Source organism: Thalassophryne amazonica, chromosome 8 (assembly GCF_902500255.1).
Source record: "Thalassophryne amazonica chromosome 8, fThaAma1.1, whole genome shotgun sequence".
Lineage (NCBI taxonomy): Eukaryota > Metazoa > Chordata > Actinopteri > Batrachoidiformes > Batrachoididae > Thalassophryne > Thalassophryne amazonica.
This window is the reverse complement of record NC_047110.1, coordinates 97444479-97516567: the sequence shown is the minus strand read 5'-3', so window position 1 is coordinate 97516567 and position 72089 is coordinate 97444479. Positions and strand designations below refer to the sequence as shown.

Below are 72089 nucleotides of genomic sequence, written 5' to 3'. Positions count from 1 at the left end.
CCAGGGTGTAGAGGGGGTCTGGTTTGGGAACCACAGAATCTCGTCTCTGCTGTTTGCGGACGATGTGGTTCTCTTGGCTTCGTCAAATCAGGACCTTCAGCATGCACTGAGGCGGTTTGCAGCCGAGTGTGAAGCGTCCGGGATGAAGATCAGCACCTCCAAATTCGAGGCCATGGTTCTCGAACGGAAAAAGGTGCTTTGCCCTCTTCAGGTCGGTGGAGTGTCCTTGCCTCAAGTGGAGGAGTTTAAGTATCTCGGGGTCTTGTTCACGAGTGAGGGACGGATGGAGCGTGAGATCGATAGACGGATCGGTGCAGCATCTGCAGTGATGCGGTCGCTGTATTGGACTGTCGTGGTGAAGAGAGAGCTGAGTAGGGTGGCAAAGCTCTCGACTTACCGATCGATCTACGTTCCGATCCTCACCTATGGTCATGAGATTTGGCTCATGACTGAAAGCACGAGATCGCGAGTACAAGTGGCCGAGATGAGTTTCCTCCGCAGGACGGCTGGGCGCTCCCTTAGAGATAGGGTGAGGAGCTCGGTCACTCGGGAGGAGCTTGAAGTCGAGCCGTTGCTCCTCCACATTGAAAGGAGTCAGCTGAGGTGGCTTGTGCATCTTTTCCGGATGCCCCCTGGACGCCCATTGGGAGGACGCCCCGGGGAAGACCCAGGACACGCTGGAGGGACTACATCTCTCGGCTGGCTTGGGAACGCCTTGGGGTTCCCCCGGAGGAGCTGGGGGTGTGTGGATCGGAGGTCTGGGCGGCTTTGCCTGAGCTGCTGCACCCGCGACCCGACTCCGGATAAAGCGGAAGAAAATGGATGGATGGATGGATTCATGGTAGGAGGGCTGGTACTTGTTGGCTTATGTGCTGCCCTGACCTACCAGAAGATTGGCAAAACGGCTGCCGCCAAAACCACGACCCCTCACTTGTCCGTCATGAATTAATGAATGGGGCAAGGTGATGCATTCTCAGACTGCGTTAACCCTTGAACTCAGACGCAAATTGGACAACATCTCGGAGCAAATGCGTGCTTTGCAGGAGAAGATTTCAGAGGCCGGGGAATTTTTCATAATTGGGTTTTGGTTTGTTCATGTGAAGCTAGAAAAGTGTTTTCACTGCTCACGACAGTCTTATCAGCCTGTCAAGGATAAAATGCCCATTGTTTATCCTCCAGAAGAATCTCTATGGCCTTGGGAAGATTGGCTGCCTCCTTATCTTTCTTACTCCAGTACACAAGGACAGACAGACTCACACATGGACAAGACTGAAGCATGCTCCACTTTTCCCTTTTACCTCACCTCCAGTCCCCCATCATACACCCAATCCTGGCCACCACTCACGCCACCCCTTTCCCCTCTCGGGGCTACGCGGTTTTAGCTGCGGCAGGTCCTCGTTCCCCCCAAGCTGGCAGCGGCGTGACTCCAGTTACAGTGGCTACCACACACTCACATCACCTCAATTTGAATAACAGACTGTTTCAAGTTTAGTGCACATAAACAATGTCAAATGTATATGTGTTGTCTTAATTCTGATGTGTGCCATTATTACGGTAAACAAGTAATAATTGTGGATAAATTGCTGTTTGTCTGTGGAAATGTGAGTGTGGACGTAATCTCATTGTTGTTGCACTTGTAATGACAATGACAATAAATCTCATCCATCCATCCATCCAAATCTCATCCATGTCTCTCTGTATGTTGGGAGGGTAACATGGGGAGGCGGTCAAGCCTGGAGACCCTTACTGGGTGTATGTCCAGACCCGGGCTTGAATGCCTGATCTGTTGTTCCAAAGACAGCAATTCTACCACCCTAGTGGCAGAATTGCTGAGCTTTAGCCCTGTCGTTCTGTGGTGGTTGAGAATGACAGGGCTGAAGTCTTGTGCAAGTTCAAATTTCAGACAGACAAGCAGCTGCTAACCAATCAACAATCCCAGCTGACTGCAACATTAGAAAGAAGGAGCACAAGAAAATCTGCCTGAAGGAACAACTGGAGCATATGTGCAAGGTAAAGTCCAAAGTGGTCCCAGTGGTAATAAGGGAATTAAGAGCTGTAACCCTTAAAATGGAAAAGTGGCTCCAGCAGATTCCAGGCACAATATCAGAGGTCTCAGTACAGAAGAGTGCAGTCCTAGAAACAGCTAAGATACTGCGCAGAATGCTCAAACTGTCCAGGCCTCTGGTAGATGACCAGAGCTTGAGGAAATTTAAAAAAAAAAATATATATAATGTCTTTGGTATAACCTTTTCAGGTCAAATGCCATCAGTCAAGTAGCAAGTAAAATTCAAATCTAAAGATGGTGGTGTCATCCTTAAAGTCAAATCAAGCCTGGGAGCATGCGCTGGTGCCGCACTTTGCTGCATCAATGACACCATGAGACAGCCTTGTTTCCTGGATGACAACCATCCAGGCAGACAACTGGCTCAGTCCCACATCTAAGAAAGATCCCCAAAAAAGTCCCACAGTTCTGTGCATGCATAAACTATAACATTATGAACAAAATTTATACCTGAAACAGCTTCTTTCTTTTTAAAAATACTTCTGTGACATATCTCAGGGCCCTTTTACACATAGTACGAATAAGTACAAATCAGGGCATATCACGGTGGAACAGCTCATATCAGCGAACCACAGAAACATTAAGCTGATGGGCAGGCGTGAACAAAACTGTTGCATTGGAAACGCAGTGGGAGCAGCAAGAGTATGTGTAACCACATCGCGCAGCTGCTGTGAAAAAAAATACATCCCACCCACGGGATTTGAACCTACAATGTACAAAAGCTCTGGTTGCCAGCCAGAAACTTTACCACTGTGCTACCATCGCTATCCTATAAAAGGTGTGGAAAAATGCCTGAAATCAACAAGGACATGAACGTGTTTTTTTTAAAAAGAGAAAAAACTGCCGTGATAACTGACCAAACGGCGTTTGTTACGGCGTACTTCTGCTTATACATGACTGAAAGTGGCGTATTTGTCGCACTGTTGGCTTGACATATAGTCCTTTGGTGCACCACTCACAGGACATATGTGTCCTGTCAGACAGACGTTACATTCAGATTGCCTGTCCACATGAACTCACGGTCTGTTTTCAGCTGGGACAGTTGTCAGTGTGCGCGCTCTCCAGCCTGTCGCTGTGGGGGGAGCATGCGAAACACACACACATTTTGTGGGAGGAGGTGACACTCTGGCACGCCACATGTGTACTTGGCAACTCCACAGTCGTGGGGGCACAGACAAATTTCACCACCAGCTCGAAAGTGATCGTCTGCCGACTGTTTTCATGCTAATAGCGCGAATGGCCACACATTTTCTAAGTGCCAAGCAAGCGGTGTTAGATGTTCGTGTGTGTCACCTGGAATTTAGCCGACACCTGCCGTAAGAGGGGTCAAATGGGCTCTCACAAAGCACACTCTGTCTTTCAGCCACTGGTGTGCGCAAATAGTTGTAGCAACAGGTGTACGAGGCGTCGGAGGCAGCTCCGATTGTACACGTATTGCATATGATTCCTGTTTCATGCGCAATTCAACCACATTCATACTATGTGTGAAGGGGCCTCAAGGAGGTCACAGAAGTATTCTGAAATCAAATTTGTTTTGAGCCTCTCCCTTCAGAAAGTGGTCGGGGCAATCAGTAGCACCTTTCCATTTAAAGTAACAGGTAAAGAAACAATTCATTTCTAAGAGGTCTGAATTCAATTCAGTTTCAATTTATTAATTTATATAGCACCAAATCACAACAAAGCTACCTCAGTGTGCTTCACACAAGCAAGGTCAAACCTTACCAACCCCTAGAACAAGCACACAGGCGACAGTGGTAAATGGAAAACTCCCTCAGATGAGATTGAGGAAGAAACCTCAAGCAGACCAGACTCAAACGGGTGACCCACTGCTTAAGCCATTCTAACAGTTAGATTTTTACAAAGCTTTCAAAGGTGAAGAAAAGGAAAACAGGAAAACATCAGCTAAACTATGAAATTTTAAGTTCATAAGCCAAAGTGTTTGAGTAAGTACAGTAAAGTTTATTGTATAGCACCTTTCAAGATAAAAACACAGTGCTGTATAGAAATTTAAGAACAAGAAATAAAAGAAGAAATAAAAAATACAGAACTAAAACAGCAATAACATAAAACTCGTTAAAAGCAAGTCTGATACAAATAGGTCTTGAGCATCTCCTTAAAAGTTCCAACAGAGTCCACAGAACGTAGGTGTAGTGGCAGTGCATTCACAGTTGGGTGGCACAACCTCAAATGCACAGTCTCCTTTGGTCTTCAGCCTTGATCTTGGTACAACCAACAGGTCTGGTCTGAGGACCTCAGAGACCTGCTTGTCACTACGGGTGCAAGAGTTCACTGATGTAAAGTGGCATTTGACCGTGCAGAGCTCTAAAAGTCATCACCGATATTTTAAATTGCAGTCTGAACCGAATTGGGAGCCCATGCAAAGAGGACAGAATGGGTGTACATGAGACCACTTAGATGACCTTGTAAGGAGCCTTGCAGCTGCATTCTTGACCATTTGTAGGCAATTAGTAGGTTTTGACCATTTTAATAGTGACATACAGAGAGACAGTCAGACAGAGTCTCACTGCACAGCATTCCACCCAGTTAGCCCAGTGATTACGCAAATCCAAGGTGAGGCACAGCTGGCTGCTGGTGCGCCGCACGTCTCTTCTCAGTATTGAATGGCAAATGTGGAAAATTCAGTGATTTTTGAATAAAAAATAATCTAAAACTGTTTGACGTTAAAAGGAAAATAACTTTCTTGTACAAACCACTGGATAAATATAACCATTTAATTTATTTTTTTCATTTTGCATTTTTTTCGTTTCCATGATGACAGGTGAGGCAAGGGGTGCCATATACATGGATAAAAGCAGGGGGCTTAAGATGGATCCCTGTGGAACCCCAAACTTCAATGTCACCAAGGTTAGAGGTAGTGTTGTTGTAGAGGACACAATGAAAGCGACTGGTTAGGTAAGATGTCACTCATGCAAGGACATTCCTAGTAATCCAAAATAATTGTCCAGCCTATCAAGTAGAATACGATCATCCACCGTATTAAACGCAGCACTGAGATCTACGGCACCCAAAAACCGTAGAGGTGTCTGAATCCATTGCAAGCTCCATTGAAGATCACTGACCAATTAGTGAGAGCTGACTCCATGCTTTCTAAAACAGACTGCAGTGGCTCAAAGAGATTATTCTCAGTAAGATAGTCCACGAGCTATGAAGTCACTTTTTCCAGAATTTTTAGAACAAAATGATAGATTTGATATCGGCCTATAATTTTTCAACAGACTAGGGTCAAAATTAGATTTCTTAAGTAATGGTTTAATCACTGCAGATTTGAAACTTTTAGGAAGAGATCCCAATGTTAATGACAGATTAATAATAACACAGTAGTTCCCAAGAGGAGGCCACAGGTCACAGACAACATACCTTCTGATAATATTTTAGGGTAAGTTAGATTTGTTAGTATACAAATCATGAATGTTTATGAGTTCAATGGTATGAATATTTCATGAGGTGAAAACTGGAACATACCATTCAACTTGAGTTTGCCTCATTGAATTGTTTGTTCCAGCTTTCATGGAATTAAATATTTGTTCCATTGAAAGAATGTAAAACCATTCATTATTTGTTTTATATAATGGCTAAAATAGATCCTTGTCATTTGATATTTTATTAATTTATAAACAACATAAAAGGGACTTACATTTTGGTGTTCCACTGCTGCTGAAGTCCAAATTGTGATGTGTAGTCCAGTGATGCTGTGCACTGACTTTGGAGTTCCATAAAAAAAGAAAAACAAACAAACAAAAAAACAACAAAAAACAAGATTTTATGTAGTTCCTCAGTCCAGCCAAAAATCATGTCAGCTTTTCATTTGAACAGCTCTTCATGCATCCAGACAGCTTACAGCTGAGTGGAGTGTGTGTGTGTGTGTGTGTATGTGTGTGTTACAAGAATTAGCAGCGTCAGTTAGCTCGTTGTCCCCCGCACGCGTGCACGCACACACACGCAACAGGGTAGGCGCTTGTGCACGCGCGTACTACCAAAAAAAGACTATGAAAAAAAAATCACTGTCAGAAATTAGTCCAGCTTTTCATTTTTTTCTTCCTGCTAACAGACTCCAGACAGCACAGAAGATTTGTTTTGTGTGGTGTGTGTGGTGTTACAAGAATTATCAGGCATCAGTTAGCTCAATCAAATCATGTATAGGCAGAGTCGTTGTCCCCCGTCTGCGTGCACACACACACACAACTGGGTTGGCGCTTGTGCGCATGTGCATTACCAAAAAAAGACTGTACATCCTCAAAAAAAAAATCACATGAGAAACAAGTCCAACTAGTCCAACAGCCTCCAGACAGTGCTGTGGATTTGTTTTGTGTGTGCTTGCGTGTGCACTAAGTGTGTGCATGCAAGAGGAGGTGCACGCGTGCGTGCATGTGCGTGTGCACTTGTGTAGACTGCAATGGTACCAAATGTATGGAACTAAATTTACACTCTAAATGGAACCAAACTGCACTCTAAATGCAATGCAACACAAATGGGATGAATTAATCCATGTCATGTGACATACAAAGCACCAATCAAATGACAAGGATCCACTCAGCCGTAATATAATTGTCAATGTCACACGTTTCAGGAGTGCTGTCCAAAAACATTACAAGGCAACACATATTCCCTAATAAATCACTTTAATTAAGTGCCACATCACTCAGCTAACACTTTTAATGGCCTCAAACATGGGGTGTAGGGTTGCCTGGATGCCTACTGTCACCACACAGAAACAAGACCTGTAACTTAAGTTATCACACTGAAGAAGTAGTAGAAGAAGAAGAAGAAGAAGAAGAAGAAGATTGTCAAGTAGGACAGTCTTCCTACCTTAATCAAGAGAGGAAAAAAAAAAAGCCTTTTCTGTCCTTTATTAGATTATCCACTTTATTCTTGGAGCCATGTCTGTTCAAAACAATATCAGATGTATTGCACATCAGATTTACTGTGTGCCTGTATTGTGTATTGATTTCTTCAGGCAGTAAAAACCAACCATTTTGCATGTTGCTTTGATGGTGACTGAGAGGCCTGTTACAGGACTGAACTGAATCTCTGAGCTGATTTTGAACAGCTGCAGCAGTAAAATCAAGGGTTAAGAAGACTTTTGGTTGAACAACAGCGACACCTTCTGGACACCAGGTTGTTTCACTCCAAATCAATCTGCTGCATAATTAGAAATTTCTCAGAAAAGTCCACCCCCCCATCTGAAACGAAACTGGACCAAAACAAAGCATTAAACAAGCAAACAGACATGTATATCCCACAGTCATCCATAGGATAAAAACAATAATATGTGATGCCTCACATTAGAATGATAAAGATGTGCATGATTATTATTTGTTGCAAATAACAATAATGTTACAAAAACTTTTTAATATTTTGCATGTGCATTATTTAGCCTACTGCTGGGATAGGCTCCAGTCCCCCCCCCCCCCCCCCCCCCCCCCCCAAGACCCTTAAATAGAGTATAGACAATGGATGGATCATTTAGCCTACAGTATAAAAACCCAGTAGATTAACATTAACCAAATTTGGGAGCACTGGTGCTGGGTGTTGCCGCATCACCATGGAAACGCATTGGGTCCTGGATGATAACAACCCAGGCACACAACCAGAGCATTCCCATTTGTCTCCCATAGCCAGTTAAAATGTAAGCATCCCCTTGACCATTCCCATTTTCTGGGGTTCACCACACTGAGGCACCTGTAGATGCACCCCACCTGACCGGGATGCTGTTTCTCGCATCGCTCCAAAGTACATGTAATACACCTCATCTAAGTCTCTCTAAGTAACCGCTTATTTGACACGAAGTCATTCTCTCAGTATGGGATAATCCTCTAAAAAAGCACCAGGTACTATGCCGAATGGAAAAGCAAAAAAAAAAACAAAAAAAACGAGTAGAGCTGAGCCGAGTAGTGCTGAATAGTTCTACATTTCTGTAATGGAAAAGGGCCTTAAAGAGATCTTGTACCACTGCCATCAAGTTGTTACCTTAGATCACTGGTTAGCATACAGGTCTCACAAGCATACATTTAGTCAGGAAGCATGAGGACCCGAAAGACTTGGATCATCCTGCTGGTCCCGGCACAGATACCAGCAACAGCAAACACCTCTGTCCAGGGACCTCATAACACTGAGCTCCCAGGTGTCCAAGGACCCCAATACATGGACGTTAGTGACTCTACAAGTTTGACATTTGCACGACGGAGTCATTTCAAAGTCAAATGAGGTTAACAATAATTGGGTTTCAGCACATCTTTAATAATGGAAGCCATGCTCATTTCTTGCTCTACCATGCTCTACCTCATTTCTTATGTTTTGTACTGTTACAAGTATTATTATTGCTTATCTTGCACACGCTGTTTGATGAACATTTTCCTCTACTTGCACCCACCCTGTGTGTTTTCTTAAGAGCTGACATAACGTGAATTTCTCCTCTGTGTGAAACATTGTATATGAACCAATTATTTGTTCATTCAGTGTATCTCATTCATTCTTTTGAAGACTGGGGCAATGACTGCTGTTTTCCAGGCTTTGGGCACTTCCACTGTCTGAAATCAGTGCTCAAACATTTGTTTTAAGTTGTTAAAACTCGCTCACTTTATTTTGCTTTTTGTTTGTGTACATGACTCAGCTTTTAGGTAAGTGTGTGCGCGTGTGCAGGCCTGAACAACACAAGGAGAGAGAGAGAGAGAGAGAGAGAGAGCTAGTACCACTGGGTTCGTTTCCGTGACTGAATATAAGGACCTCTTCACACATAGTACGAATAAGATGGAATCAGGGTGAATCAGCCCAAATAAGCAAACCACGAAAACGCTGAGCCGACATCGGGAGGGACACGTGGTTGGGCAGGCGTGAATGATCCCGCTGTGTTCCTGCTGCAACGGTTTTGTGCACAATCGTGTCCCAAATGTGATCACCATTTCTGGAAGGGCCTCCAGTGTCGCCTGTCTCAACTGTCTATCAACTTTGCAAATTATTTTATGTTAGGCCAGGTAGGATTAGAATGAAGTTCTAGGTTAAGGTATCAAGTCAAGTCAAGTCAAGTCTGGGAGCAGGCACTGGTTTGGGTCCTGGATAGCAACCACCCAGGCAGATAACAGGTCCATCCCTATCTCTCTTAAGCGACCATCTACTATCTTTCGCAGTCAGGTAAAGCGTGGACATCCTCTTGGCCTTCTGCATCCACTCTAAGGTTATGGTGTACTTTTTTTTTAAATACTTAAAACATTTATAAACCTTACTTCTGCTTCCAGACTACGACTGTGTGCACATGTGGGAGTCTTGCACTGTAGCAGAATTCCAATATAGTCCAGTTTCTATTTGGGAATAGTTCACATTGCCATAATGCGTGGAACAGTACTACTATGTTCACTTTTTATCAGCTAATGAATGGTAGAATTATTTGTAACAAAAAAATACAAACAACAAAACCCCCAGTCTCAACAATATGCTTTATTTTGAATAAGCGTGGCAGACAGCAGCATTCAGACTGCACATTAGTTCTGCAGACTGATGTACTTGATTTTGTTTTACTGTGTGTGTATGTTCTAAAAATGCTTATTCTCCTGGTTTCATAAGCACCATTGAAACTGAGCATCATTTGAGTTGTCTGACTATTTTTGGTCAGTAAGCATTTAAAACTGGACAGCTGATTCAGGTAGACGATTCATTTTAACAAGTCCATAAAAAAAGTTTGTACAGTCTGCGGTCTACAATGTGACCTGGACCGTGATAGTGTGATAGTTTAACACACAGAATACACGCTATTCTTAACACATGTGCACATACATGTCCATTTGTTTAAAAACTGACTGCACTGGTAAATGGTCATGGCTTTGTGTGTTAAAAACATGTACTGACACTAATGGCATCTCTATCATTCAAAATCAATACACCAAGAACTTGTCATATTATACAAAGGTTTAGTTCACCCAATGTCTGACTTTAAACATGAGTCACCGCCACGTGCTTATTTAAAGTTCTGGTAATTATTTTAAGTATTCCAATGTTTTAATTTAACCATTATTATTAGTAGTAAAAGCCCGCCACAGTTGGATTGGATTTTAAAGTTCCACTTTCCAAGCACTTTGAAGTTCATAATGCATCTGTTGAAATATGCAGGTAGAGATTTTGAGCTGCATCTCTGTAATCAGTTACTGTAAATTAGTACAGCAATTTTTTTTGATGGGCTTATGCAATGGGTGGGACTGGAAGCTCAATGGCATCGTAATTACATTACTCTGCTTCACAGAGTCCAGGTTGATTTGCGAGTGTTTATTTATTTTAGACATAGTTCAGGTGGAACTTGCCAGTAAAGGTTTAATTATTTTAAAACATGGTGTAAACCAATACTGGAGAAAAAAAATTAAATAAAAGGTGGTGCTTAATGTTTATATGAGTTTGATAGCTCAACATGGAATGAACTAGGTAATTGTGTATTTGTTATAATTGTGTTATTTGTGTGTGTTTGTGGGTTGGGGACGTAATGTTTTCAGTGCTGTTTTTTTTTTAATGTTAGCAGGATTTATGCAAAAAACCCTAAACCAATTTTCCTGAAACTTGGTGGAAGGTTGGGATGGAGTCAACGGGGAAACCATTAAAATTTGGAGCCAATCCAGTTAAAGGGGAGGATTCATGGATTGTTTTTCCTCTTTCTTTAACATTGCAAGATAAACTTTAATGGTGGTTTGTACCGGAGCCTGGTTGATATGGATTTTTTGGGGGGCCAATACAATACCAATATTGGGGAGTAAACAAAAAAAATTACAGTACCAATATATCTGCTGATAAATACATAAAAAATGGCAATGATTCCTAACATTTTGTGAGCAAATCCTTATGACAAAAAATGTAATTGAGGCTTAATGTTTTACAGTTTAAACATGAAATTTATTATAAATAACTATAAATGTAACCAAAAACCAACCAAGGTAGGTCACACTGCCTTCAGTGGGATTTGTAGTCACTGTGTTGCATCATTCAGCATTTGTATTAAACAGCCATCTCATCTACTTTGGCCTTGCCTAGCTGGCAGTATCATGACCACTTGTCTCTTCTTGCTCTAAAACACTGACTGATTGAAAATGAATGGCAGCTGGTTGCTATGCTGTCATGACCCTGTTTCCAACAGCCAAATTGTTTTTCTCTATTGTTCATTTGATAAAATAATGGTTTTCTTATTTGCAAAAATTGGTGAAAGGTTCATATCAGCTGACCAATATATCGGTAGGGTTTCTACTGTGTCATAAACTTGATTTTTTTTATTTTATTTTATTTATTTATTTTTTAGCATTTTGTTGAGTTCACTCCATCACAAATAAATATCATCTTAAAATGATCACAGAATAAATATGTGGGGAGAAACAGTCCAAGTTTCTAGCCCAGTTTGGTATCTTATACCCAATATGAGCAAGGAAGCCAGTCAGGATATCTTGCAATGTTAAAAGTGGGGTGGCGGTAGGGGGGGATTCCAATATTTTTGCTGTCCCTCAGATTTCTCTTTATGGGACCTGTGGTTGAAATATCTTTGTAAGTCTTGCGCTCTCAAGCACTTCTAGTTAGAGATAAGATTTTGTTCAGCATCTGTGGACTGGAACTAACTTACTGCTTACGGATGCAATAAAACTACTGATGGTTTTAGAGTATCCCAGAATCCTTTGCGCGCTGGGGAGGGATGCTTGATAATGGCTCAGCTTAATGCTAACTTTAACATTGAAAACGCCGTAGACATGCTAACGCGTCAGCATCGGTCCCGTTTTCAAGTTACAAAATACATCTATCAACTGTTTCAGAAGACTATAACAGGTGGGATAACATAAAAAAGTAAATATTACTCACAGACATATGCTCTTTAGGGTTTTATTGGGGAAAAATTAAGATAAAGTGAAATAAAACATAGAACCAATGAAGCAGCAGATCGACGATTGAAGCACTGCTTCATTGGTTCAAGGTTCAAAGCAAAGCCATGTTGCAGAAACGGTTGATTATACAGACCCGCTGCAGGGTCTGTAATCAGTGTAGAGAAATGATCATTTTCCTGACAAACACCCCCAAAAACAACGGCCACTCTGAAGGACCGATAAGGGAATCGTTAAGCAAAAAGGTTATCGATGTCAATGGATCAAATAATTTCTTGAGGATACCCGAAAAGAACCGGTGGTTCCCAATACACAACCCTAACAGCAACACGATTTTTTTTTATTTTTATGAAATTCATATTAAAGACTCATGATTATCTTAGTTAAACACCTAAATACATATTTTGGTTGAACTCACCTCCATAATAACGCAATGCTGCAAACGAGTTGCTGCAAACGCTTGTTTACACTGACAACGAAATCTCGGCCTCCCCAGCAAGAACGTGATTACGTGCGAGATTTGACACCATAAAGGCGTCAATAGACTTGTGTTCTATTTATTCTTAAAATATTCCAGATTTTTAATTCAGGAAACTTTATTAGTGTGCTCTGAGCCTCAGTGTCAAAAACTGTTATTTTGTGTGACATAAATTAGAATGTTTGGGAGGGAGAGAACGATGAAAAAGGGATTGCGTTTTCATTTTACAGAAACATGATGAACAGCTTTGGTGTTCACTCTACCTTCAGTCACCAGCTTGATGATCCACACTTTCTATTTCTTTTTGAACAGACCAGATGAAGACACAAAGATGCTTTATTTTTTGGTTGTTTTCTTTGGTCTCCCAGAGTTCTTCCGGAGTGAGGCGAGGCTGCATCGTGGGGCTTTGTAAAGAGGAGGTAGCAGCTGTTTTTTTTTGGTCACAGGGTCAGATCTGATCCGGTTTCAGGTGTGGTGGAGGACAGACAGTAGAACAGGACTAGGCTGATGATTGATGAGGTGATGGTTTGGGTCATGGCTGAAGCTGAGGTCATGCTGATCTGAGAGCAGATAAAATAGTTTTAAGGCTTTTTTTTAACCCAGAGAGATTGATGCAAAAGTTGAGGCATTGTTCATAATGTCTGAAAACCTACTTTATCCCAGGTTCTTGAGATGTTTTTCATATCTCACTGCATTGTTAGAACTCGTCCCTGTCAGGAAAACACATCATCAGACAGTGTCAGACAGTGCAACGTCTGTAAGCAGTTCTGGTTACACTGTTACATCCATATACGTATGTTGAGACATTGACAAAGTTCTTGTTGCTTGTAGATGTCAATCACAGCATAGCATAGTAAGCGGAGCTCAAGGTCCAGATACTGACTGCTAAGCTGAGTGGGCAAACCAAATTTTTGCTTGTTGGGATGGAGACAGTTTTGTGGGTGGGTGATAATGTGATGTAGACAGTATTATGTAAATGAGAATTTTACTAATGGGCATAAGTGCAAAATGAAATAAAGTTAAATTAGCGATGTACATTAAATTGCTGGACACAGGTGCAAGACACCTATCCAGATCTAATATACACGGGAGACAGCTCAGTACTCTAATAGCACTACATTTTATTCATTTATACATACAGTATATGCATTTAGGGGAGGTGATGGTCTAGTGGTTAAAGCATTGGGCTTGAGACCAGAAAATCCTCGGTTCAAATCCCAGCCTGACTGGAAAACTACTAAGGGCCCTTGGGCAAGGTCCTTAATCCCCTAGTTGTTCCCGGTGTGTAGTGGGCGCCTTGCATGGCAGCAGGCTGACATCGGGGTGAATGTGAGGCATTTATGTGTAAAGCGCTTTATAAATGCAGTCCATTTACCATTTATCTAATTATATCCATTTATATTGTCCAATTATAATTATATAGTTATTATATTTACTTTATTTATCCAATGTTCGTCTATCTCTTTTTTCTCTGTGCTGTTACTACATCCTCTGTTCCATGGATGCACTGCTGTCGCTGTTAATGAGAATGTCCTCAAATCTAGACGTGACAACTAAGTCCCTTCGGCTGCTCCCTTGTTTTTTTGCACTCGGGGTCGCCACAACAGATCTGAGGTGGATCTGCATGTTGGTTTTTGGCACAAGTTTCATGCTGGATGCCCTTCCTGGCGCAGCTTCACATTATGTGGAGAATGAGCAGGGGTGGGGTTTGAACTGGGTTTGAACTCTGTACTGAAACCAAGCGCACCAAATACCAAGCATTATGGGTAACTTGGCCACCATCACTGCGCCCCAAATCTAGGCGTGACCTTTTAAAAATAATTTATTGCTGTGGCACCTTCTGTTGTTTTTCTGATAATGGGAGCTCAGGAGTGCATACATTTGCAGTACGTGCCTTGTGCATTGATATGCACAAACCGACACATTGCACTGGACAGCCTGCTATTCCACATTGCTGTTCCAACACAGAGGCTGCACAGAATTTAAAAAATATTTATATATTTCACTGTAAATGTCAGGTATATTTAATGTCATTTCATACTTGTTTCTTTAACAACAAATGTCTCCATGTAGACCCAAAACAAACACACAAATCAGTCTGTCTGTGTGCAAAGGACGCACACCGCTTGAACACGTTTGTGCACTGGCTACTACCACAAACAAACACATAAAACAGAGATGAGTGAGGAAAGCCAACACCTTGACAATTTAGCCAGCGTATGTTGACGTATGAAAAATTTGGCGAATAGGCTGGCATAGTTTTGTATAAGTTGAGAGCACAATGAAGCACACTGGTATACGTCAGAGTACGGCAAGATTGTCGAAAAAGTTTATACATGTACAATATTTCCAACGCATGCTAGCGTATGGTATAGATGTAGTTGACGTGTTCGGGAGGACCACAGAACTTACTGAATGTGTCAGCTGCCGTATAATGGAGTATTGGCAGCTTTTTTGATATGTCGGCATACGTCGGCTAAATCGTCAAGGTGCGACAGGCCCATAAGTCATATCTGAAGGAGTTACAAGGTTTAGTGGCTGTGATTGGAGAGACTGTGCATAGAACGACTTTTGCTTGTTGTTTTATCCACAACAGCTTTCTGTTAAAGGCACAGAGGAACCTAATTTTACAAAGAAGACATGCGAAGTCTTGAAATGTGAAATTATCTCAACCATGAAGCTATGATTGGTGAAGTAAAATATAAAAAGTTGTTCTCTAAAGTTTGACATTTTTAACAAGTTCATCACTGGAGACTTGGTGAATTCCCTCTTTTTTTTCCCTCCATGCACAGTCACTCAGTTTTTAAGACGAGGCATTTCTTGGAATAATTACGTTTCATAATTAATTTGAACTGTGACAGATTTCTAAAACGTCACCTCAAGGTATGACCGCATTTACAGTACCTAAGTAATCCTTGTAGTCCTTGAAGTATTTGTGCCTGAGGTCACGCCCATCTGAAAATAAAATGAAGAAACATGAAAATGAAATGTAACCTGATCTTCTCATTTTGCACGTTGCACTTGAAGGCAGTAGTACTGTTTTCAGCCAGACACCGTATGCACATCTTGCAGTCTGCCGATTTGCCAGATCACCCTAGTTTGTATATATTTAGACAGCTTTAATAGCATGAACTTGGCACCTCACACCATGTAATCTGCAAAAAGGCACTACATCAGAATCAGGACAGCTGCAGTCTGTGTGTATCACTCGTTCTTTTACTTTGGACAGCTGCCCCCCTCAGATCGCTTTAAACTGGAGATTAGCAGTAATAAGAAAACTAAGAGAGGAGGTGAGTGAAGCTATAGGTCTCAGTGTGGATTCAAAGCCAGAATATGTCATCAGTCTCTGTGACTTGAAGCCCTCAAGGCTTACCAGAATTGACACGCTGCTTGATACATTGTCCGCGGTTTGGGATCCCAGCGGCTGGGTTTCCTGCGTTTATGATGTGGCATTCGTAGCCTGTCGGACAGTGTAGAGGCTCATCTCCATCCTCCGTTGTACTGCAAGCCTCAGCTAGAGGGTGGTGTACATATTGGATGAGTTTAAGCAAGTATATACACACACACACACACACACACACACACACACACACATATATATATATATATATATATATATATACATACATACATACATACATATATATATATATATATATATATATATATATATATATATATATATATATATATATATATATATAGCACATATCAAGCCCATATCTAGCCCTAAACTTCACTAAAAGACCCAGAATTTAGGTAAAGTTGAGGCCGCAGCCTGCTCCAATAAATGAATTAAAAGAGTAAAAAGTGTAAAACAAAACTGTACCAGTATGCTAGCCATATGAAAGGGAAAATAAGTGTGTCTTAAGTCTGGACTTGAAAATCTCCACAGAATCTGACTGTTTTATTGACGCAGGGAGATGATTCCACAGAACAGGGGCACAATAAGAGAAAGCTCTGTGACCCACAGACTTCTTATTCACCTTAGGGACACAAAGTAGTCCTGCACCCTGAGAATGTAAAGCCCGGGCCGGTACGTAAGGTTTAATTAGGTCAGCTAAAAGCCGCCCAGACCTCCCGATCCACACACACCTCCTCCAGCTCCTCCGGGGGAACCCCAAGGCATTCCCAAGCCAGCCGAGAGATGTAGTCCTTCCAGCGTGTCCTGGGTCTTCCCCGGGGCCTCCTCCCAATGGGAAGTGCCCGGAACACCTCTCCAGCGAGGCGTCCAGGGGGCATCCGGAAAAGATTCCCGAGCCACCTCAACTGACTCCTTTCAACGTGGAGGAGCAGCGGCTCGACTCCGAGCTCCTCCCGAGTGACCGAGCTCCTCACCCTATCTCTAAGGGAGCGCCCAGCCACCCTGCGGAGGAAACTCATCTCGGCCGCTTGTACTCGCGATCTCGTTCTTTTGGTCATGAGCCAAATCTCATGACCATAGGTGAGGATCGGAACGTAGATCGATCGGTAAATCGAGAGCTTTGCCCCCCTACTCAGCTCTCTCTTCACCACGACGGTCCGATACAGCGACCGCATCACTGCAGCTGCTGCACAGATCCGTCTATCGATCTCACGCTCCATCCGTCCCTCACTCGTGAACTAGACCCCGAGATACTTAAACTCCTCCACTTGAGGCAATATAGTATAATAATAATAGTAATAGTATATAATAATAATAATTATATACTATTATTATATACTATATATAAAATATATATAATATATATAATATAATATATAATATATATTATTATTATATTATTATATTATTATTATATAATATTATATATATATAATATATTCAATATGTATATATATATATATATATATATATATATATATATATATATATATATATAATTATATATATATAATATATATAATATATATATAATATATAATTATATACAAATATAATTATATATATATATATATATATATATATATATATATATATATATATATATATATATATATACAGTGAGGAAAATAAGTATTTGAACACCCTGCGGTTTTGGAAGTTCTCCCACTTAGAAATCATGGAGGGGTCTGAAATTTTCATCTTAGGTGCATGTCCACTGTGAGAGACATAATCTAAAAAAAAAAAAAATCCGGAAATCACAATGTATGATTTTTTAATAATTTATTTGTATGTTACTGCTGCAAATAAGTATTTGAACACCTACCAACCAGCAAGAATTCTGTCTCACACAGACCTGTTAATTTTTCTTTAAGAAGCCCTCTTATTCTGCACTCTTTACCTGTATTAATTGCACCTGTTTGAACTTGTTACCTGTATAAAAGACACCTGTTCACACAATCAATCAATCACACTCCAGCCTGTCCACCATAGCCAAGACCAAAGAGCTGTCTAAGGACACCAGGGACAAAACTGTAGACCTGCACAAGGCTGGGATGGACTACAGGACAACAGGCAAGCAGCTTGGTAGAAGATAACAACTGTTATGATTATTTATTAGAAAGTGGAAGAAACACAAGGTGACTGTCAGTCTCCCTCAGTCTGGGATTCCATCCAAGATCTCACGTGGAGTAAGGATGATTCTGAGAAAGCTCAGAACTACACAGGAGAACCTGGTCAATGACCTGAAGAGAGCTGAGACCACAGTCACAAAGATTACATTAGTAACACATGATGCTGTCATGGTTTAAATCCTGCAGGGCAGCAAGGTCCCCCTGCTCAAGCCAGCACATGTCCAGGCCCGTTTGAAGTTCACCAGTGACCATCTGGATGATCCAGAGGAGGCATGGGAGAAGGTCATGTGGTCAGATGAAACCAGAATAGAGCTTTTTGGAATCAACTCCACTTACCATGTTTAGAGGATGAGAACAACCCCAAGAAAACCATCCCAACCGTGAAGCATGGGGGCGGAAACATCATACTCTGGGGGTGCTCTTCTGCAAAGGGGACAGGACGACTGCACTGTATTGAAGGGAGGATGGATGGGGTCATGGATTGCGAGATTTTGGCAAGCAACCTCCTTCCCTCAGTAAGAGCATTGAAGATGGGTCATGGCTGGGTCTTCCAGCATGACAATGACCCCAAACACACAGCCAGGGCAACTAAGGAGGGGCTCCGTAAGAAGCATTTCAAGGTCCTGGAGTGACCTGGCCAGTCTCCAGACCTGAACTCAATAGGAAATCTTTGGAGGGAGCTGAAACTCCAAACCTGAAAGATCTAGAGAAGATCTGTATGGAGGAGTGGACCAAAATCCCTGCTGCAGTGTGTGCAAACCTGGTGAAAAACTACAGGAAACATTTGACCTCTGTAATTGCAAACAAAGGCTACTGTACCAAATATTAACATTGATTTTTTGCTCTGTATGCACCACTCTGCATTTAATCATTAGTGATTGATCTCTGCTCTCTTCCACAGCATGTCTTTTTCCTGATTCTCTCCCCTCAGCCCCAACCAGTCCCAGCAGAAGACTGCCCCTCCCTGAGCCTGGTTCTGCTGGAGGTTTCTTCCTGTTAAAAGGGAGTTTTTCCTTCCCACTGTCGCCTAGTGCTTGCTCACAGGGGGTCGTTTTGACCATTGGGGTTTTTCCGTAATTATTGTATGGCTTTGCCTTACAATATAAAGCGCCTTGGGGTGACTGTTTGTTGTGATTTGGCGCTATATAAATAAAATTGATTGATTGATTGATTGATTTTTACAGGTGTTCAAATACTTATTTGCAGCAGTAACATACAAATAAATTATTAAAAAAGCATACATTGTGATTTCCGGATTTTTGTTTTTAGATTATGTCTCTCACAGTGGACATGCACCTAAGATGAAAATTTTAGACCCCTCCATGATTTCTAAGTGTGAGAACTTGCAAAATTGCAGGGTGTTCAAATACTTATTTTCCTCACTGTATATATTTGTTGATGTGTTTTGTAAAATGTTTTATGTTAATGTGATTCAGGGCACAGTTCAGCAAATCAGCTAACAGGTAATGAATGAAGCTATTTTTTTATTAGCTTTTCAGTTAATTTTTACAACCATTCGAAGACCAATTAGCTTCCACTAAATTTACTTCTCGTAACTTTAATCAATCAATCAATAATCAAAAACATTTGTAATCCTTAAAATCATACGTGGTTGTTCCTGTTCAAACTTACACACTAATAAAATAAGCAAAATCGATGTATCATGTGATGGCAACAAACATCACCTCGTGGACATGAGGAATAGGTAGTCAAGCCAGAATAAAAACATTAACTAGATGATTAAAATTACGCTTTCATTTGTTCATTATTTATGTACATCTTGATCATCATCTCATATTGGTGTGCACATTTTTTTTTCATGTCTGTTTTTTTTCTTTCAAAGTTTTAGAATTTAAATTTAAAATTAATTACACACCATAAAATGGCGGTCTAAATGGTTTCGTGGCTTATCTGCCTGGCAGTAAACTTTTCCACTTTAAGGTCAGGTGTGCTCACCACTGATGTGACTCATTGAGTGTTTTTGTGTTTAACACTTCATGACCTTTATTCTCACCTGCTTGGATTTGTACAAGCTGTTTTTTCTCTGACCTGGGGCCTGTACTACGAAGCGGGGTTACTGGCTTATCAGGGTAACTTCGGGAGTAAGTTGATGACGTGTGGAGTAACTTCCCGGTTAACCCGTACTACGAACGGTGGATAGGTTTTGATCGAGGTATGCTGCCATGGCAATTTACGCTACGTGCCAAACCTGCTCCGAGCAGGTTATGTTCTAGGTTAGCTTGAGGTTTTCGCTTAACCACTCCCTTTATAAATACCGCCCAGCCACCTTCAATCACTCCGAAGACAATGCCGGCCTACCTGGATGATCTGTTTGATATTGGGGCTCTCTTCGCAGGGCGAGGGCTTTTAAAGACAGCCAGAATCCGCTGACATACCGCAACGATATTCTCCATGAAAGATATAGATTCTCAGCCGAGGGAATTCATTATCTTTGTCAGCTGATCGGGCCAGACGTCTGTAACATCACCCATCGTAGCAATGCCCTGACGATCGAGCAGATAATGTGCCTTGCGCTTAGATATTTTTCCAGTGGACAATTTCTGTATTCCATCGGTGATGCTGAACATCATACTGTATGTCGTATGATTCGCAAAGTAGTACTTGCTCTATCTAAACTGTTGGATGCATTTGTCGTTTTCCCTGGCCATTTATCCGCAGTGCAAATCAAAGAAGGGTTTTATGCAATCGCGGGTAATTACTAATATCAAAATAGGTCTAATGCATGTCCATTAATTAGGCGAAGTGGGGCTTATCAATAACAATTTGTCCTAGGTTTCCTAAGAGTAATAGGAGCCATTGATTGCACGCAAATCCCAATCAGTGCACCCCTCGGAGAGCACGAGGGCGATTATGTCTATCGCAAATCTTTTCACAGTATCAATGTGCAGGTATAGCCGTTCTTTTCGGCCTATTTCATATACCCATTATCGTGTAGTCCACTCTAAGCTCACCTTCTTTTCACTTATTTCAGCCACATAAGGGTTGCTTTGGTTTGGGTGATTTTTCTAAATATTCTAATATACAATTACTATAATTTGTCAGGGACTGGGCCCGGTCAGGGCGCTAAGCCCTTGATTTTCCTCTTTTCATGGTTTCCTGTTTGCTGCAGCTTTGATTTATTACTATTTATTTTCATCATGATTTATTGTCATGTTTTTCTTGTCACTTTGTTCTTGTTACTATTCACTAGTCATATTATTTTCATCATATGGTTATTCTCAGTTCTGTTTTTGTTACTTTCATCATGTGTTTATTCTCCATTCTAATTTTGCTTTGTCACTTTCCTTGTTACATTTATATTCTGATCATGTCTCAATTCCTTTCTATTAATCTGTGTTTTCATAGTTGATCATTTAGTTATCATTTGCTCATTTATGCTGTTCTCATTTCTGTTTGCACTTTGTCTGGTTTTGTTTCTTTTCTATTTAGAGTTTATGTCTGCCTGTTCCAGTATTAGATCTGTCATGGTGTTTAATTTCTTATTATTCTCGTTTATCTCCGGTCTGCTTTTCTGTCCTGATTAAGTCTCTCGCCAGTTCATGTTTAGTCTAGTCTCTTGTTCATGTCTGATTCCTGTTAACGGAAATATGATTCAGTTGTAGCTCAGTTTTGTTTTTTGCCTCTTGTTCCCACTTCACATCCTGCACCTGCTTTCATGTCCTTGTCTCACGCCCAGTTATTTATGTTCACTTCACATCCTGCACCTGTCATGTTTTTCTCACTTTAACTCTGTCTGCTTTGTCTTCTTTCACTCACGCTCTGTGCACCTGTTCACATATCTTTGTCTTTTCTTCACTCCACCTTGTGTTGTCCTCCCTCACTGTCTTGCACTATGAAGTATCTTTGTTCACTAGCCACGCCCCCGTGCACCTAGTTAACTCCTGTCTTATTTAATCTCCACCCAGCCACCACACCCTTGCTCGTTTGTTGTCTTTGTACGCTCACCAGCGCTTTGTCTAGTCCTGTTTTTGCCGTGTATCCAGATCCTGCTTTGTATTTTTGACTTTGCCTTTTGCCTCGCCCATGATGTCTGTGTCTGCTCGTGCCTTTGAACCCTGCTTGCCCATGACTGCATTTTTGTCTGACCCTGTTTGTGCTTCGGCCTCGCTGACTGATCACCTGTGTACCGAACCAGAGCCTGAATTAAAGACCATGAGTACTTCTACATCCGGTAGTCCAAGAGTTTGCATTTTGGGTACAAACATTTCGGGAGCCTGGCACCCGCCGGGCGTGACATAATTACATATTTCACATTCTTTTTCTCCCCACATGGGGCTATCCTGTTGGATAACCTTCATGCCAAAGTGATATATATGTAACTATGTTAACAGAATGACCATTAATGGCTTTAAATCCTTAGATAGGTAGCCTATTTAGGAAACATTAAATTAACCTAACATCTATTAGTAGGCCTATGCCCACTTCTGAATCGTGTTGCATCTGGGCGTAATTAATGAAAGAAGGTCATTATTTTACACATATCAGACATTCCACAGGTTAATCATCTGTAACAGATTTGGAGAACAATTGAATTGTACTTACGCATTTACCCGATCAGCAATACGTTGCCAACAAGCCTGTCTTGCTTTATTGGCAGACGATGTGTTTGATTTCCCCCTTAACGTTAATTTAAATTCCTCATAGCTCCACATAATAATCGTGCATTCTTCTTCGGTAAAGTAAGGTGACCGCGCCATCATTGAAAAATGGTGACATGTGCTGCAACCCGCCCCTTTTATGTGAACGCGCACAAACTCCAATTAGGTTAATACAGGTTCAACAAATCAACATCTTAATCAGTGTCGTAGTACCGATTAACACAAACTTGAGAACACCAGGTTTTGTCAACCCTGGTTTAAGAAGTTAACCCTCGGTTACATCTGAGTAAGTTAACCCCGCTTCGTAGTACAGGCCCCAGATGATTGGTGTACTAGCTGTACTTACCCTGCAAAACTTCCTCAGGGCCGTCCAAAAGCCAGCCATTTCCCCCCAACCATCGAGGTTTGGGTTGGACCAGCCAGTCCAGCACTGGTCAGTACACACACACACACACACACACACACACACACACACACACACACACACACACACACACACACACACACACACACACACACACACACACACACACACACACACACACACACACACACACAATGAATGGTTTGCAAATTGTTTTCAAATCTGTGGCAAGTTATATAATACAAGCAAGTTGTGCATATTTTTTATGGTAACATGAAAAAACTTTTTGTGAACTTAGCTTTCGCCGTACAGATCATCAATGTTTTTGAGCAAATGTTGAAACAAATTAATCAGTCAGTCAATCAAACAACTTTATTCATTCCACAAGGGGCAATTGAAATTGAGCAGCCCATAAAAAACAAACAAACAAACAAACAAACAAACAAACAAACAAACAAACAAACAAACAAACAAACAAACAAACAAACAAACAAACAAAAAACCACAATAAATTAACAACATAAGAACATAAAAACTAATAAAAACAGACTTAAGGATTTAAAATGGGTAGCCAGAATAAATAAACAAATAAAAACACGGTAGACCTACAAAGCATTTAAAAGTCTAATCACCGAAAGGACAAATGACTTTAAAAAACGGTTGGTTCTACAGAGCAGGCCATCATCCTGAAGGAAGCAGAGAAAACCCCCCTAAAAGAACATGACCTGACAAGGACAAGATACTTTTAGCCTTCTGGAGGATCTGTTGATTAAACAGATTTTAACAGTGTTGTTCAGGCTGTTTCTGTCTTTCACTGAGAGACTGTGAAACCAGTAGATAAATGAAAAACATGAAAAACTCTCAAGAAAAGACTGATAAAAATGATAAAGGATGACAGTCTTGACAGAAAAAGAATTCAGTTTACGGATAATATAAATTCTCTGCTGTCCTCTGCTGTGTTTACATCAAACTTCAGTCTGTCATCAAAAATACTGCCCAAATACTTATATAATGTGACTAGTTCCACTTTTTCATTGTGTATGATACACTCCTTGGCCACATCCCTGTTACGTCTGAAGTCAGTGATCATTTCTTTAATTTTGGACACATTTAAATCCAAAAATAATGTTTCACTGAAGAGCTCTGTGCATTACAGTCTGGTGAGTTTCAGTCAGGGTTTAGAATTCATCATAGTATAATAACAGCATTAGTGAAGGTTACAAATGATCTTCTTATGGCCTCAGACAGTGGACTCATCTCTGTACTTGTTCTGTTAGACCTCAGTGCTGCTTTTGATACTGTTGACCATAAAATTTTATTACAGAGATTAGAGCATGCCATAGGTATTAAAGGCACTGCGCTGCAGTGGTTTGAATCATATTTGTCTAATAGATTACAATTTGTTCATGTAAATGGGGAATCTTCTTCACAGACTAAGGTTAATTATGGAGTTCCACAAGGTTCTGTGCTAGGACCAATTTTATTCACTTTATACATGCTTCCCTTAGGCAGTATTATTAGACAGCATTGCTTAAATTTTCACTGTTACGCAGATGATACCCAGCTTTATCTGTCCATGAAGCCAGAGGACACACACCAATTAGCTAAACTGCAGGATTGTCTTACAGACATAAAGACATGGATGACCTCTAATTTCCTGCTTTTAAACTCAGATAAAACTGAAGTTATTGTACTTGGCCCCACAAATCTTAGAAACATGGTGTCTAACCAGATCCCTACTCTGGATGGCATTACCCTGACCTCTAGTAATACTGTGAGAAATCTTGGAGTCATTTTTGATCAGGTTATGTCATTCAATGCGCATATTAAACAAATATGTAGGACTGCTTTTTTGCATTTACACAATATCTCTAAAATTAGAAAGGTCTTGTCTCAGAGTGATGCTGAAAAACTAATTCATGCATTTATTTCCTCTAGGCTGGACTACTGTAATTCATTATTATCAGGTTGTCCTAAAAGTTCCCTGAAAAGCCTTCAGTTAATTCAAAATGCTGCAGTTAGAGTACTGACAGGGACTAGAAGGAGAGAGCATATTTCACCCATATTGGCTTCTCTTCATTGGCTTCCTGTTAATTCTAGAATAGAATTTAAAATTCTTCTTCTTACTTATAAGGTTTTGAATAATCAGGTCCCATCTTATCTTAGGGACCTCATAGTACCATATCACCCCAATAGAGCGCTTCGCTCTCAGACTGCAGGCTTACTTGTAGTTCCTAGGGTTTGTAAGAGTAGAATGGGAGGCAGAGCCTTCAGCTTTCAGGCTCCTCTCCTCTGGAACCAGCTCCCAATTCGGATCAGGGAGACAGACACCCTCTCTACTTTTAAGATTAGGCTTAAAACTTTCCTTTTTGCTAAAGCTTATAGTTAGGGCTGGATCAGGTGACCCTGAACCAACCCTTAGTTATGCTGCTATAGACTTAGACTGCTGGGGGGTTCCTATGATGCACTGAGTGTTTCTTTCTCTTTTTGCTCTGTATGCACCACTCTGCATTTAATCATTAATGATTGATCTCTGCTCCCCTCCACAGCATGTCTTTTTCCTGATTCTCTCCCTCAGCCCCAACCAGTCCCAGCAGAAGACTGCCCCTCCCTGAGCCTGGTTCTGCTAGAGGTTTCTTCCTGTTAAAAGGGAGTTTTTCCTTCCCACTGTCGCCAAGTGCTTGCTCACAGGGGGTCGTTTTGACCGGTGGGGTTTTTCCGTAATTATTGTATGGCTTTGCCTTGCAATATAAACCGCCTTGGGGCAACTGTGTGTTGTGATTTGGCGCTATATAAATAAAATTGATTTGATTTGATTTGATTACTGTCCTCTTGTTTTTAGTTTTTGTACCATTAATAGAAGGGTTGCTGAGTTTGTAACCGTGCTGCTCGGTGCTGACCTGGTGGTGGTTGAACAGACTCCAGACAAGCGTATATGCATCCATTGTAGCAGCATCGTTTATGGCGCTCACACTCCGAGTCTGAACGGCAACCCGGCACCTCGCAGGCTCGCTCTGGCAGCATCTGCGGCGGTGGCGGACATCGGTCGTTCTTTTGGTGCTGCGTGGACTGAGATTGGTTGGGGTACTCATAGTCCTGAGAATAAGAAAGAGAAATACTATTCAAGGTGTGAATGACAATGTGGTTTGTCTGCGTTTGTAAACATGCAAAATGCATGCATACCCCTTTTACCACACAGGAACTGGTAATTATTCAGGAAAAATATGTGGCGAGCATGTGCGTGCATTGTAATTAACAGTGTACTACAATGTCATATCTAATAACCTGCAGTGCACAAAATGTTTTTATATGCAAATGTTTATCTGAGGGTGTGTCTGCATCCATTCATGCATGGCTCAATATGAAAGGAGAAAGTGGATTTGCGCACGTGCATACAGTTTCATAAGATGTTGAAATTTAAATCTTTTAAAAATAGGACCATGCAAATGCACAGTCTGGTGAAAAGAATGCATATGTACATTTCTGCCTTTGTGCATGCACAAAGTTGTTGTTGTGACTCTTTTAAATTTTACATATGTGACCCCTGGAAATTTACACATCCATGTGACCTTATTGAAATTGAAACTTACTGCAATTTTCAAATCCCACCTCTTACTTATTTTCCCCACTGTAGCTGTCTCTAATTGATACACTGTCAATTTTGCAAGTTTTCCCACCTACAATGACTGGAGGGGTCTGTGATTTTTATCATAGGTACACTTCAACTGTGAGAGACAAAAAAAAAAAAAAAAAAAAAAAAAAAAAAATCACATTGTATGATTTTTAAATTATTCATTTGCATTTTATTGTATGAAATAAGTATTTGATCACCTACCAACCAGAAAGAATTCTGGCTCTCACAGTCCCGTTAACCCCCTGTCACACATAGCAAGAATGTGCAGGAACCAGCCCGACACGGCAAATACTGCCATAAGCCAACACAGTCAAGAGGAAAAGAAGCGTGGTCAGCCGTGTCAGAACACATCCAGAGTACCTCGTCCACATCTGCCTGATGGCATCCAAAGCACATGTAGACAACAGGTAGATGACACAGACTGCTGTCGGACGGCCATAAACGGTGCTGCAGACTGCCTGATGTCCAAATGTCTGGATGGCAAACACGGGACTGGAGTGGGAGTGAGTGCTGTGCACTTCATGCGCACGTGTGTGTGTGTGTGTGTGTGTGCATGGCAAACAATAAACTTTATTGGTTCTGTGAGAATATTTGCACAAAAACAAAAAAGTCTATCAGTTTGAACATTAAATATCTTGTGTTTGTGTTTGTAGGTTGAAGAGGATTTACAAATCATTGTATTCTGTTTTTATTTACATTTTACACAATGTCCCAACTTCATTGGAATTGGGGTTGTGTGTGTGTGTGTATATATATATATACACACACACACACACACACACACACACACACACACACACACACACACACACACACACACACACACACACACACACACACACACACACACACACACACACACACACACACACATATGCATATCACATCATTAATACAGACATACCTCAGGGATGTGTTCTGGCTCCTACACTGTTCAGTGTTTGTTTGCACAGTTTTCATTTTTTAGTTTTTGGATGGGGTGTGGTTACCACTCATCCATGAGCTGGACCCTTGTAGTGGTTGTTTACATTTTTTATCTCCTGGGTTTGCCCTGGCAGTCCAGTGTTTGTTGTTACAAAGCTATCAACAGTGGGAAATTCCCTTTGCCAAAGTTTGCAGAAATGACTTATGGAAAATAGGCAGGCTCAAAATGTCTGTATAAGAGGGCATTCACACCACGGACCTGGACTCAGATTTGAGTACACTTGACACCAAAGTCCTGTGAAGGAACACTGTACCACACTTGAGTGTGGCTCAACGAACCACATCTGGATTCACTTGAAAAGGTGGTCTTGAGTATGGTTTGGGTGCACTGAGTACAGTTTGCGCATGGTGTGAAAACAAACTGTACCAAAACAAGGAATGGGCCACTATTTCAGGTGTGAGATATTTACTATGCAACAGTCCCCACCCACAGACTCCTCATGCACTTGATGACTGGACAGTGGGAGAGACCGAAAACTCATGCACTGCGCAGGAATGCACTCTGTGTGTCTGTCAGCATGCAACAACATTCCGACCTTAAACAAACCCACACACAGGCGTCACTCTACCTTCCCTGGATGCACATTTTCTGCACTACACACCCATAAATCTTTCGGCAATCTGCAAAGAGTGACAAGGCAGGATTGGGAATCTGGTAAGAACACTTCAAAGACCTGTTTATAACACAAACACAATCACTGAGGAGGAGGAAGTGCTCAGCCATCTACCAAGACAAGACATCGTTGAAGAACTCAGCAGATCCCCGACTCTCAAAGAAACTTTCCTCACCCTTAAAGGCATGAAAAATAACAAAGCACCTGGAGAAGACAACATTACCATTGAGGTCTTTAAAGACAGAGGTCTGTTTCTCAAACAACTGCACCAACTCATCATCAAAATCTGCACTCGACGAAAAGCCTTCAGACCCTAGAGTTAGAAAGGAGACAAGTCTGATTCAAAACCATTGTGAAATCTCCTTGCTGTCTGCCACAGAAAACGTTCTCACACAGACTGCCAATAATCTTCTGAGACTGCAGAGTGGCTTCTGACCATCAAGACTGACAACAGACGTGATCGTCACTCTCTAGGAATTGCAAGAAAAGTGTTGAGAGCAAGACGAACCCTCGACCTCACCATCATTGACTTGACAAAGGCATTCAACACATCCTTTATGGAAGAAGGTCTTTAGAAAATCCTTGAAACCTTCAGTGATGCTTACACCAAACTTGACCTGAAACCAATAACAAGCTGATACTCGGTGTTGCCCGGCGACAGCCCTGAAACCTGAAAGATCTGGAGAAGATCTGTATGGAGGAGTGGACCAAAATCCCTGCTGCAGTGTGCAAATTTGGTCAAGAACTACAGGAAAAATCTGACCTCCATAATTGCAAACAAAGGTTTCTGTACCAAATATTAAGTTCTGTTTTTCTATTGTATCAAATACTTACTTCATGCAATAAAATGCAAATTAATCATTTAAAAATCATACAATGTAATATTCTGGATTTTCCTTTTTTTTAGATTCTGTCTCTCACAGTTGAAGTGTACCTACGATAAAAATTACAGACCTCTCCATTCTTTGTAGGTGAGAAAATTTGCAAAATTGACAGTATATCAAATACTTATTTTCCCAACTGTAGCTGATGTTAGGCTTGAAAATTGGGAGTGATGTATGGTGCATCCACTGAAGTTCCAAATGTGGCACTAGCTGCTGCTACCACCTTTCTACAGTCACTCAGGCCAAGTACGAATAGTTTTTTTTTAACATTGTGAACAATATGGCATGCTTTCACCACTAGAGGGCAGTGACACCCTTACCGAAGCCATCTTGAGCTGGTCTGAAGGTGATTCAGTGTGGGAAAACGTGCCCGTGGTGAGAGTAAAGAAAACCGCAGCAGAAAGTAGGCCAGATGCCTCTGAGCCAAGTAACACTTCACACATGGGGCTTTGGGATCACGAACACGAGTGCAGGCCCACATGCACATAGAAACACACCCGTGCACACACTGTTCCAGGATTGCTGAGCAGATCAGCTCCTGGAGAGGTTTATATAGTTGGGATCTGTTTCACAGAAAATCCTGAGTGTAGTTTGAAGTTTCAACAAGCTGTAGCTCCTTTTAAATACCAACAGGCTGTGGTCTGGAAATACAGCACTCTCTTAATTTAAAATAAATTATTTTATGGAGGGATATGTTGCATTTTTTAGACAACTGGCATCAGTAATCATATTTTATTTTTGGACAAGCATGTGTGAATGAGGTTATGTAAATGCAAATTATTCACACCTAATCGAAGCGCAGCTGGTCTTGAAGAAAGAACACAGATTCATGCCTCTTTTTGTTTTTAAATAACAAACCATACAGTGATCAAGTTTCCACTTGTGCTGGAGCAAGAACAATGTTGGTATGTCTTAATTCAGTTTCAGTTAGACTTATTTTATTTATATAGTGCCAAATCACAACAACGCTGTCTCAAGGTGCTTCACACGGGTAATGTCCCGGTGAGCAAGGACACAGGCAACAGTGATAATGAGGAAGAAACCTCAAGCAGACCAGCCCTACGGGGGTGACCCACTGCTAAGACCATTCTAACAGTTACACTTTTTTTTTTTTACTAATTTTGCAAGAATTTCTTTACAAACAGAAGAAACAACAACAACAACAGAAGAGCAACAGAAGAGTTGTTGTCCATTCGGCTGCTCCCATTTTTGTTTGGGGTCACTGCAGCAGATACAGCCAGATCCACACTGGTATTTGGCAAAAGTTCACTGTTAGATAAATTATACTGTAAAGAACATGTTTATCTTTTATTATCATCTCATTTCAAATTGTTTTTTTGTATCTTAAAATCTGCAAACTGTTTCTTTTAGATATTCACAGCTGCAGCCTGTTTATAGTTTTTCGCAAGCTTCAGCAAAACCGCTCACTCTGTACAAGATCGTAATGATTCAGTTGTTTGCATACGTATCTGCACATGACTAATGGCACATGAATGATTCAGTTGATTACAAACATATCTGCACATGACTAATAAGTACATGTTGTGACCATGGACTCAACTCACTCCTCTTATCCTTGTTTTCCTTATACAATAAAAGGGCCCCGCCAGGAGGTCACAGTCAGAGAAACTGCACAAAGCTGCCAGCCTCTGCTGTTTCTCTCCTTTGCAAAGCTCACTAAAGACACCCTAACTAAAGAGACCCTAACCCTCTAACCCTAACCCTAACCCTCTAACCCTAACCCTAACCCTTACTCAACAACATTAGTGATGTGGCTTCTCAAAATTTGATTATGGTCTTTTATGCCAAAAGGGTTACAGGACTTTCTATACTTTAATGACACAGCATTCTACAATCTGGTGAGGTCATCAAACAATTTAAGGAGACAGATTGCCTTAAAATATTTGAAGATTTGTTGACTTAAATAACTGAAGCATGAGTACGTTATGGTCTGAGAACAGCTGAGGACCCGAGAGTAGAGAAACACATTGATGGTAAAAGTTCAGTGTATTTATTTTCAACAGATAAAACTACGGAACACAGCACTATGAGGAGTAGCAGCCCATACACTAATTGTCTCCAGGTGAAAACACTCACATGGGTTAACAGTTAACTGTTCTATCATGGAAGAAGTCAGTACATGTCAGAGCAGTATCTGTGAAAGAATGGTCACAGGGGTAAACCAGGAGTACAGGGAGAGGGTCAGTACACAGAGCACAGTCATACCAAACAGGAAGTCTGATAAGCATCATGTCAGCAGCTTCTACAAGGAGGCAGCGTGGGTCGGGCCTTTTATTGTGGCCAGCCTGAGGCACACCTGTGCAATAATCATGCTGTCTAATCAGGATGTTGATATGCCACACCTGTGAGGTGGGATGGATTATCTCAGCAAAGGAGAAGTGCTCACTAACACAGATTTAGACAGATTTGTGAACAATATTTGACAGAAGTAGGTCTTTTGTGTATAGAAAATGTTTTAGATCTTTGAGTTCAGCTCATGAAAAATGGGAGCAAAAGCAAAACTGATGCGTTTATATTTTTGTTCACTGTATGTTGACCTGAGTTCAAATCCCGCTCTTGCTACCTGTCTGTGTCCATGGACAAAACACTTAATCACATTGGTTTGCTGCTCTCCAGTCAGCGTGCCGACAGCCGGCTCATGTTTAACATTTGTGTCTGTCTGTGGTCCTGTTTATCTCTCTGGCTGCTTCTGTTTATCTGACTTTATATCACTCTTGTGATCTCTCTTCCTGCCTTTTATCCATTTTATTCTTTATTTTTTTCTTTCTGCTAAACTCCTTCTTACTTTGTTTGGTGTTGAAAAGCAGCAGCATGATGGGTGGCCATAAGGTTTTTTTTTTCTCAGCTGCTGTCTGCCTTTTTGTCTGTCTCAGCTTTCAGTGTTCTCATGTTGTGGTTTTTGGGCAGTCAGTGAAGAAAAGCCACAAGAAACTCTGTCTAGCTGCATAACACAAGTTAGATCAGGCCTTTTTTGGCTCTGCACAGATTTTGGAGAGATACTGACATTTTTCTGCTTCTGAAAAAGAGATTTTAAAATATATTCATAAGCACAAACCAATTTTTGTATTATTGAAGAACAGCATATACTGAAACCAAAATGTCAAATTAAAATGTGATAGTTGTCAGCACCTGTTCACTTTCAGGGTCATTGTTCTTGAGACAAATAATACATTAACATTTCCAAGTCAATGAGCATGTCTTGGAGTTCTTTTATGCCAGTTATTAAGACATAGAAACAGTGTAGTCCAAGTCAGGTTTTTGAGCAGGTGCTGGTGCCGTGCATGGTGTTTCCACCACACTATGTACCTGCCTTTGATGGCAAGTGAAATGTAATTATCTTCTTGGCTTTTTCACATTGTTGGGCTGCTTAACACTGAGGCACCTGTGTGCTGGATTGTGCTCAGAGAAACCTGCACCATGGCCAAAATGCCATAGCTGACATTCCCTGACAATGAATGAAATGCTCCTCTTGTGAGTTTTCCTAAAGCCCCTTTCACACCGGTGTGGCAGACCAAACGGGCTGCCCCTAAAAATCGGTCCGCCTTTTGCATCTGCGCATGCGTCATTTTGGACCACAGCAGCACGTCTGAGGCGGAGTCTCTTCACCCATAGCAATCAATTGGATTAATGGGATTATTAACCATCAGATGATGAAGGTAAAACCTCTTGAATCATTCTAAAGTCAGTTTTAAGCAGAAACGGGGCCATTTTAAGCAGAAATGAGGCGAAATTCTGTGAACGCATCAGCTAGCAGCTCATTTCAGATATCTGTCGCTGAGATAGATGGTGATTGGTGTTGAAGCAGAAACAAGGTGATAATCCATGAACCGCATCATCAGGGGGGACAGATTGATTTTTAGGGGGACCAATCGGTCTGTGACACTGGGCCTACGCAGAGTTGTGTAATGCAGCGTACAGACTACGCAGCTCTACACCGAGTTTATGCTGCCCTACATGGCAGCACGTTGAGGGATGCAGAAGGGTACACGAGATGGACACAAAAAATTAAACGTTTAATTTTTTCTGTGTAGAGCAATGGACGCAGAAAGTATGTAGTTTTTCAGCAAGTCTGCACAACACTGCACTACTGTATATGCAAATCTACACAACACTGTGCAACTGTACACATCCAAAAACCGAGTGTATCAGACAAACAGGCAGGGATGCATCCAGCAGCTGGAGGAGAACAGGTGTAGTGTGTGTGTGTGGCTGCATGATACACGCAGCCTGTGCATGCTTACAACAGGTGATTGAACTGGTGCACTTGTGCATGCTCAGAACAGGTAATCTAACTGGTGCAGGGGAGTGTGACGAAATGATCCATGCAGCCAATAGCGCCTGTGCGTGCTTACAACAGGTGATCGAACTGGTGAACGTGTGAGTGATCAGAACAGGTAATCTAACCGGCGCACAAGCATGTGATGAAATGATCCCTCAGTTGCATGTGTGTGTGTGTTCATAAAATGTCCGAACGAGCCATTGTGCGTGCATGAGCCGGTCTACGGCAAGGATGCATCCATCTACGAGGTCTATTAGAAAAGTATCCAACCTTATTATTTTTTTCAAAAACCATATGGATTTGAATCACGTGTGATTACATCAGACATGCTTGAACCCTTGTGGGCATGCGAGAGTTTTTTCACGCCTGTCGGTTACGTCATTCGCCTGTGGGCAGTCTTTGAGTGAGGAGTCGTCCACCCGCTCGTCGATTTTTTTCATTGTTTAGGAATGGCTCAGAGACTGTTGCTTTGTTTGATAAAAAAATTTTCAAAACTGTAAGGCACAACTGAGTGGACACCATTCAATAAATTCAGCTGGTTTTCGGTAAAAATTTTAACGGCTGATGAGAGATTTTGGTCTGGTAGTGTCGCTTTAAGGACGGCCCACGGCGCCTGACGGCGATCTGCGCTTCGAGGTGGCAGCGTCTCGCCGTTTCAAGTTGAAAACTTCCACATTTCAGGCTCTGTTGACGCAGTAAGTCGTCAGAGAACAGAGAACTTTCAGAAGAAGTCGGCATGAGGAGTTTATTCGGACATTCCATTGTTAACAGTCATTTTGTAATGAAAGAACGTGCGGGCAGAGTCGCATGTCGGGCTGGACCCGACCGCGGGGGTCGCGACAGGGAAAAACACCTCCGTTGGAAATCTTAACGGGCAAGTTGGAACATGCCCAAGCTGTTAAACAATTTCTCAGTTACTCACTTGTTGAAAGCCATTAAAAGCCGCCTGAATTCTACAAATGGTTTTCAACACGGAGGTGTTTTTCCTGTCGCGGCGCACACAGATTTGCCGAGTCGTCACGGAAACGACGCGGCGAATTTGCGCGTACGTCTTTCATTAAAAAAATGTCCTTAAACAGTGGAATGTCCGCATAAATTCCTCATGCCGGCCTCTTCTGAATCTTCTCTGTTCTCTCACGATGTCCTGGGTGAATTAAGCCTTAAATTAGGATGTTTTCAGCTCGAAACAGGCTGACGACAGCACCTGGAAGCGCTGCAGGACGTCCCGCTCCGTGGGAAGTCCTTACACCGACAGAAACACCCCATAATCTCTCATCAGCCGTTAAACCTTTCACAGAAAACCAGCTTAATTTCTCGAATAGTGTCCACTCGGATATTCCTCACAGGTCCAGAAAAATTTTTGATAAAGCAACGCGCGCCGTCTCGAGCAGCGTGTGAAACAAAGGAATTCAGCCGAGAGGGCGGGACCACATCTCACTCAACGCCTGCCCACAGGGAAATGACGTCACCGACACGCGTGAAAAAACTCACGCATGCGCACGAGGGTTCAAGCATGATTGGTGTAATCGCATGTCATTCAAATCCATATAGTTAAAAAAAAAAATAAAAGGGTCGGTTTATTATCTAAGAGACCTCGTACATGCACTTCAGTAATCCCATAATCAGAAAAACATGGTGTACATTCTTTCAATTCATAAATTGGATGTCAATCGAAATCCAGAGAACAGAAACAGCATCTCTCTCTCTCTCTCTCAGGAGAGAATGCCAAAACAAGAAATGGGATGTTTAAGTATGCTTGTGAGTTTAAATGGCAATATTTTCTTCTTTAAATTTTTTTTATTTTTTTTATTTTTTTTTTTTTTTGGGACACACAACAGACTCTAAACTTTGTGATCTGATGTTACGAGCCCTGATGAGGCAGCAGTGTATCTCACTGTACGTCTGGAAATGTGAGTGCTGTGTTGTGAAAGTGTAGGAACACGGACCCACAACAGGGGCGCAATGAACGGACAATGGAGGAAGTCAAATAATAACACTTTACTGTTGTGAATAAGCACAACAAACACAGCAGGTTACAATAATAGTCAATGGAGTCAATTCACAAAAATGTGTCGTGTGGGCAGGCTCGAAGATAAAAGACGTCTGTCCAAAGCAGAACCGGAACCACACGATTTCCTCCGCCACCGAACCCCGGGAATACTGGAGCCGCCAAGTCCCGAACTCCCAGGTGGCCACTGCCTCCGCTTGTCGGATCTGGTACTTGCTGGCGAGGAACAAAAACAGTTAGATGTGGGTGCGTCTGCACCCAGCAACACGTATGGTGGAAAACCACCTCCACCTCTCGTCGGAAAAAGGAAACAGAATATCTGCTGTCCAACACACAAAGCAACAGATATCACAGTCAGCTGAGAACGTTACCTCCTCGGTTAGAGCGATATCTCGGCAAGAGGTGGAGATGTCGTCTTGCTGATATACCACTGAGATCAGATGATTGGTGACAGCTGTCGTAGGTGATAAGTGACAGCTGTCACCCCGGCTGCTCCTGTGAGGCGGCAGCGCCCTCTTGTGCCTGGAGCCCGCACTCCAGGCAGGGTGCCCTCTGGTGGTGGTGGGCCAGCAGTACCTCCTCTTCAGCGGCCCACACAACAGGCCCCCCCCTCACCGGGCGCCTCCTGGCGCTCCGACCAGGCTTGTCCGGGTGGCGGCGGTAGAAATCGGCCAGGAGGGCCGGGTCCAGGATGAAGCTCCTCTTCACCCAGGAGCGTTCTTCGGGTCCGTACCCCTCCAGTCCACCAGATACTGGAAAGCCCCGGCCCATCCTACGGACATCCAAGAGCCGGCAGCACCAGTCCAAGCCGGTCGCCATCGATGATCCGGGCAGGAGGCGGGATACCGGACCCGGAGCACAGAGGGGCGAGGTGTGATGTGGCTTTATCCGGAGCACATGGAAACAGGATGGATCCGCAGTGAGGCGGAAGCTGAAGCTTCACTGCGGCCGGATTGATGACCTTAAGGATCTTGAAGGGACTGATGTAACGATCCTGCAGTTTGGGAAATCCCTTTGAGGGGGATGTCCTTCGTCGACAACCATACCTCCTGCCCTGGCCGATACGCAGGGGCCGGGGTCCGCCGACGGTCTGCATGGACTCTTGCCCTCGTCCGGGCCTTTAGCAAAGCAGACGGGCGGCGCGCCACACCCGACTGCACTTCCGCAGGTGGGGCCTGGACCGAGGGAGGCACACCGACCTCTCCCTCAACACCGGAAACAGCGGGGCTGGTACCCCAGACACACCTCAAAAGGAGAGAGGCCGGTGGCTGAAGACACCTGACTGTTATGGGCATACTCGATCCAGGCCAAATGGGTACTCCAGGCCGCCGGGTGCGCGGCCGTCACGCAGCGTAAGGCCTGTTCTACTTCCTGATTGGCCCGTTCTGCTTGCCCGTTGGTCTGAGGATGATACCCGGACGAGAGGCTCACCGTGGCCCCCAGTTCCCGGCAGAAGCTCCTCCAGACTTGCGAGGAGAACTGGGGACTGCAATCGGAGACGATGTCTGTTGGAATCCCATGCAGCCGGACGACGTGGTGGACCAGGAGGTCCGCTGTCTCCTGGGCAGTCGGGAGCTTCGGGAGGGCCATGAAGTGGGCCGACTTGGAGAATCGGTCCACTATCGTGAGGATGGTAGTGTTGCCCTGGGACGGTGGGAGGCCCGTGACAAAATCCAGGCCGATGTGGGACCAGGGGCGATGAGGCACAGGCAGCGGCTGGAGCAGTCCCGATGCCCTGCGGTAGTCAGCCTTGCCCCTGGCGCAGGTGGTGCAGGCTTGGATATAATCCCGGACGTCGGCCTCCAGGGACGCCCACCAGAAGCGCTGCCGGACAACTGCCACGGTTCGCACCCCCGGATGACAGGAGAACTTGGAGCCGTGACAGAAGTCCAGGACTGCAGCTCTGGCCTCTGGTGGGACGTGAAGTTTGTTCTTCGGCCCGGTTCCGGGGTCCGGACTCCGTGCCAGGGCCTCCCGGATGGTTTCTCTACGTCCCAGGTGAGGGTGGCCACGATAGCGGACTCCGGGATGATTGGTTCCGGTGGATCCGACAACTCCGTTTTGACTTCGTCTTCATGCACCCGGGACAAGGCATCCGATCTCTGGTTTTTGGTCCCGGGGCGATAGGTGATCCGGAAGTCAAAACGGCCGAAGAACAGTGGCCAGCGGGCTTGCCTGGGGTTCAGCCGCTTGGCAGTCCTGATATACTCCAGGTTCCGGTGGTCATGAAAATCATGAACGGCACGGACGTTCCCTCCAACAGATGTCTCCACTCTTCAAGAGCCTCTTTCACCGCAAGGAGTTCTCGATTGCCGACGTCATAGTTCCGTTCGGCCGGGGTCAACCTGCGGGAGAAATAGGCACACGGGTGAAGGACCTTATTGGTCTCTCTGCTCTGGGATAGCATGGCTCCTATCCCTGAGTCCGAGGCGTCCACTTCAACCACAAACTGGCGACTAGGATCGGGCTGCACCAGAACGGGTGCAGACGAGAAGCGCCGTTTCAACTCCTTGAACGCGGCATCGCACCGATCCGACCAGGTGAAGGGGACTTTTGGAGAGGTCAGGGCTGTCAGGGGGCTAACTACCTGACTGTAGCCCTTAATGAACCTCCTGTAGAAATTCGCAAAGCCGAGGAACTGTTGCAGCTTCCTACGGCTGGTGGGTTGGGGCCAGTCTCTCACCGCCGCAACCTTGGAGCGACGGAGTTGGGGGAGATGATAAACCCCAGGAAGGACAAAGAAGTGCGGTGAAACTCACACTTCTCGCCCTTAACAAACAGCCGGTTCTCTAACAACCGCTGCAGGACCTGACGTACATGGGACATGGGTCTCAGGATCCGGAGAAAAGATGAGAATATCGTCCAGATATAGAAGACGAATCGGTGCAGGAAGTCCCGCAAGACGTCGTTAACCAAGGCTTGGAACGTCGCGGGGGCGTTGGTAAGGCCGAACGGCATGACCAGGTACTCAAAGTGACCTAATGGGTGTTGAATGCCGTCTTCCATTCGTCTCCCTTCCGGATCCGAACCAGGTGATACGCATTTCTAAGATCCAGCTTAGTAAAGATTTTGGCTCCATGCAGGGGGGTGAACACGGAATCTAATAATGGCAACGGGTATCGGTTGCGAACCATAATCTCATTCAGCCCCCTGTAATCAATACATGGACGAAGTCCGCCATCTTTCTTGCCCACAAAAAAGAAACCTGCCCCCATCGGGAGGTGGAGTTCCGGATCAGCCTGGCAGCTAATGAGTCCCGGATGTAGGTCTCCATTGATTCGCGCTCAGGTCGTGAGAGGTTGTACAGCCTGCTGGACGGCAACTCAGCGCCTGGAACCAAATCAATGGCACAATCGTACGGACGGTGCGGGGGAAGGGTGAGTGCCAGATCCTTGCTGAAGACGTCAGCAAGATCGTGGTACTCAACCGGCACTGCCGTCAGATTGGGAGGGACTTTGACCTCCTCCTTAGCCTGGGAAACGGGAGGAACCGAGGATCCTAAAACCCCCGATGGCAGGTTTCGCTCCACTGAACCACCACCCAGACGGCCAATCGATCCGGGGATTGTGCTTTAACATCCATGGGATGCCCAAAATCACGCGGGAGGTAGAAGGAGTTACAAAAACTCAATCTCCTCCCGGTGGTTTCCAGACACCCCCAGAGTTACTGGTTGTGTCGTGTGTGTGTGAGTAAAGGGAGGAGGGTGCCATCTAGTGCCCGCACCTGCAACGGCGAAGGAAGTGCCACCAGAGGGAGCCCTACCTCCTTTGCCCATCTGCTGTCTAGCAGATTCCCTTCTGACCCCGTGTCCACCAGTGCTCGGGCTTGAACGGTTAAATCCCTGCTCAGGATTGTGACTGGGAGTCGTGTGGCAATTTGTGTGTGTCTCACTTGAATGTCTTGACCCCCCCTTAGCCCAGTCTCTAAGGGCGAGTGTTGACGTTTTGGCCGTTTGGGGCAGTCTCTCTGTGTGTGCTCTGTTGAGCTGCAGAGAAAACACTCTCCACGGATCAGCCTCCCCATTTTGGCCCTGTGCGTTTCCCTAACAACGTCAACAGGGGGAGCTGTTGCCCCACAAAGTGCTGCGGCTGTGGAGCGTGGGGAGGGCGGCCCCTTTTCGAACCCGGAAGGGAGAGGGGCGGCGCGTATCCGGTCACGACCTTCGCCTCGCTCCCGACGGCGTTCCTCTAACCGATTGTCTAATCGTATAACGAGATCAATAAGCCCGTCCAAATCCGGTTCGTCCTTAGCCACCAGGCGCTCCTTCAGGACCAACGACAGTCCGTTTACGAAGGCGGCACGGAGGGCAGTGCTATTCCAGCCGGACCTCGCAGCCGCGATGCGGAAGTCGACTGCATAAGCAGCTGCGCTCCGGCGCCCCTGTCTCATTGACAGCAGCACGGCTGAAGCGATTTCTCCTCTATTTGGGTGATCGAACACTGTTCTGAATCCCCTCACAAACCCATCATACATCAGAAGGAGCCATGAATTTTGCTCCCAGAGCGCTGTAGCCCAAGCGCGTGCCTTACCGCGAAGCAGATTAATCACATAAGCTATCTTACTAGCATCAGTCGCGTACATGACGGGACGTTGTGCGAAGACGAGCGAACATTGCATAAGAAAGTCCGCGCACGTCTCCACACAACCCCCGTACGGCTCCGGAGGGCTTATGTATGCTTCAGGGGAAGGTGGGAGGGGTCGTTGAACGACCTGTGGAACGTCACTGTTGCACACAGGATCGACAGGAGGGGGAGCCGCAGCAGCGCCCTGAGGGCGCGCTTCCACCTGCGCGGCGAGAGCCTCCACCCTGCGGTTAAGGAGGACGTTCTGCTCGGTCATTAGATCCAACCGAGCCGTAAAAGCGGTGAGGATTCGCTGCAACTCACCGATCATGCCTCCTGCAGATGCCTGTGCGCCCTGCTCTTCCACTGGCCGTTCAACAGCCGGTTGACGCCCCTCGGGGTCCATGACGTTGGCCGAGATATCCTGTTGTGAAAGTGTAGGAACACGGACCCACAACAGGGGGCGCAAATGAACGGACAATGGAGGAAGTCAAATAACAACACTTTACTGTTGTGAATAAGCACAACAAACACAGCAGATTACAATAATAGTCAATGGAGTCAATTCAAAAATGTGTGTGTGGGCAGGCTCGAAGATAAAAGACGTCTGTCCAAAGCAGAACCGGAACCACACGATTTCCTCCGCCACCGAACCCCGGGAATACTGGAGCCGCCAAGTCCCGAACTCCCAGGTGGCCACTGCCTCCGCTTGTCGGATCTGGTACTGCTGGGAGGAACAAAAACAGTTAGATGTGGGTGCGTCTGCACCCAGCAACACGTATGGTGGAAAACCACCTCCACCTCTCGTCGGAAAAAGGAAACAGAATATCTGCTGTCCAACACACACAAGCAACAGATATTCACAGTCAGCTGAGAACGTTACCTCCTCGGTAGAGCGATATCTCGGCAAAGAGGTGGAGATGTCGTCTTGCTGATATACCACTGAAGATCAGATGATTGGTGACAGCTGTCGTAGGTGATAAGTGACAGCTGTCCCCGGCTGCTCCTGTGAGGCGGCAGCGCCCTCTTGTGCCTGGAGCCTGCACTCCAGGCAGGGTGCCCTCTGGTGGTGGTGGGCCAGCAGTACCTCCTCTTCAGCGGCCCACACAACATGCTGTTTGCTTTTCATGTACCATTTTGAGAATGGAGTGCATTTACACAATGCCACAAAACCCCCCCCAAGAAGTAGGCAGGAGTGGACTGTGAGAGGCAGAAAAGTAGCGGTGAGGGCAGTAAGCAAGACTAGGAACTCAACCATGTGGCATCATACGCCAGCCCACACAGGGACTACGCCAAATCTGTGCAATTTTTAGGTGTACTCGATACGCATCACAGTGCAACTGTATGCAAGTCCGGTATGAAAGGGGCTTAAGACCCCCATCACACTTAGTATGAATGAGCATGAGCCAGGCGGAATCAGGCAGAATGTCAAAAAAAAAAAAAAAAAAAAAAAAATCTGGGGGAATAAGAATTACAGAAAATGGCTGTCCGAATACCCAGACTGCGCTCGGACCCGCCCCAACTGATTTGTGCACGTGCTGCGAGCATGAGCCTCTGAATGCTGTACAAATGTAGGTGGAACACATTAGGATTACCCAGACAACTGTCAAAATGCAATGAGACGATGACAAATGCACTTGCATTGCCGCCGTACAAGTGAGGTCCGATTGTGGGTGGGGGAAATGCAATCCAGCAGCACTCGAGGTGCGCTCGTGGTGCCTTCAGGTGCATTCAGGCCATTCAGCTGTGGTGAAACATGCCGAATGTCCCCCGAATGCAATCAGAATGTCACAAATGCCGTTTTCATGCCGGCCGATTATTTTGAATGCAGTCAGACTGTGGTCAGACGGCATTTCAACTCCCATTCAAAAGTTTTTCCACTTCGACTGTGCCTCAAATGTTTTGAACATGTGCAAAACATTTCAGGTGGCCGCACGACTGTGCCAGACTGTTTAGACTGCGCTCAGAATGCTGTCGGATGGCCACGAATGCACCTCAACACTTCCTGAATGTGGGTCAAATTTTCATTCAGGCAGGATTTGGGCCTCTAGTATGATGGCGTATAAGTAACCATTCATCTGACATGAAGTCCGTTTAGAGGTAGCCAAGCATCCGCTAAAGAGACCTCATACCAAAGACATCCAGTCAGTGTCTTCAGTCACTGGTTTATGTCAAAGTCTCATAATCATACAGTAAGACAGGAAGCACAGGATGATAAAGATTTGGATTTGGCATTACCAAACACCTGTGTCCAGTGACCTCCTGACACATAATCTATTCAAAGGCAGCTCTTGATTTCAAAGGCTGTGGACTCAGTGACATGAATGTCACTCCAGTGATAAGTGAAGGTCCTTACAAGTTCAACGCTTTCACCCCATACTAGTCTAGGACCTAGCTTAGACATGTATGCATATCATTTATGAGAGATTAACTCCGGGACGAACAGCCCAAAAATGACCACACCCTTTTTCGTCCCGAGCATTACTTCAAATACAGCTGTATTTTCTAAACTGCAGCAGCTACAGATTTTTCAAGGTACTCAATATGCAATTGAAAAGGGTCATAGAATAGTGTAAAATTCCTCATTTTGATATTTTAAGAGAAAATCGCTAGAAAACATTTGGTCAAGCGACCTACATACAGTCGGAATCATCACATAGTTAGTAATTTAAACTTTCTATGCTTAAATTATGTGCATACATGTTGGGAAATTTCCCTGATGATCTTTAAAACATTTAAGATCTCTAGATACTGCTGTTTTGCTAAATCAGTCAATCAAACAACTTTATTCATTCCACAAGGGGCAATTGAAATTGAGCAGCCCATAAAAACAAACAAACAAACAAACAAACAAAAAACAAACAAACAAACAACAAAACAACAAACAAACAACAACAACAACAAAAAAACACAATAAATTAACAACATAAGAACATAAAAACTAATAAAAACAGACTTAAGGATTTAAAATGGGTAGCCAGAATAAATAAACAAATAAAAACACGGTAGACCTACAAAGCATTTAAAAGTCTAATCACCGAAAGGACAAATGACTTTAAAAAACGGTTGGTTCTACAGAGCAGGCCATCATCCTGAAGGAAGCAGAGAAAACCCCCCTAAAAGAACATGACCTGACAAGGACAAGATACTTTTAGCCTTCTGGAGGATCTGTTGAAAACAGATTTTAACAGTGTTGTTCAGGCTGTTTCTGTCTTTCACTGAGAGACTGTGAAACCAGTAGATAATGAAAAACATGAAAAACTCTCAAGAAAAGACTGATAAAAATGATAAAGGATGACAGTCTTGACAGAAAAAGAATTCAGTTTACGGATATAAATTCTCTGCTGTCCTCTGCTGTGTTTACATCAAACTTCAGTCTGTCATCAAAAATACTGCCCAAATACTTATATAATGTGACTAGTTCCACTTTTTCATTGTGTATGATACACTCCTTGGCCACATCCCTGTTACGTCTGAAGTCAGTGATCATTTCTTTAATTTTGGACACATTTAAATCAAAAATAATGTTTCACTGAAGAGCTCTGTGCATTACAGTCTGGTGAGTTTCAGTCAGGGTTTAGAATTCATCATAGTATAATAACAGCATTAGTGAAGGTTACAAATGATTCTTATGGCCTCAGACAGTGGACTCATCTCTGTACTTGTTCTGTTAGACCTCAGTGCTGCTTTTGATACTGTTGACCATAAAATTTTATTACAGAGATTAGAGCATGCCATAGGTATTAAAGGCACTGCGCTGCAGTGGTTTGAATCATATTTGTCTAATAGATTACAATTTGTTCATGTAAATGGGGAATCTTCTTCACAGACTAAGGTTAATTATGGAGTTCCACAAGGTTCTGTGCTAGGACCAATTTTATTCACTTTATACATGCTTCCCTTAGGCAGTATTATTAGACAGCATTGCTTAAATTTTCACTGTTACGCAGATGATACCCAGCTTTATCTGTCCATGAAGCCAGAGGACACACCAATTAGCTAAACTGCAGGATTGTCTTACAGACATAAAGACATGGATGACCTCTAATTTCCTGCTTTTAAACTCAGATAAAACTGAAGTTATTGTACTTGGCCCCACAAATCTTAGAAACATGGTGTCTAACCAGATCCCTACTCTGGATGGCATTACCCTGACCTCTAGTAATACTGTGAGAAATCTTGGAGTCATTTTTGATCAGGTTATGTCATTCAATGCGCATATTAAACAAATATGTAGGACTGCTTTTTTGCATTTACAATATCTCTAAAATAGAAAGGTCTTGTCTCAGAGTGATGCTGAAAAACTAATTCATGCATTTATTTCCTCTAGGCTGGACTACTGTAATTCTTATTATCAGGTTGTCCTAAAAGTTCCCTGAAAAGCCTTCAGTTAATTCAAAATGCTGCAGTTAGAGTACTGACAGGGACTAGAAGGAGAGAGCATATTTCACCCATATTGGCTTCTCTTCATTGGCTTCCTGTTAATTCTAGAATAGAATTTAAAATTCTTCTTCTTACTTATAAGGTTTTGAATAATCAGGTCCCATCTTATCTTAGGGACCTCATAGTACCATATCACCCCAATAGAGCGCTTCGCTCTCAGACTGCAGGCTTACTTGTAGTTCCTAGGGTTTGTAAGAGTAGAATGGGAGGCATAGCCTTCAGCTTTCAGGCTCCTCTCCTCTGGAACCAGCTCCCAATTCGGATCAGGAGACAGACACCCTCTCTACTTTTAAGATTAGGCTTAAACTTTCCTTTTTGCTAAAGCTTATAGTTAGGGCTGGATCAGGTGACCCTGAACCAACCCTTAGTTATGCTGCTATAGACTTAGACTGCTGGGGGGTTCCTATGATGCACTGAGTGTTTCTTTCTCTTTTTGCTCTGTATGCACCACTCTGCATTTAATCATTAATGATTGATCTCTGCCCCCTCCACAGCATGTCTTTTTCCTGATTCTCTCCCTCAGCCCCAACCAGTCCCAGCAGAAGACTGCCCCTCCCTGAGCCTGGTTCTGCTAGAGGTTTCTTCCTGTTAAAAGGGAGTTTTTCCTTCCCACTGTCGCCAAGTGCTTGCTCACAGGGGTCGTTTTGACCGGGGGGTTTTTCCGTAATTATTGTATGGCTTGCCTTGCAATAAAACCGCCTTGGGGCAACTGTGTGTTGTGATTTGGCGCTATATAAATAAAATTGATTTGATTTGATTTGATTACTGTCCTCTTGTTTTTAGTTTTGTACCATTAATAGAAGGGTTGCTGAGTTTGTAACCGTGCTGCTCGGTGCTGACCTGGTGGTGGTTGAACAGACTCCAGACAAGCGTATATGCATCCATTGTAGCAGCATCGTTTATGGCGCTCACACTCCGAGTCTGAACGGCAACCCGGCACCTCGCAGGCTCGCTCTGGCAGCATCTGCGGCGGTGGCGGACCGGTCGTTCTTTGGTGCTGCGTGGACTGAGATTGGTTGGGGTACTCATAGTCCTGAGAATAAGAAAGAGAAATACTATTCAAGGTGTGAATGACAATGTGGTTTGTCTGCGTTTGTAAACATGCAAAATGCATGCATCCTTTTACCACACAGGAACTGGTAATTATTCAGGAAAAATATGTGGCGAGCATGTGCGTGCATTGTAATTAACAGTGTACTACAATGTCATATCTAATAACCTGCAGTGCACAAAATGTTTTATATGCAAATGTTTATCTGAGGGTGTGTCTGCATCCATTCATGCATGGCTCAATATGAAAGGAGAAAGTGGATTTGCGCACGTGCATACAGTTTCATAAGATGTTGAAATTTAAATCTTTTAAAAATAGGACCATGCAAATGCACAGTCTGGTGAAAAGAATGCATATGTACATTTCTGCCTTTGTGCATGCACAAAGTTGTTGTTGGACTCTTTTAAATTTTACATATGTGACCCCTGGAAATTTACACATCCATGTGACCTTATTGAAATTGAAACTTACTGCAATTTTCAAATCCCACCTCTTACTTATTTTCCCCACTGTAGCTGTCTCTAATTGATACACTGTCAATTTTGCAAGTTTTCCCACCTACAATGACTGGAGGGGTCTGTGATTTTTATCATAGGTACACTTCAACTGTGAGAGACAAAAAAAAAAAAAAAATCACATTGTATGATTTTTAAATTATTCATTTGTATTTTATTGTATGAAATAAGTATTTGATCACCTACCAACCAGAAAGAATTCTGGCTCTCACAGTCCCGTTAACCCCCTGTCACACATAGCAAGAATGTGCAGGAACCAGCCCGACACGGCAAATACTGCCATAAGCCAACACAGTCAAGAGGAAAAGAAGCGTGGTCAGCCGTGTCAGAACACATCCAGAGTACCTCGTCCACATCTGCCTGATGGCATCCAAAGCACATGTAGACAACAGGTAGATGACACAGACTGCTGTCGGACGGCCATAAACGGTGCTGCAGACTGCCTGATGTCCAAATGTCTGGATGGCAAACACGGGACTGGAGTGGGAGTGAGTGCTGTGCACTTCATGCGCACGTGTGTGTGTGTGTGTGTGTGCATGGCAAACAATAAACTTTATTGGTTCTGTGAGAATATTTGCACAAAAACAAAAAAGTCTATCAGTTTGAACATTAAATATCTTGTGTTTGTGTTTGTAGGTTGAAGAGGATTTACAAATCATTGTATTCTGTTTTTATTTACATTTTACACAATGTCCCAACTTCATTGGAATTGGGGTGTGTGTGTGTGTGTGTGTGTATATATATACACACCACACACACACACACACACACACACACACACACACACACACACACACACACACACACACACAACACACACACACACACACACACACACATATGCATATCACATCATTAATACAGACATACCTCAGGGATGTGTTCTGGCTCCTACACTGTTCAGTGTTTGTTTGCACAGTTTTCATTTTTTAGTTTTTGGATGGGGTGTGGTTACCACTCATCCATGAGCTGGACCCTTGTAGTGGTTGTTTACATTTTTTATCTCCTGGGTTTGCCCTGGCAGTCCAGTGTTGTTGTTACAAAGCTATCAACAGTGGGAAATTCCCTTTGCCAAAGTTTGCAGAAATGACTTATGGAAAATAGGCAGGCTCAAAATGTCTGTATAAGAGGGCATTCACACCACGGACCTGGACTCAGATTTGAGTACACTTGACACCAAAGTCCTGTGAAGGAACACTGTACCACACTTGAGTGTGGCTCAACGAACCACATCTGGATTCACTTGAAAAGGTGGTCTTGAGTATGGTTTGGGTGCACTGAGTACAGTTTGCGCATGGTGTGAAAACAAACTGTACCAAAACAAGGAATGGGCCACTATTTCAGGTGTGAGATATTTACTATGCAACAGTCCCCACCCACAGACTCCTCATGCACTTGATGACTGGACAGTGGGAGAGACCGAAAACTCATGCACTGCGCAGGAATGCACTCTGTGTGTCTGTCAGCATGCAACAACATTCCGACCTAAACAAACCCACACACAGGCGTCACTCTACCTTCCCTGGATGCACATTTTCTGCACACACCCATAAATCTTTCGGCAATCTGCAAAGAGTGACAAGGCAGGATTGGGAATCTGGTAAGAACACTTCAAAGACCTGTTTATAACACAAACACAATCACTGAGGAGGAGGAAGTGCTCAGCCATCTACCAAGACAAGACATCGTTGAAGAACTCAGCAGATCCCCCGACTCTCAAAGAAACTTTCCTCACCCTTAAAGGCATGAAAAATAACAAAGCACCTGGAGAAGACAACATTACCATTGAGGTCTTTAAAGACAGAGGTCTGTTTCTCAAACAACTGCACCAACTCATCATCAAAATCTGCACTCGACGAAAAGCCTTCAGACCCTAGAGTTAGAAAGGAGACAAGTCTGATTCAAAACCATTGTGAAATCTCCTTGCTGTCTGCCACAGAAAACGTTCTCACACAGACTGCCAATAATCTTCTGAGACTGCAGAGTGGCTTCTGACCATCAAGACTGACAACAGACGTGATCGTCACTCTCTAGGAATTGCAAGAAAAGTGTTGAGAGCAAGACGAACCCTCGACCTCACCATCATTGACTTGACAAAGGCATTCAACACATCCTTTATGGAAGAAGGTCTTTAGAAAATCCTTGAAACCTTCAGTGATGCTTACACCAAACTTGACCTGAACCAATAACAAGCTGATACTCGGTGTTGCCCGGCGACAGCCCTGAAACCTGAAAGATCTGGAGAAGATCTGTATGGAGGAGTGGACCAAAATCCCTGCTGCAGTGTGCAAATTTGGTCAAGAACTACAGGAAAAATCTGACCTCCATAATTGCAACAAAGGTTTCTGTACCAAATATTAAGTCTGTTTTTTCTATTGTATCAAATACTTACTTCATGCAATAAAATGCAAATTAATCATTTAAAATCATACAATGTAATATTCTGGATTTTCCTTTTTTTAGATTCTGTCTCTCACAGTTGAAGTGTACCTACGATAAAATTACAGACCTCTCCATTCTTTGTAGGTGAGAAAATTTGCAAAATTGACAGTATATCAAATCTTATTTTCCCAACTGTAGCTGATGTTAGGCTTGAAATTGGGAAGTGATGTATGGTGCATCCACTGAAGTTCCAAATGTGGCACTAGCTGCTGCTACCACCTTTCTACAGTCACTCAGGCCAAGTACGAATAGTTTTTTTTTAACATTGTGAACATATGGCATGCTTTCACCACTAGAGGGCAGTGACACCCTTACCGAAGCCATCTTGAGCTGGTCTGAAGGTGATTCAGTGTGGGGAAAACGTGCCCGTGGTGAGAGTAAAGAAAACCGCAGCAGAAAGTAGGCCAGATGCCTCTGAGCCAAGTAACACTTCACACATGGGGCTTTGGGGATCACGAACACGAGTGCAGGCCCACATGCACATAGAAACACACCCGTGCACACACTGTTCCAGGATTGCTGAGCAGATCAGCTCCTGGAGAGGTTTATATAGTTGGGATCTGTTTCACAGAAAACCTGAGTGTAGTTTGAAGTTTCAACAAGCTGTAGCTCCTTTTAAATACCAACAGGCTGTGGTCTGGAAATACAGCACTCTCTTAATTAAAATAAATTATTTTATGGAGGGATATGTTGCATTTTTTAGACACTGGCATCAGTAATCATATTTTATTTTTGGACAAGCATGTGTGAATGAGGTTATGTAAATGCAAATTATTCACACCTAATCGAAGCGCAGCTGGTCTTGAAGAAAGAACACAGATTCATGCCTCTTTTGTTTTTAATAACAAACCATACAGTGATCAAGTTTCCACTTGTGCTGGAGCAAGAACAATGTTGGTATGTCTTAATTCAGTTTCAGTTAGACTTATTTTATTTATATAGTGCCAAATCACAACAACGCTGTCCTCAAGGTGCTTCACACGGGTAATGTCCCGGTGAGCAAGGACACAGGCAACAGTGATAATGAGGAAGAAACCTCAAGCAGACCAGCCCTAAGGGGGTGACCCACTGCTAAGACCATTCTAACAGTTACACTTTTTTTTTTTACTAATTTTGCAAGAATTTCTTTACAAACAGAAGAAACAACAACAACAACAGAAGAGCAACAGAAGAGTTGTTGTCCATTTCGGCTGCTCCCATTTTTGTTTGGGGTCACTGCAGCAGATACAGCCAGATCCACACTGGTATTTGGCAAAAGTTCACTGTTAGATAAAATTATACTGTAAAGAACATGTTTATCTTTTATTATCATCTCATTTCCAAATTGTTTTTTTGTATCTTAAAATCTGCAAACTGTTTTCTGTTAGATATTCACAGCTGCAGCCTGTTTATAGTTTTTCGCAAGCTTCAGCAAAACCGCTCACTCTGTACAAGATCGTAATGATTCAGTTGTTTGCATCGTATCTGCACATGACTAATGGCACATGAATGATTCAGTTGATTACAACATATCTGCACATGACTAATAAGTACATGTTGTGACCATGGACTCAACTCACTCCTCTTATCCTTGTTTTCCTTATACATAAAAGGGCCCCGCCAGGAGGTCACAGTCAGAGAAACTGCACAAAGCTGCCAGCCTCTGCTGTTCTCTCCTTTGCAAAGCTCACTAAAGACACCCTAACTAAAGAGACCCTAACCCTCTAACCCTAACCCTAACCCTCTAACCCTAACCCTAACCCTTACTCAACAACATTAGTGATGTGGCTTCTCAAAATTGATTATGGTCTTTTATGCCAAAAGGGTTACAGGACTTTCTATACTTTAATGACACAGCATTCTACAATCTGGTGAGGTCATCAAACAATTTAAGGAGACAGATTGCCTTAAAATATTTGAAGATTTGTTGACTTAAATAACTGAAGCATGAGTACGTTATGGTCTGAGAACAGCTGAGGACCCGAGAGTAGAGAAAACACATTGATGGTAAAAGTTCAGTGTATTTATTTTCAACAGATAAAACTACGGAAACACAGCACTATGAGGAGTAGCAGCCCATACACTAATTGTCTCCAGGTGAAAACACTCACATGGGTTAACAGTTAACTGTTCTATCATGGAAGAAGTCAGTACATGTCAGAGCAGTATCTGTGAAAGAATGGTCACAGGGGTAAACCAGGAGTACAGGGAGAGGGTCAGTACACAGAGCACAGTCATACCAAACAGGAAGTCTGATAAGCATCATGTCAGCAGCTTCTACAAGGAGGCAGCGTGGGTCGGGCCTTTTATTGTGGCCAGCCTGAGGCACACCTGTGCAATAATCATGCTGTCTAATCAGGATGTTGATATGCCACACCTGTGAGGTGGGATGGATTATCTCAGCAAAGGAGAAGTGCTCACTAACACAGATTTAGACAGATTTGTGAACAATATTTGACAGAAGTAGGTCTTTTGTGTATATAGAAAAGTTTTAGATCTTTGAGTTCAGCTCATGAAAAATGGGAGCAAAAGCAAAACTGATGCTGTTTATATTTTTGTTCACTGTATGTTGACCTGAGTTCAAATCCCGCTCTTGCTACCTGTCTGTGTCCATGGACAAAACACTTAATCACATTGGTTTGCTGCTCTCCAGTCAGCGTGCCGACAGCCGGCTCATGTTTAACATTTGTGTCTGTCTGTGGTCCTGTTTATCTCTCTGGCTGCTTCTGTTTATCTGACTTATATCACTCTTGTGATCTCTCTTCCTGCCTTTTATCCATTTTATTCTTTATTTTTTTCTTTCTGCTAAACTCCTTCTTACTTTGTTTGGTGTTTGAAAAGCAGCAGCATGATGGGTGGCCATAAGGTTTTTTTTTTCTCAGCTGCTGTCTGCCTTTTTTGTCTGTCTCAGCTTTCAGTGTTCTCATGTTGTGGTTTTTGGGCAGTCAGTGAAGAAAAGCCACAAGAAACTCTGTCTAGCTGCATAACACAAGTTAGATCAGGCCTTTTTTGGCTCTGCACAGATTTTGGAGAGATACTGACATTTTTCTGCTTCTGAAAAAGAGATTTTAAAATATATTCATAAGCACAAACCAATTTTTGTATTATTGAAGAACAGCATATACTGAAACCAAAATGTCAAATTAAAATGTGATAGTTGTCAGCACCTGTTCACTTTCAGGGTCATTGTTCTTGAGACAATAATACATTAACATTTCCAAGTCAATGAGCATGTCTTGGAGTTCTTTTATGCCAGTTATTAAGACATAGAAACAGTGTAGTCCAAGTCAGGTTTTTGAGCAGGTGCTGGTGCCGTGCATGGTGTTTCCACCACACTATGTACCTGCCTTTGATGGCAAGTGAAATGTAATTATCTTCTTGGCTTTTTCACATTGTTGGGCTGCTTAACACTGAGGCACCTGTGTGCTGGATTGTGCTCAGAGAAACCTGCACCATGGCCAAAATGCCATAGCTGACATTCCCTGACAATGAATGAAATGCTCCTCTTGTGAGTTTTCCTAAAGCCCCTTTCACACCGGTGTGGCAGACCAAACGGGCGTGCCCCTAAAAATCGGTCCGCCTTTTGCATCTGCGCATGCGTCATTTTGGACCACAGCAGCACGTCTGAGGCGGAGTCTCTTCACCCTAGCAATCAATTGGATTAATGGGATTATTAACCATCAGATGATGAAGGTAAACCTCTTGAATCATTCTAAAGTCAGTTTAAGCAGAAACGGGGCCATTTTAAGCAGAAAATGAGGCGAAATTCTGTGAACGCATCAGCTAGCAGCTCATTTCAGATATCTGTCGCTGAGATAGATGGTGATTGGTGTTGAAGCAGAAACAAGGTGATAATCCATGAACAGCATCATCAGGGGGGGACAGATTGATTTTTAGGGGACCAATCGGTCTGTGACACTGGGCCTACGCAGAGTTGTGTAATGCAGCGTACAGACTACGCAGCTCTACACCGAGTTTATGCTGCCCTACATGGCAGCACGTTGAGGGATGCAGAAGGGTACACGAGATGGACACAAAAAATTAAACGTTAATTTTTTCTGTGTAGAGCAATGGACGCAGAAAGTATGTAGTTTTTCAGCAAGTCTGCACAACACTGCACTACTGTATATGCAATCTACACAACACTGTGCAACTGTACACATCCAAAAACCGAGTGTATCAGACAAACAGGCAGGGATGCATTCCAGCAGCTGGAGGAGAACAGGTGTATGTGTGTGTGTGGCTGCATGATACACGCAGCCTGTGCATGCTTACAACAGGTGATTGAACTGGTGCACTTGTGCATGCTCAGAACAGTAATCTAACTGGTGCAGGGGAGTGTGACGAAATGATCCATGCAGCCAATAGCGCCTGTGCGTGCTTACAAACAGGTGACGAACTGGTGAACGTGTGAGTGATCAGAACAGGTAATCTAACCGGCGCACAAGCATGTGATGAAATGATCCCTCAGTTGCATGTGTGTGTGTGTTCATAAAATGTCCGAACGAGCCATTGTGCGTGCATGAGCCGGTCTACGGCAAGGATGCATCCATCTACGAGGTCTATTAGAAAAGTATCCAACCTTATTATTTTTTTTCAAAAACCATATGGATTTGAATCACGTGTGATTACATCAGACATGCTTGAACCCTTGTGGGCATGCGAGAGTTTTTTTCACGCCTGTCGGTTACGTCATTCGCCTGTGGGCAGTCTTTGAGTGAGGAGTCGTCCACCCGCTCGTCGATTTTTTTCATGTTTAGGAATGGCTCAGAGACTGTTGCTTTGTTTGATAAAAAAATTTTCAAAACTGTAAGGCACAACTGAGTGGACACCATTCAATAAATTCAGCTGGTTTTCGGTAAAAATTTTAACGGCTGATGAGAGATTTTGGTCTGGTAGTGTCGCTTTAAGGACGGCCCACGGCGCCTGACGGCGATCTGCGCTTCGAGGTGGCAGCGTCTCGCGTTTCAAGTTGAAACTTCACATTTCAGGCTCTGTTGACGCAGTAAGTCGTCAGAGAACAGAGAACTTTCAGAAGAAGTCGGCATGAGGAGTTTATTCGGACATTCCATTGTTAACAGTCATTTTGTAATGAAAGAACGTGCGGGCAGAGTCGCATGTCGGGCTGGACCCGACCGCGGGGGGTCGCGACAGGAAAAACACCTCCGTTGGAAATCTTAACGGGCAAGTTGGAACATGCCCAAGCTGTTAAACAATTTCTCAGTTACTCACTTGTTGAAAGCCATTAAAGCCGCCTGAATTCTACAAATGGTTTTCAACACGGAGGTGTTTTTCCTGTCGCGGCGCACACAGATTTGCCGAGTCGTCACGGAAACGACGCGGCGAATTTGCGCGTACGTCTTTCATTAAAACAATGTCCTTAAACAGTGGAATGTCCGCATAAATTCCTCATGCCGGCCTCTTCTGAATCTTCTCTGTTCTCTCACGATGTCCTGGGTGAATTAAGCCTTAAATTAGGATGTTTTCAGCTCGAAACAGGCTGACGACAGCACCTGGAAGCGCTGCAGGACGTCCCGCTCCGTGGGAAGTCCTTACACCGACAGAAACACCCCATAATCTCTCATCAGCCGTTAAACCTTTCACAGAAAACCAGCTTAATTTCTCGAATAGTGTCCACTCGGATATTCCTCACAGGTCCAGAAAAATTTTTGATAAAGCAACGCGCGCCGTCTCGAGCAGCGTGTGAAACAAAGGAATTCAGCCGAGAGGGCGGGACCACATCTCACTCAACGCCTGCCCACAGGGAAATGACGTCACCGACACGCGTGAAAAAACTCACGCATGCGCACGAGGGTTCAAGCATGATTGGTGTAATCGCATGTCATTCAAATCCATATAGTTAAAAAAAAAAATAAAAGGGTCGGTTTATTATCTAAGAGACCTCGTACATGCACTTCAGTAATCCCATAATCAGAAAAACATGGTGTACATTCTTTCAATTCATAAATTGGATGTCAATCGAAATCCAGAGAACAGAAACAGCATCTCTCTCTCTCTCTCTCAGGAGAGAATGCCAAAACAAGAAATGGGATGTTTAAGTATGCTTGTGAGTTTAAATGGCAATATTTTCTTCTTTAAATTTTTTTTATTTTTTTTATTTTTTTTTTTTTTGGGACACACAACAGACTCTAAACTTTGTGATCTGATGTTACGAGCCCTGATGAGGCAGCAGTGTATCTCACTGTACGTCTGGAAATGTGAGTGCTGTGTTGTGAAAGTGTAGGAACACGGACCCACAACAGGGGCGCAAATGAACGGACAATGGAGGAAGTCAAATAATAACACTTTACTGTTGTGAATAAGCACAACAAACACAGCAGGTTACAATAATAGTCAATGGAGTCAATTCACAAAAATGTGTCGTGTGGGCAGGCTCGAAGATAAAAGACGTCTGTCCAAAGCAGAACCGGAACCACACGATTTCCTCCGCCACCGAACCCGGGAATACTGGAGCCGCCAAGTCCCGAACTCCCAGGTGGCCACTGCCTCCGCTTGTCGGATCTGGTACTGCTGGCGAGGAACAAAAACAGTTAGATGTGGGTGCGTCTGCACCCAGCAACACGTATGGTGGAAAACCACCTCCACCTCTCGTCGGAAAAAAGGAAACAGAATATCTGCTGTCCAACACACACAAGCAACAGATATTCACAGTCAGCTGAGAACGTTACCTCCTCGGTAGAGCGATATCTCGGCAAAGAGGTGGAGATGTCGTCTTGCTGATATACCACTGAAGATCAGATGATTGGTGACAGCTGTCGTAGGTGATAAGTGACAGCTGTCACCCCGGCTGCTCCTGTGAGGCGGCAGCGCCCTCTTGTGCCTGGAGCCCGCACTCCAGGCAGGGTGCCCTCTGGTGGTGGTGGGCCAGCAGTACCTCCTCTTCAGCGGCCCACACAACAGGACCCCCCCCCTCACCGGGCGCCTCCTGGCGCCCGACCAGGCTTGTCCGGGTGGCGGCGGTAGAAATCGGCCAGGAGGGCCGGGTCCAGGATGAAGCTCCTCTTCACCCAGGAGCGTTCTTCGGGTCCGTACCCCTCCCAGTCCACCAGATACTGGAAGCCCCGGCCCATCCTACGGACATCCAAGAGCCGGCGCACAGTCCAAGCCGGCTCGCCATCGATGATCCGGGCAGGAGGCGGTACCGGACCCGGAGCACAGAGGGGCGAGGTGTGATGTGGCTTTATCCGGGACACATGGAAAACAGGATGGATCCGCAGTGAGGCCGGAAGCTGAAGCTTCACTGCGGCCGGATTGATGACCTTAAGGATCTTGAAGGGACTGATGTAACGATCCTGCAGTTTGGGGAAATCCACTTTGAGGGGGATGTCCTTCGTCGACAACCATACCTCCTGCCCTGGCCGATACGCAGGGGCCGGGGTCCGCCGACGGTCTGCATGGACTCTTGCCCTCGTCCGGGCCTTTAGCAAAGCAGAACGGGCGGCGCGCCACACCCGACGGCACTTCCGCAGGTGGGCCTGGACCGAGGGCACACCGACCTCTCCCTCAACCACCGGAAACAGCGGGGGCTGGTACCCCAGACACACCTCAAAAGGAGAGAGGCCGGTGGCTGAAGACACCTGACTGTTATGGGCATACTCGATCCAGGCCAAATGGGTACTCCAGGCCGCCGGGTGCGCGGCCGTCACGCAGCGTAAGGCCTGTTCTACTTCCTGATTGGCCCGTTCTGCTTGCCCGTTGGTCTGAGGATGATACCCGGACGAGAGGCTCACCGTGGCCCCCAGTTCCCGGCAGAAGCTCCTCCAGACTTGCGAGGAGAACTGGGGACTGCAATCGGAGACGATGTCTGTTGGAATCCCATGCAGCCGGACGACGTGGTGGACCAGGAGGTCCGCTGTCTCCTGGGCAGTCGGGAGCTTCGGGAGGGCCATGAAGTGGGCCGACTTGGAGAATCGGTCCACTATCGTGAGGATGGTAGTGTTGCCCTGGGACGGTGGGAGGCCCGTGACAAAATCCAGGCCGATGTGGGACCAGGGGCGATGAGGCACAGGCAGCGGCTGGAGCAGTCCCGATGCCCTGCGGTAGTCAGCCTTGCCCCTGGCGCAGGTGGTGCAGGCTTGGATATAATCCCGGACGTCGGCCTCCAGGGACGCCCACCAGAAGCGCTGCCGGACAACTGCCACGGTTCGCACCCCCGGATGACAGGAGAACTTGGAGCCGTGACAGAAGTCCAGGACTGCAGCTCTGGCCTCTGGTGGGACGTGAAGTTTGTTCTTCGGCCCGGTTCCGGGTCCGGACTCCGTGCCAGGGCCTCCCGGATGGTTTTCTCTACGTCCCAGGTGAGGGTGGCCACGATAGCGGACTCCGGGATGATTGGTTCCGGTGGATCCGACAACTCCGTTTTGACTTCGTCTTCATGCACCCGGGACAAGGCATCCGATCTCTGGTTTTTGGTCCCGGGGCGATAGGTGATCCGGAAGTCAAAACGGCCGAAGAACAGTGGCCAGCGGGCTTGCCTGGGGTTCAGCCGCTTGGCAGTCCTGATATACTCCAGGTTCCGGTGGTCAATGAAAATCATGAACGGCACGGACGTTCCCTCCAACAGATGTCTCCACTCTTCAAGAGCCTCTTTCACCGCAAGGAGTTCTCGATTGCCGACGTCATAGTTCCGTTCGGCCGGGGTCAACCTGCGGGAGAAATAGGCACACGGGTGAAGGACCTTATTGGTCTCTCTGCTCTGGGATAGCATGGCTCCTATCCCTGAGTCCGAGGCGTCCACTTCAACCACAAACTGGCGACTAGGATCGGGCTGCACCAGAACGGGTGCAGACGAGAAGCGCCGTTTCAACTCCTTGAACGCGGCATCGCACCGATCCGACCAGGTGAAGGGGACTTTTGGAGAGGTCAGGGCTGTCAGGGGGCTAACTACCTGACTGTAGCCCTTAATGAACCTCCTGTAGAAATTCGCAAAGCCGAGGAACTGTTGCAGCTTCCTACGGCTGGTGGGTTGGGGCCAGTCTCTCACCGCCGCAACCTTGGAGCGACGGAGTTGGGGGAGATGATAAACCCCAGGAAGGACAAAGAAGTGCGGTGAAACTCACACTTCTCGCCCTTAACAAACAGCCGGTTCTCTAACAACCGCTGCAGGACCTGACGTACATGCTGGACATGGGTCTCAGGATCCGGAGAAAAGATGAGAATATCGTCCAGATATATGAAGACGAATCGGTGCAGGAAGTCCCGCAAGACGTCGTTAACCAAGGCTTGGAACGTCGCGGGGGCGTTGGTAAGGCCGAACGGCATGACCAGGTACTCAAAGTGACCTAATGGGTGTTGAATGCCGTCTTCCATTCGTCTCCCTTCCGGATCCGAACCAGGTGATACGCATTTCTAAGATCCAGCTTAGTAAAGATTTTGGCTCCATGCAGGGGGGTGAACACGGAATCTAATAATGGCAACGGGTATCGGTTGCGAACCATAATCTCATTCAGCCCCCTGTAATCAATACATGGACGAAGTCCGCCATCTTTCTTGCCCACAAAAAAGAAACCTGCCCCCATCGGGGAGGTGGAGTCCGGATCAGCCTGGCAGCTAATGAGTCCCGGATGTAGGTCTCCATTGATTCGCGCTCAGGTCGTGAGAGGTTGTACAGCCTGCTGGACGGCAACTCAGCGCCTGGAACCAAATCAATGGCACAATCGTACGGACGGTGCGGGGGAAGGGTGAGTGCCAGATCCTTGCTGAAGACGTCAGCAAGATCGTGGTACTCAACCGGCACTGCCGTCAGATTGGGAGGGACTTTGACCTCCTCCTTAGCCTGGGAAACGGGAGGAACCGAGGATCCTAAACACCCCCGATGGCAGGTTTCGCTCCACTGAACCACCACCCCAGACGGCCAATCGATCCGGGGATTGTGCTTTAACATCCATGGGATGCCCAAAATCACGCGGGAGGTAGAAGGAGTTACAAAAAACTCAATCTCCTCCCGGTGGTTTCCAGACACCCCCAGAGTTACTGGTTGTGTCGTGTGTGTGAGTAAAGGGAGGAGGGTGCCATCTAGTGCCCGCACCTGCAACGGCGAAGGAAGTGCCACCAGAGGGAGCCCTACCTCCTTTGCCCATCTGCTGTCTAGCAGATTCCCTTCTGACCCCGTGTCCACCAGTGCTCGGGCTTGAACGGTTAAATCCCTGCTCAGGATTGTGACTGGGAGTCGTGTGGCAATTTGTGTGTGTCTCACTTGAATGTCTTGACCCCCCCTTAGCCCAGTCTCTAAGGGCGAGTGTTGACGTTTTGGCCGTTTGGGGCAGTCTCTCTGTGTGTGCTCTGTTGAGCTGCAGAAGAAAACACTCTCCACGGATCAGCCTCCCCATTTTGGCCCTGTGCGTTTCCCTAACAACGTCAACAGGGGGAGCTGTTGCCCCACAAAGTGCTGCGGCTGTGGAGCGTGGGGAGGGCGGCCCCTTTTCGAACCCGGAAGGGAGAGGGGCGGCGCGTATCCGGTCACGACCTTCGCCTCGCTCCCGACGGCGTTCCTCTAACCGATTGTCTAATCGTATAACGAGATCAATAAGCCCGTCCAAATCCTGCGGTTCGTCCTTAGCCACCAGGCGCTCCTTCAGGACCAACGACAGTCCGTTTACGAAGGCGGCACGGAGGGCAGTGCTATTCCAGCCGGACCTCGCAGCCGCGATGCGGAAGTCGACTGCATAAGCAGCTGCGCTCCGGCGCCCCTGTCTCATTGACAGCAGCACGGCTGAAGCGATTTCTCCTCTATTTGGGTGATCGAACACTGTTCTGAATCCCCTCACAAACCCATCATACATCAGAAGGAGCCATGAATTTTGCTCCCAGAGCGCTGTAGCCCAAGCGCGTGCCTTACCGCGAAGCAGATTAATCACATAAGCTATCTTACTAGCATCAGTCGCGTACATGACGGGACGTTGTGCGAAGACGAGCGAACATTGCATAAGAAAGTCCGCGCACGTCTCCACACAACCCCCGTACGGCTCCGGAGGGCTTATGTATGCTTCAGGGGAAGGTGGGAGGGGTCGTTGAACGACCTGTGGAACGTCACTGTTGCACACAGGATCGACAGGAGGGGGAGCCGCAGCAGCGCCCTGAGGGCGCGCTTCCACCTGCGCGGCGAGAGCCTCCACCCTGCGGTTAAGGAGGACGTTCTGCTCGGTCATTAGATCCAACCGAGCCGTAAAAGCGGTGAGGATTCGCTGCAACTCACCGATCATGCCTCCTGCAGATGCCTGTGCGCCCTGCTCTTCCACTGGCCGTTCAACAGCCGGTTGACGCCCCTCGGGGTCCATGACGTTGGCCGAGATATCCTGTTGTGAAAGTGTAGGAACACGGACCCACAACAGGGGGCGCAAATGAACGGACAATGGAGGAAGTCAAATAACAACACTTTACTGTTGTGAATAAGCACAACAAACACAGCAGATTACAATAATAGTCAATGGAGTCAATTCACAAAAATGTGTCGTGTGGGCAGGCTCGAAGATAAAAGACGTCTGTCCAAAGCAGAACCGGAACCACACGATTTCCTCCGCCACCGAACCCCGGGAATACTGGAGCCGCCAAGTCCCGAACTCCCAGGTGGCCACTGCCTCCGCTTGTCGGATCTGGTACTGCTGGCGAGGAACAAAAACAGTTAGATGTGGGTGCGTCTGCACCCAGCAACACGTATGGTGGAAAACCACCTCCACCTCTCGTCGGAAAAAGGAAACAGAATATCTGCTGTCCAACACACACAAGCAACAGATATTCACAGTCAGCTGAGAACGTTACCTCCTCGGTAGAGCGATATCTCGGCAAAGAGGTGGAGATGTCGTCTTGCTGATATACCACTGAAGATCAGATGATTGGTGACAGCTGTCGTAGGTGATAAGTGACAGCTGTCACCCCGGCTGCTCCTGTGAGGCGGCAGCGCCCTCTTGTGCCTGGAGCCTGCACTCCAGGCAGGGTGCCCTCTGGTGGTGGTGGGCCAGCAGTACCTCCTCTTCAGCGGCCCACACAACATGCTGTTTGCTTTTCATGTACCATTTTGAGAATGGAGTGCATTTACACAATGCCACAAAACCCCCCCCAAGAAGTAGGCAGGAGTGGACTGTGAGAGGCAGAAAAGTAGCGGTGAGGGCAGTAAGCAAGACTAGGAACTCAACCATGTGGCATCATACGCCAGCCCACACAGGGACTACGCCAAATCTGTGCAATTTTTAGGTGTACTCGATACGCATCACAGTGCAACTGTATGCAAGTCCGGTATGAAAGGGGCTTAAGACCCCCATCACACTTAGTATGAATGAGCATGAGCCAGGCGGAATCAGGCAGAATGTCAAAAAAAAAAAAAAAAAAAAAAAAAATCTGGGGGAATAAGAATTACAGAAAATGGCTGTCCGAATACCCAGACTGCGCTCGGACCCGCCCCAACTGATTTGTGCACGTGCTGCGAGCATGAGCCTCTGAATGCTGTACAAATGTAGGTGGAACACATTAGGATTACCCAGACAACTGTCAAAATGCAATGAGACGATGACAAATGCACTTGCATTGCCGCCGTACAAGTGAGGTCCGATTGTGGGTGGGGGAAATGCAATCCAGCAGCACTCGAGGTGCGCTCGTGGTGCCTTCAGGTGCATTCAGGCCATTCAGCTGTGGTGAAACATGCCGAATGTCCCCCCGAATGCAATCAGAATGTCACAAATGCCGTTTTCATGCCGGCCGATTATTTTGAATGCAGTCAGACTGTGGTCAGACGGCATTTCAACTCCCATTCAAAAGTTTTTCCACTTCGACTGTGCCTCAAATGTTTTGAACATGTGCAAAACATTTCAGGTGGCCGCACGACTGTGCCAGACTGTTTAGACTGCGCTCAGAATGCTGTCGGATGGCCACGAATGCACCTCAACACTTCCTGAATGTGGGTCAAATTTTCATTCAGGCAGGATTTGGGCCTCTAGTATGATGGCGTATAAGTAACCATTCATCTGACATGAAGTCCGTTTAGAGGTAGCCAAGCATCCGCTAAAGAGACCTCATACCAAAGACATCCAGTCAGTGTCTTCAGTCACTGGTTTATGTCAAAGTCTCATAATCATACAGTAAGACAGGAAGCACAGGATGATAAAGATTTGGATTTGGCATTACCAAACACCTGTGTCCAGTGACCTCCTGACACATAATCTATTCAAAGGCAGCTCTTGATTTCAAAGGCTGTGGACTCAGTGACATGAATGTCACTCCAGTGATAAGTGAAGGTCCTTACAAGTTCAACGCTTTCACCCCATACTAGTCTAGGACCTAGCTTAGACATGTATGCATATCATTTATGAGAGATTAACTCCGGGACGAACAGCCCAAAAATGACCACACCCTTTTTCGTCCCGAGCATTACTTCAAATACAGCTGTATTTTCTAAACTGCAGCAGCTACAGATTTTTCAAGGTACTCAATATGCAATTGAAAAGGGTCATAGAATAGTGTAAAATTCCTCATTTTGATATTTTAAGAGAAAATCGCTAGAAAACATTTGGTCAAGCGACCTACATACAGTCCGGAATCATCACATAGTTAGTAATTTAAACTTTCTATGCTTAAATTATGTGCATACATGTTGGGAAATTTCCCTGATGATCTTTAAAACATTTAAGATCTCTAGATACTGCTGTTTGCTAAATAAACAAGTTTTTCTTTGTAATTAAATGCATATTCCATTGATGACAGTATGACTGAAAATAAAAATTTCATTATATTTCATTATAGTTGACCCACTTATTTTAGCCATTTTCTCTTAAAATATCAAATAGAAATGTTACACTTTTCTATGACCCTCCCAAATATGTATTGGTCATTCTGAACATTTTGAATACCTTGGAAAATCTATAGCTACTGCAGTTGTATTTGAAGTAATACTCTGGACTAAAAGGGGGTGTGGTCATTTTTGGGCTGTTTGTCCTGGATAGAGATTTTGTCACATATCCCAAGATATTCATTGGTGTCATATTAGTCTAGAATAGTTGATTTATCCTCTCCTAAATGATGTGCACACATCTCAACTAGGTCCTCTACTATACAGATAAATGTTTGATAGCTGAGGCCAGGAAGCCATTGAATATTAGAATTATATTAGAATATTATTATCCAGGTGAGTCACAAATGTGGACACTGTGATTCCTCACTCAGCTTCTTATGTGCTGCAATCAGGGCATCCATTGATTCCACATCATCACCTCTGAAGTCAAGGTCAGTAAATCTTTCCTCGCCAACAGAGGCAGCTAAGCCGCTGGATTCTATAACCTCAGCCAACAAAGTCAGCCAACCAGAGTATCCAGCTCTGAAATACCAAGTGACAGTGTGTTGGGTATTTTCTCCTCCAAACATTTTTAAAACCTTTAACAAGACAAACAGAGTCAAGAAACACCAGTGAGACAGAAAGTCAAATTTTACGCGCGGAGTGCGGCCAGGCTGTACACCAAGGCTACACTCAAGTCTGGCCTGCTTTTCCGCTCTTTTTATTAAGAGACGCCCTCATCACATAAACAAAAAACTTGTCCTAAGGGTGGGGGTGATGACGCAAGACAAGTTTCTTCCCGTAACATAAACGCATACGTCAATAAGTGCAGCTGTAAGGAAGGACACTTTCTTTTACACAGGTCAGCACATCTCGTTCGTCTGTTGCAGTTATCAGCTGTTCTGCATCTGCCTGAAGTGTCCTGTCCTTCACACTCCTTCACACTAAGCACCACATCACAACAGTCAAAACGTTCTCTTACTCCCAGTCGTTAGAGGCTGCGAAAACAAAGTTATATTATAATAATAAGTACATCCAGCCCTTCATTCCCAGCTCAGATTGACCCCAGAGTGCTAAAACAAAATTGAATTCTCAGGCTTGGTTAAGACAGGTGCAAAACAGCACAACACCGTTCTCATGAGAAAGAAGACAAAGCTAAAACAAGGTTGAATAACACATACATTCTCAGGGTGAAGTGCAAACAGCACAACACCGTTTTCATAAGAAAGAAGACGAAGGTACAAATGTTTAACAGTGATAACATATATATATATATATATATATATAAAATCCTTAACACAGTGCAAGAAAGAGATGAATGAGGCAAGTCAGTAAGACACACCTGACAGCTCTGAAGAAGTTCTGTGGGTGTGATTGAGGAAATGAGCATGGACAAGGCCTCTACTCGTGCTCGTGGTGTCTCAGAGTCAGAGAGGATTTGCTGAGAATTTCCTTGTTGTTTGAGATGATGCAATGAGGAACCTTTTGACTGCAAAACAGCAGGAATGAATTGCACATTGTTTTCTGCATGGAAAAAAATTATGCAGTGGTTTGTGTGCCAGTGACTTTGTGTTTTTTATTATGTGTATGTGTGAGTGTCTGGACATAGTTCATGCTGGCTCCAGTCTACATTCAGTATTATGCTGCTGACCAGCTGGATCACATCATCTGATTGGGATTAATCACGATGAGAGTTGCAAATACCAAACCGCCCCACAGACTGATCGACTACCGATAGTTTGTCCACCAAACTCCCCAAAAGTACTGTAGTTTTTGGACCATCAGAATGACAAACAGACACTCCAGGGTACAATAATACATCTCTGCCAAACTTTGAGCTGAAGGGTGAGCTGAGGCATTTCTCTTGTGCAACATCTGTAAATGTCAAACTCAACCAAACTTTCCTTTGAAGAGTTGATCCTGCTCAGACTTTGCTTAATCTGTAAATTATTTTGGTTTGCTTTGGAGTGTAAATTATATAGCTCACTTAAGCATAAACCAGCCAGATTCATCGATTAATGTTAGGAGCCCGTATCCTCTATATTTCAAAGAACAGTTTGACTTACACATAGTGAATTCAAGGCATTTATGTAGCACTATTTCATCTGATGCAGACACTCAAAGCACTTTACAATGATGCCTTATATTCACCTGTTCATACACCAATATCAGTGTGCTGCCATGAAAGATACTCAGCCACCAGGCTCAGTTTGTGAATAACGCAATATGCCCAAGTGACTTGATTTTCCTGACTAACGGGGAATTTGATCAAGGGTTGTCTGCAAACAAGCTCACCTCTCTAACATGTAGACCTAATGGACCATGAAGTTACTGCAGGTCTTGAGGGTACATTTAAAATAAGTAAATGAAAAGTCTTTGATTTTAAACTTTAAAATTACATTAAATTATTTGAATATGTTAAAAACATAACCAGAAGTAATAAATCAATGGGATTTAAATGAGTCAATATTCTTAATTTATCTGACCTATTTTAACCTATTTATACAATAAAATACCTCATATCCAGAGGTGGAAAACTTTGGCTTCTGGGAGTAAAAGTGCTGCCATGATGTGATTCTTACCTGTCCAACTAAAACAGGCGATTTCATTGATTTGCTCATTTACCTGCCTGAAGAGCTGAAATAATTACAATGAGCTGGTTTCGTGGGTGTATGGAACAAATATGTTGGACTTTTACTTACTGAAATCAAAGTTTTCCACCTGTGCTCCCAAACAATGTTAGAACATTTTTTTCCAACCATTCTTTATCAATGAGGGTAACAATCCTCTCTGTATCTACCCTGAACCAAAGTAATGTGCAAAGTACAAATAAAACTAAAACTATAGGGACATATTATTACAAATAAACAGTTAAACATTATCCCAAATGCTCATCTGTGTTAAACTCTAAAAAGTTACTTGATGTAAGACCTACTGCTACAGAAAACTGGAATCAAATTGAAACAAAATCATCAATGTTTTTAAGATATCCTATTTAAATACCATGACTAAATAATAATTTTGTGCAGCACTTATGATCATATACTGTATACCAGTAAATAATAAAATAGGAAATACATTAAATCAAAACAAAAAGTAAAAAAAAAAAAAAAAAAAGATAAAAATGGAACCATGTGACAACTTGTTCAAAACAAACTAAAACAACCTTAGCTTGATGAATGTTGGAAATGATGCAGCAAATTATGTAAAAATTATTTAAAAAATAGTCAGTGAAATCAGATTTTTTTAAATGATTGAGCCTATTTCCTAAAAAGGCACATCACTTTAAAAGTACACATCTGTACAGAAGTTATTTATTAATTCTTTGCACTTCTTTCTCACATTCCACTTTCATGCTGCACATAAAAAAGCAGCTGATTATTTCGTCTCAGTACGTCTGCCCCGACATGTCAGTGTGTTTGAAAACCATCTGAGGCTACCAACAGTTTAATTTATTGGATGTGGGGGACCTCCTGACAGGAAGACAGGAGCTAGCAGATGTTCAGAATCATGTGTGCTGTTTTGCACCATGTTACGTACTTGTTATTGCCAGCAGCAGTTGTGCATTTGAACAAATCTTAGCAGGGTTTGCACATGTTTATATATTTATTTATTTGCGTTTTGCACATCAATTTTTATGCTGGCCATCTTTTAGTGGTTTCTCCTGATGCTTGTTTTTAGAAGCTTGTGAGTGCCTGGTTGTGTCTGTGTTATACTTTTGTTTTGCATATGTTCTTCGTTAGTGTTTTCATTGTTATTGTTGTGCCTGACTAACATGGACACCCGTTTCTGTTTGCTGCAAGTCAAATCTACTTATGGTACAAATAAAGTCACCTGATCATGAACTTGTTATTTGATTGACATTACACAGGGAAACTTAAGAACGCGGTGTCCCACTTTGAAATCTGAAAACAACCCATCCACCCCTCCATCTTCTGATCCTGCTTATTTCTGTTAAGGGTCGGGGGAGACCACTTTAGCAGCAGTTGGTAGCTTCACCTGTTAAGTCCACTTAATGCACAATTACTGAGAAAATAAGTGGCTCTTAACGTTTAATGTCCACACCAAAGTAAATGGTAAATGGACTGCATTTATATAGCACTGTTCCATCTGCATCAAATGCTCCAAGCGCTTTACAATAATGCCTCACATTCACCCTGAGATTAGGGCGCTGCCAGTGCTACACACTGGGAGCAACTAGGGGATTAAGGACCTTGCTCAAGGGTCCTTAGTGATTTTCCAGTCAGGCTGGGATTTGAACCAAGGATCCTCTCGTACACAGAAAGGACCAGGATGGAAGTGAACCTGGGACCTTCTTATATGAGCCGGAGTTTTAAACCTCTGCTCAGGAGGACTTACACCAGAGTGTTCTTGGATGAGTCCTTTAAGCTTAAGAGTTAAAAGTTTTTATTGTCTCTACTCAGAGTGGTTTCAATTAGTGGAATAAGCTGACGTAATCACGCTGAAACTCTCCATGGACTAAAAAAGAGATAAATGTGGTGAAATTAATGATCAAATAAAGAAAGAAAGAAGATGTGAGCACAGACGAGATAGAAACATTGGACATGACAATACATCTGAAATATTTTTTCTGCTAAGAGTGCATCAATCCACAGTACAGCGCTTATGTTACGTGTGTGTGTGTGGTGCAAAAAAATGAAAGATTGAACATGCAAAGATGAAAGGGTTTAGAAGAAAAGACATAAACTCCGTCTGCACAGCTGTCTCAGCATGGTGCAATTACAGCAACTTTAAAGCCACGTCCAGCAAACAGGAGAGACCATGAGAAAAAAAAGAAAGAAAATAGGGTCGTACACTAAGAGACGGAACAAAAGGCAAGCTTGAAAGAGAGTGAATAGGTAACAAACACTATGAGAGAGTGAGAAAGAGAGAGCGGGAGCCAGGTCAGTGAGAGCATAATGTGGTCAGGAAGTGCAAACCCTGCAGCACAAGAGCTTACAGAGAAAGAGAATATGTGAGAGAGCGTGTGTGAGCACTACACCACAGGGAGTCACTGAGTTCAGAAGGTGGACTTGCTTGCACATTAACTTTTGGCCTAATAATCCACCTCAACTCATAGATGTTGACCATCCATCATGCTTTTCAGTTACATGTGTAAAACTGCTCCTGAACGTGCACATGTGATCTCGGGCATCGGCCCATCTGAATACAGCTGTGGTGATAAACAACACCAGAGCATGGAGCACGGGCATCACAGCACTGACACGACTGTTCAGTTTTAGTTCAAGTTCTGCTTTTCTGTTTCCTGTATCTTCAGCTTGTAAAAACTTTGTAAAAACCTTGTAACTGTTAGAATGGGCTAAGCAGTGGACCCCCCCCCCCCCTTTGAGTCTGGTCTGCTTGAGGTTTCTTCCTGAATATCATCAGAGGGAGTTTTTCCTTACCACTGTCGCCTGGGTGCTTGCTCTAGGGGTTGGTAAGGTTTGACCTTACTCGTGTAAAGCACCTTGAGGCAGTTTTGTTGTGATTTCCCGCTATAATAAATGAAATAAATTGAATTGAAATTGAATTTTACAATTTCTACAAGTATTACTACTGTGCATATTTGACTCACCTGCTTTTCTTGTGCACAGTGCGCATTGCAAAGTTCACGCTCTGCATGCAGATAAAAAAAAAAAAAAGCTATAACTATTGAGATTGGATACGTCTGTTTGTGCCTGTATGAGAGATATCCAGAGAACCTGCTGTGCACAAGAAGCCCGTGTCACTGCGTACCTCTGGACAAGCCGTCAGCCAATTCAATAAAAACATGTTTAGCTGACAGACTGAAGATATATAATAAAAAAGTGACTGTCAAGATGTATACATTCTTTCTTTTTCTTGGTTAGTGATGGTCATACATCTGGCCTGTTTATTGAGCGGCCACGCCCATCCCTCATTTAGATTGAGCTTTCTTATCCCGTGTTATTCAGTCAATAAATATTCCATTACTTCTCATTATTATACAGCATTTAATCTCATGGGAATAGGGCTAAACTCTGCAGTCTTTCAATGATATCCTTTATTATTCTTTCCCAAAACAAAAGTCACATTGTGTTGATGTCAACATGCTGAGGCCCTGAACATGGAGTGCTGCATGAGTGTATGGTGCCGGGGGGGTCATGCTCAGGCAGAGCCTAGCGTAAGTAAAAAAGAACTGGGGTTGTTTTGGTGTCAAGATGTTATACCACACCTCCAAGTGACTTCTTCAGTCCATCAAAGGAAGCACAGCCGATGACCGTCTTTGTGGTTGCTGTTAGCAACTCTTCAAGAAAACGATAACATTGTGTCCATTGTGAAACAATGTTATTTGGTTTTAGTGGAAACATTCTCACTCTGAAGAGTATAACTAGGGTGACTACATCAGTTTACTTTAAGATGCTTGGATGAGGGGTGAGATGCCTTCAAGACTAAACAAGCACTTTGTTGTAAAAGGACTGAAACACTGTTATTTACCAAAAGTGTCTCGAACAGGGCTGCCCACATTTGTTGCTAGAGGGCACCTGCCCTGCATGTTTTCATTTCTATCTGGTCTACTCACCTCTGATTGGCTGAGCACACCTGTCAGAGTTAGCTGTGCATGGAGCAGGGTGAGTGGAAAAACAAGTGCTCTTCAGATTAAGGCAGTCCTAGTCTAGAAACTAAAATAATTTTAAGGCCCATTCTCACGTTCATAGATAAGCATCAAAGAAAGTCACTGTTTGAAACCTTATCCATACCTTGGAAAACCATAGAGTGTCCGTGATAAACTGGGATTTTTTTGGTATGTTTTCAGGATGTTAATATATATATTTTATGGTCTTGATCTTTGACATACTTTATTAATCCCTTGCATTTCTGTGGAGACTGTAATGTTGTCATACATGTCCTGGCATCACTGTGAGGTTTTCTAGAAGCACCACTTTGTCCTAAAGTCACACCATGGACATGCTTTGGTTGTATTTGCACACATCATATGGTATGAGTCTTCACACTTTCAGTTGTCTTCAAATCGCACATGAGGTCACATTTTTGGTCAACCGTGATCTTCACACCTTTGTCACGGTTATAGACTATGACCTTCTGTGACACCTATCCATGAAAGAGAGAATAGGGCTTTACAAAGGTGGTAAGTGAACGAGCTACAATCACATTTTGGGCGTTGAGCTACACTTCTGAAGTCACCTTTCTCGCCTCCTACCTCATCCACAAATCTGTGGACCAGCTGTCTGCAGCCATGAGGTCCTGCAACACAACTGCTATTGTACGAGGATATTCTGAAGAGTCACTCAGCAGAGAGGAAAATCACATTCATGCCTCCACATATATAAAAGTCAAAGGTGAGGGTGATAGGCAGACCTTTTGGTTGAGTTCTCTTTTCCTGATTTGTCTGGCATCACTTCCTAAGGACAGGACCAACAGGGACAGCAGCAGCAGCACAGGTCCCGGCATGGTCGGTGTAATCCAACAGTTTTTTGTTCGGCTCCTTCTTTCTATTCTTCTTCCACTATTTCTGCCTGCTCTCTGTCTGCAGTTTGGAAGTCCTCTGTTGGAGCTTTTGCTCTGCTTTTCCAGCTGAAGAGTCTGCAGTGCTCATGTGCAGCCAGAGATTACACAAGCTCTCTCCTTCCAACAGGTCCTGCCTTTATATCCGCCGGAGGAACAGCGCATGGCAGGATGACAGAGAGAGAGGGAATGAATGGAAGCAGGAGAATAGTTTTGAGAGCAGAGGAGGGGAAAGGACAAACAGGCAGCTGGCCATGCATCAGTTGCTGAAATTATTGAAAGTGTCTGCTGGCACAGCGTGCACAAGCATGTGTGAGGGAGGAGGGAAAGACCTAAAATGAGGGAAGGAGGGAGGGAGGGACGGGAGCGTGCAGGGCAGTGACACAAGACCTCCTCCTCGTCAGTATGTTTCGTTGCAAATCTGGTGAGCTTTTTGTGAATTTGACTTAGGTCTGTCTGTCATTGTGTGATTGTGTCCCACAGCTTCAAATCCCGGACTGTGGACCTCTGTTGCACGTCTCTTCCAATCTATGTTTCCTGTCTTACTGTTCAGAAGTAAAGGCAGGAAAATCCCCCTACCTAAAAAAGTTATTTCTGTGTTGGACTGGGGCAAATTGCTGTAGGAGTGAAAATAAATTACTTTGCTATGTATTGTGGGTGGTAAATTTTTGTGGATTACAGAAGTGACGAATGACTGAGTGATTGTTATATTCAATGTGTGTGTGTGTGTGTGTGTGTCAATCTGAGGGGTGATTGAGAAGTTTTGAGCCTGACCCAAATAAAGTAGGGCATGGTTCTCCATCTTTTGCATTCTGAGAAAGCAACATTTCTTGAGAATGTGTGAAGTTTTGGCTCACTGGGTGCAATGTTGAGAATTGTTGGTCACTGAATATGTCTTGGACTTTATTTATATCAATTATGATGGAATACAAACAGTATGGGACTCTGTGGTAAATCTGTGTGGAGTAGATAGTTCTCAAAAACTGAGTATGCAAGAAAGAGAAGAGTGAGGAAAGCCACCAAGACACCCAGACAACCCAGAGGTTATAGGCTTCTGTGGCTGTGATTGGAGAAATTATGCATAGTGTTTCACTATGCACAAATTGTGCATTGTTTCAAAAGATGATCTTGAGTTGATTATTCATGCCTTTGTATCTTCTTGTTTGGACTACTGCAACAGTTTGTATTCCTGTCTGAACAAAAAGGAGCTGTCCCATCTGCAGCAAGTCCAAAATTCTGCAGCAAGTCTGCTGTCTCGCTCAAGCAGAAGGACTCATATCTCTCCTATTTTACAGTCTCTCCATTGGCTCCCAGTGTCCATTTTAAGATCCTACAACCCCTGGCAAAAATTATGGAATCACCGGCCTCAGAGGATGTTCATTCAGTTGTTTAATTTTGTAGAAAAAAAGCAGATCACAGACATGACACAAAACTAGTGTCATTTCAAATGGCAACTTTCTGGCTTTAAGAAACACTATAAGAAATCAAGAAAAAAAGATTGTGGCAGTCAGTAACGGTTACCTTTTTAGACCAAGCAGAGGAAAAAAATATGGAATCACTCAATTCTGAGGAAAAAATTATGGAATCACCCTGTAAATTTTCATCCCCCAAATTAACACCTGCATCAAATCAGATCTGCTCATTGACATTGACCCTATGTGTCTTTTTGCAAAGAATGTTTTTGCAGTTTTTGCTCTATGGCAAGATGCATTATCATCTTGAAAAATGATTTCATCATCCCCAAACATCCTTTCAATTGTCCAAAATATCAACATAAACTTGTGCATTTATTGATGATGTAATGACAGCCATCGCCCCAGTGCCTTTACCTGACATGCAGCCCCATATCATCAATGACTGTGGAAATTTACATGTTCTCTTCAGGCAGTCATCTTTATAAATCTCATTGGAAAGGCACCAAACAAAAGTTCCAGCATCATCACCTTGCCCAATGCAGATTCGAGATTCATCACTGAATATGACTTTCATCCAGTCATCCACAGTCCACAATTGCTTTTCCTTAGCCCATTGTAAGCTTGTTTTTTTCTGTTTAGGTGTTAATGATGCCTTTCGTTTAGCTTTTCTGTATGTAAATCCCATTTCCTTTAGGCGGTTTCTTACAGTTCGGTCACAGACGTTGACTCCAGTTTCCTCCCATTCGTTCCTCATTTGTTTTGTTGTACATTTTTCGATTTTTGAGACATATTGCTTTAAGTTTTCTGTCTTGACGCTTTGATGTCTTCCTTGGTCTACCAGTATGTTTGCCTTTAACAACCTTCCCATGTTGTTTGTATTTGGTCCAGAGTTTAGACACAGCTGACTGTGAACAACCAACATCTTTTGCAACATTGCGTGATGATTTACCCTCTTTTAAGAGTTTGATAATCCTCTCCTTTGTTTCAATTGACATCTCTCGTGTTGGAGCCATGATTCATGTCAGTCCACTTGGTGCAACAGCTCTCCAAGGTGTGATCACTCCTTTTTAGATGCAGACTAACGAGCAGATCTGATATGATGCAGGTGTTAGTTTTG

The 72089-nt window shown here is 44.0% G+C and overlaps 1 protein-coding gene and 1 long non-coding RNA gene across 2 annotated transcripts; one reads left to right on the top strand and one right to left on the bottom strand.

Moving 5' to 3' along the window:
* Nucleotides 1–12596: 12596 nt before the first annotated feature.
* On the bottom strand, nucleotides 12597–69848 carry wfdc1 (WAP four-disulfide core domain 1). Its single transcript, XM_034177033.1, has 7 exons — nucleotides 69411–69848; nucleotides 25777–25972; nucleotides 22859–22942; nucleotides 15771–15911; nucleotides 15302–15352; nucleotides 13051–13107; nucleotides 12597–12957 (listed from the first exon to the last, which is right to left on the bottom strand). Exons 1-6 carry the CDS (start codon nucleotides 69501–69503, stop codon nucleotides 13052–13054), a joined length of 621 nt encoding a protein of 206 aa, XP_034032924.1. The 5' UTR covers nucleotides 69504–69848; the 3' UTR covers nucleotides 12597–12957; nucleotide 13051.
* On the top strand, nucleotides 40986–48866 carry LOC117516141. The gene is made up of 3 exons (XR_004562313.1): nucleotides 40986–41079; nucleotides 47916–47921; nucleotides 48855–48866. It is a non-coding gene; the product is annotated as an uncharacterized LOC117516141 (long non-coding RNA).
* Nucleotides 69849–72089: the final 2241 nt, after the last annotated feature.

Excerpts from the sequence above, each read along its gene's own strand:
- wfdc1 (XM_034177033.1), bottom strand. The coding sequence starts at position 69,503 with ATGCCGGGACCTGTGCTGCTGCTGCTGTCCCTGTTGGTCCTGTCCTTA. Across the intron at positions 22,943-25,776 it reads GTCTGTTCAACCACCACCAG|TGCTGGACTGGCTGGTCCAA; the intron begins GTCAGCACCGAG and ends TGTACTGACCAG. Across the intron at positions 15,912-22,858 it reads CCCTGAGGAAGTTTTGCAGG|CTGAGGCTTGCAGTACAACG; the intron begins GTAAGTACAGCT and ends ACCACCCTCTAG.